General features: G+C 46.4%; 1 protein-coding gene across 1 annotated transcript; it reads right to left on the bottom strand.

The window, feature by feature from the left end:
- Window positions 1–15,394: 15,394 nt before the first annotated feature.
- Window positions 15,395–27,844, bottom strand: LOC100274860 (uncharacterized). The gene is made up of 16 exons (NM_001149121.2): window positions 27,605–27,844; window positions 26,239–26,302; window positions 26,055–26,146; window positions 21,374–21,377; window positions 20,131–20,282; window positions 18,491–18,764; window positions 18,296–18,398; window positions 18,089–18,219; window positions 17,902–17,980; window positions 17,692–17,821; window positions 17,468–17,619; window positions 16,928–17,330; window positions 16,789–16,835; window positions 16,625–16,685; window positions 16,444–16,508; window positions 15,395–15,629 (listed from the first exon to the last, which is right to left on the bottom strand). Exons 5-16 carry the CDS (start codon window positions 20,272–20,274, stop codon window positions 15,569–15,571), a joined length of 1,650 nt encoding a protein of 549 aa, NP_001142593.2. The 5' UTR covers window positions 20,275–20,282; window positions 21,374–21,377; window positions 26,055–26,146; window positions 26,239–26,302; window positions 27,605–27,844; the 3' UTR covers window positions 15,395–15,568.
- Between the last annotated feature and the right edge of the window lie 44,245 nt (window positions 27,845–72,089).

The raw sequence follows: 72,089 nt of genomic DNA, 5'->3' as shown, positions 1-72,089 counted from the left end.
CCCCCCGTGTGGCGGTGCTCGTCCGGTCGTGGCGCTCGGCTTGCGGCCCTGGCGCCCGCCCTGACCCCTCCCCTCTTCGCGCGGCACAGCCCCCTCGTCTCCCCTGCGGCGTGGCCAGGCTTGGGCGCGGTGCAGGCGGAGCCCCGGCGCGGCCCGTGCAGCGCGCGGTGCCCCCAGCGAGCTCGTCGCACCTGCGGCTCGCGGTCATGGCACGTGGCCCGGCGTCCCCAGCTCGCCCGCCCCTGCCCGTGCGCGCCACCCCTGCTGCCCCGGTGCGCGCGCGGCCTGCGGCCCTTGCGCGCGACGCGCGCGGCCGCGGTGCCTCAGCCCCGGCTCGTCCTACCTCGCGCCCCGTCCTCGGCGCGGCGTGCCCGCGCGGCCTCGCCCGCGGCGCAGCTCCCCGGCCTCGCGCGGTCGGCCTCGGCGTGGCCCCGTTGCCGCTCGCGGCGCGCAACGCGGTGCGTGCGCGGCTCGGCCCCGTCATGTGCGTGGCCTGTCCGCGACGCGTCAGCGCGGCCTTGCGCGTACGTGCTCGCGTGGAGCGCGCGGTGCTTTGGCACGGCTCGCCGTGCCCTCGGCGCGCTCGTCTACCCCCTAGACGCGCCCGTCTACCCCCGTGTAACCCATGCGTAGTGATCGCGTTATTTCTATCGATAAATGGAAACTCAATTTGGAAATTTGTTACGTTAGTTAATCCCAGTAGTTAATCATTTACATTGTTTAATGTTGACCAATTGAAAATAGTTATAACTCTAATAGTGCATGTGGCTAATACTTGTTAGTGTAACTCGATGGAATTATATCACGTAATGATTAGTTATGCATATATCCGTAATACGCTTCGACTATAGCTTTAACCATTGCGAGACCTTCCCGCTTCTCTTTCTAGTCATGGCGAATGCAATATCGTATGTCATATCTTATGCATATTTGACTTATCTGCTCTCTTGTATGGTGTACTATTTATTTCCTAATTCGAATGGATGGATGTATGTATGTTTGCGCTCGCATAGAGAACGATCTGGTTGAGGAGTCTGAAGAACTCGCAGGAGAAGCCCCTGAGCAGCAGTCGGTTGGTGCAGGCAAGTGTCCCTTGACCTATCTTTGTCCTATACATTCTTTAATTCACCTCCCGCATTTCACTTTTATACCTAAGGATTGACTAGCTTTTGTTATCCATGTCCTTGTTTACCTATTTGGGTTGGATTATTATTGTTTAGCTTTATGCTATTGCTCAACTCTAATCAATGAACATGATGAGATTTATCGATGATACGCTGTTTTCCCCTCCTTTATTATGATGTTATTCTTGTGGCATTCAAGGGGGCTCAAGCGGTTTCTCGAGTGCCTCTCCGTAAGGACCTATTCGTTGGATGATCGCCCGGGAAAACAGTTCAACCATGTGGGTGGAATGGGATGCCCTTAGCTAAATAATTAGAGGAACCGGGGTGTAGTTTGCTTAGCCGTCGTGCCGTCAATGGGGCTCGGTGTATGCGGCTCGCTCTGCCAAGTTTGGTTCACCCCTTGGGAAGGAGTGCGGTACATTTAGGAAACCTAACGGGCGGCTACAGCCCCGGGGAATCTTTGTAAAGGCTACGTAGTGATGCCCTGCTAGGTCACCTTGGTAGTGATCAATGGAGAGTCATGATCTCCGGGCAGAAAGGAAATCACGGCTTGTGGGTAAAGTGCACAACCTCTGCAGAGTGTTATGAAACTAATATATCAGTCGTGCTCGCGGTTATGAGCGGCCAAGGGAGCTCCATTGATTAGTGGTACTTGATCAGAGATGTTCGGATTGCAGGTGACAATGAGATTGATGGTTCTTGGTATTGACTCTAGTAATGGTAAGTGGTACTCTTTCCGTTTGGAAAGGAGTACGTTTGGGTAAATAACGTGGGTTAATTCTAAAACTTGGCTTTCTCTACTAGTAATAATAATCTGACCAACTAAAAGCAACTGCTTGACTTACCCCCCACATAAATCTAGTCCACTACATCCAAACAGGATACTTGCTGGGTATGTTGATGTGTACTCACCCTTGCTCTACACACCAAACCCCCCATCCCCAGGTTGTCAGCATTGCAACCACTGCTCAGGAGAAGATGAAGTCGTGAGAGGAGAATTCCAGGAGTTCCAAGACTACGATGAGTTCTAGGCGTGGGTTAGCGGCAACCCCCAGTCGGCTGCCTATGAAGGCCGCGTTTATCTATGTTTCGTTTTCGCACTTTGATTATTGTAAAGACTATGTGGATGTCTCAGACATATGATGTAATCAACTATTATTCCCTTTTTTAATATTATTTGAGCACTGCGTGATGATGTCCAGTTATGTAACTGCTATGTACGTGAATTGCTGATCCTGGCACGTACATGGTTCACATTAGGTTTGCCTTCTAAAACCGGGTGTGACATAAGTGGTATCAAAGCCGTGCTGATTGTAGGACCGCTAACCTAGAGTAGAATGGTCGTTCTAAGGATTATAGACCTCTGTCCCTGCCTTGACTTTGGTATCCCTTCAAAAGTTGGTCATATCGACCAAACCTATGTTCTACTATATATTATACTTTGCTGAAAATTGTGTTTTATTCTAATCCTTCATTTATTTATGGTTTATTACTTGCTGGTCATATTAGTTCTGTTCTCACTCTTATGCTTGCGGTGTATTTTGTAGATGGCTCGTCTTAGACACACCGCACGGAAGTCTGTCATCCCCTTCTTACCCTCTCGTCTCGCGGAGCGTCCGCTTCGCCGTCCAGTGACCTGTCAGTCCAGCCACTTGGAGAGACTGCACCACCGCCTGTATGAGGAGCAGGAGCGTCGACGACAGGAGCAGTAGGGCTCTTCTTTCTCGCTCCACCAGGAGATAGAGTCTGTGAGGAGCTGCTCCCCTGTGCTTCCCCTGGAGGCACCCCCTGCACCACCACTGAGCGCCCTAGTCGCTGGAGTAGCTGCTGGAGGAGACCCAGACGACGGAGGTGGCGACAGCAGCCCGAGCCACGACACCGACTTTTCTGCTGACCAGGAGCCGAAAGGATGGGTTGCTCGACCCATCACTCGCGACGCTGCTCGCGGGTGTCACTTCCACGATGCGCTCGACACCCTGCTACGTTGGGCACTTGACCGACGTACTTGGTCTATCGAGTATCGCTATGTGGTCTTCTAGCACAGTCGCGGGGTCTACCCGGACCACTGGGAGGCGACCTGCTTGGTGCGCCGTCCGGAGAATAGTCTCTGGGATGCTGAGGTCTGCTCAGAGCACTATTCTATCTCTGAGCGGGACTCAGCTGAGGCGGCCATGCAAGATGCCGCACGGCATGCGCTTTCGCACTACTGCTCGGTTCTCGGCGGGGTAGCTGACGACCTCAACCTAAAGTGTTACCCCCGCCGTCCATCTGGCAGCATAGGAGGCGTGATTGTCTCACCCGTTGGTGAGGACAATCCTAGGTTGAGCAGCACAGTCAACCTAGCCGCCGTGCTAAACACGGAGCTGGACCATGCATTAGACGAGCTGAGTAGGGCTCGTGCTGAGATCGCCTAGCTGCGGGATGAGCGCGCGGAGTGTCGTCACCTGGATGATGGTTCCCTCGCTCCCGTTGGGACTCAGCACCCGTACCGCTCACCTCGGCGTGGACACCAGTATTATGGCAACCCCGACTGCAAGACCAAGATAGACTTAGAACCATAGATTGTCAGTGTTGAGTCTTGTAATAAATGCTTAATATAGAAGTTTTAGTCTTAGTCTCAGTCTTAGCGTTAATCTCTCGCTCTTAGTCAGTCTTAGTTAGACAGGGTAGTTTGCTTATCCTGTGCATTTATGTTTGTCATGATGAACTATGTTTGATTTGGATCTTTGTAATGACTATCACCAGAGTGTGGGTATCCCCTGCATTTTGGTTTACCTGTTATGTTAATGAAGTTAGCTATCTAGTTGGGAAGCCTTTTATTCCACTTTACTTTTTATCTGAGAAGCTGTGTTGGTCTGTGTTGGAGATAAGTGAAGATGCTCATCTGTTCAGTGTTGTGGAGAATTCTGTACTCTTTTCTTATGCTGCAAGATTTGCAAGATCAGTTTTGATGTGTGGTTGCATTCTGCAGATGTCAGAAAATAGGCGCAGAGGAGGAAGGCGTGCTCAGCAGGAGCAGGCAGCTCAGCAGGATGAGGTACCCCAGCAGTAGCTACTGCCGCCCCACCCCCGATGTCCATCGAGCAGATGTTTCTGATGCAGACTCAGGCAGTTCAGGCCATCGGTCAGACTTTGGCCACCATTTAGCAGCAGCAGCAGCAACAGCCACCACCTCAGCCTCAGATGCCTCAGATGCCCAGGGACAAGCGTGCGGAATTTATGAGAGGTCATCCCCCAACGTTTGCTCACTCTTATGACCCCATGGATGCTGAAGACTGGAAGGGTACAGTGGAGCGGGAGTTGCATACCGCTCAGTGTGATGACAGGGAGAAAGTCCTGTATGGTCCCCGTCTGTTGAGAGGAGCAGCTCAGTCTTGGTGGGAGTCTTATCTCGCCACCCATGCCAACCCCGACACCATCACCTGGGAAGAATTCAGAGGTAGCTTTCGTCAGTACCATGTTCCTGCAGGTCTGATGACAGTGAAGAAGGAGGAGTTCCTGGCCCTCAAGCAAGGGTCATTGTGTGTCAGTGAGTACCGGGACAGGTTTCTGCAGTTGTCTCGCTATGCTCTTGAAGATGTCAACACCGACACCAAGAGACAGTACCGTTTCCTGAGAGGCTTGGTCGACCCTCTGCAGTATCAGCTGATGAATCATACTTTCCCGACATTCCAGCACCTGATTGACAGAGCAATCATGACAGAGAGGAAGCGTAAGGAGATGGAGGATCGCAAGTGCAAGATCAGTGGACCCCAGCCTGGAAGCAACAATCGTCCTCGTTTCTCAAGCAATCAACCTCAGCAGTTCAGGCCGAACCAGCGTCCACCTCAGCAGCAGCAGTTCCAAAGGCAGTATCCTCAGCACTAGTATCAGAATCGCCAGAACAATCAGTTAGAAGGAGGTCAGTTCCAGAGGAATTATCAGCAGGCACCTCGTCTTCCTGCCCCAGCAAACCAGCAAAACAGTCAGGCAGCACCAGCTCAGGTTGGAAATAGAGCATGTTTCCACTTTGGAGAGCAAGGCCATTGGGTGATGCAATGTCCGAAGAATGCAGCCCAGCAGTAGTCAGGCCCCAATGCACCAGCAAAGTAGAATGCGCCTCAGCCAGGAGCAGGTAACCGCTCTCAGCCACGCTACAACCATGGGAGACTGAACCACCTGGAGGCTGAAGTAGTTCAGGAGACCCCCGACATGATAGTAGGTATGTTTCCAGTTGACTCCCATATTGCAGAAGTGTTATTTGATACTGGAGCAACACATTCATTCATTACTGCATCATGGGTAGAAGCACATAATCTTACAACAACTACCATGTCAACCCCCATTCAAATTGACTCAGCCGGTGGTAGAATTCGAGCCGATAGCATTTGCTTGAATGTAAGTGTGGAAATAAGGGGGATAGCGTTTCCCGCTAATCTCATAGTAATGGGTACTCAGGGAATAGATGTCATCCTAGGGATGAATTGGCTAGATAAGTATCAGGCAGTTATCAGCTGTGATAAGAGGACAATCAAGTTGGTGTCCCCACTAGGAGAGGAAGTGGTGACCGAGCTAGTCCCGCCTGAGCCGAAGAAAGGAAGTTGTTATCAGATGGCTGTTGGTAGCAGTGAAGCAGACCCAATTGAGATTATCAAGGTTGTGTCCGAGTTCCCAGATGTGTTTCCAAAGGACTTACCAGGTATGCCACTAGAGCAAAAAGTTGAGTTTGCTATAGAGCTTTGTCGGCGTTTTGACCCCGGGGGTCCCTGGACCGACGAGTAAATTGTCGCTGTGTGTCCCAGCCCAGATGGGTCGGCGCGAGACGGAACACAAAGGGGGAGAACAGTAAGGGGAAACCGTGGCCTTCGTGTTGTCCTGCACCCAGGGTGGATAGATGCGCTTGCAGTAGGGGGTTACAAGCGTTCGCGTGGGAGAGAGAGAGAGGGCGAGAGCCTTATGCATCGGCCCGTTCTCCCGCGCGGCTAACCTTCTCGTACGAGAGCCCTGGACCTTCCTTTTATAGGCGTAAGGAGAGGGTCCATGTGTACAATGGGGGGTGTAGCAGTGTGCTAACGTGTCTAGCAGAGAGGAGCTAGAGCCCTAAGTACATGCCGTCGTGGCAGTCGGAGAGGTGTTGCTGCCCTGTTCATGTGATGTCGTGGCCGTCGGAGGAGAGCTGGAGCCCTGCGGAAGTACAGCTGTCGGGGCTGTCGGATCCTTGCTGACGTCCCCTTGCTGACGTAAAGGGCTGGGAGCTGCCGTCGTCATGGAGCGTGCGGGTGTCATCATTACTTGTTTACTGGGGCGAGCCAGATGGGATGCCGGTCTTGTTCCCCGTAGCCTGAGCTAGCTAGGGGCAGGGTAATGATGGCCCCCCTGGCAACATGGCCGATCCAGACCCGAGTTTGGGCGAGGTGGCGATTCCTCCGAGGTCGAGGTTGAGTCCGAGCCTTGGGGTCGGGCGAGGCGGAGTCCATCGTCTTCCAGAGCCGAGGCTGAGTCCGAGCCCTGGGGTCGGGCGAGGCGGAGTCCATCGTCTTCCGGAGCTGAGGCTGAGTCCGAGCCCTAGGGTCGGGCGAGGCGGAGTTCGTCGTCTTCTAAGTTGTGGTTGAGTCCGAGCCCTGGGGTCGGGCGAGGCGAAGTCCATCTTCCGAGGCCGAGACGGGGGCCGAACCCTGGGGTCAGGTGAGGCAGAGCTTCCTATGTCGCCCGAGGCTGGACTTAGCCGCTGTCGACCTCACTCTGGCGAGTGGCACGGCAGTCGGAGCAGGGCAGGCGGCGCTGTATTCCTATTAGGTCTATCAATGGAGCGGCGATGTGACTGTGGTCACTTCGGCCCTGTCGACTGAAGAGTGCGCGTCAGGATAAGATGTCAGGCGTTCCTTGCATTAAATGCTCCTGCGATATGGTCGGTTGGTGTGGCGATTTGGCCAAGGTTGCTTCTCCGCGAAGCCTACCCGAGCTGTGCCTTGGGCGAGTCGATGGTGCATTCGTTGCTTGAGGGGATCCTCGGGCGAGGCGTGAATCTTCCGGGGTCGGCTGTCTTTGCCCGAGGTCGGGCTCGGGCGAGGCGAGATCGTGTCCTTTGAGCGGAGCCTTGGCCTAAATCGCGCCCATCAGGCCTTCACAACTTTGTGCTGATGGGGTTTACCAGCTGAGATTAGGAGTCTTGGGGGTACCCCTAATTATGGTCCCCGACAGTAGCCCCGAGCCTCAAAGGGAATGTTGGCACTCGCTTGGAGGCTTTTGTCGCACTTTTTTGCAAGGGGACCAGCCTTTCTCGGTTGCATTTCGTTCCAGTGGGTGCGCGCGAGCGCACCCGCCGGGTGTAGCCCCCGAGGCCTCGTAGGAGTGTTTTGACTCCTTCGAGGTCTTAGTGCCTTTCGTGATGGCTCGGCCGGTTTGGTTGTTCCCTCATGCGAACTGGCCGTAGCCCGGGTGCATAGTCGAGTTCCAAGTTCTCGGGCTGGTATGTTGACGATGTCAACGATTTGGCTGGAGCCGGGTTTGCAAGAGCAGCCCCCGAGCCTCCTCACAAAGCGAGAGGACAGTCAAGGACAGACTCGACTTTTTCCATACGCCCCTGCGTCGCCTTTCCGCAAGGAGGGGGGGAAGCGCCATGTTGCCCTCGGAGGGCGCCGAACATGTTGTCTCCAGTGAGTTGCTAGCGGGTGATCCGAGTGGATGCCCGTGCCCCGTTCGATAAGGGTCGGCTAGTGGCCCAGAGGCACGCTCCAAAAGTACCTGCAGGTGATTTGCCGGACCCGGTCCCGTTTGATAGGGTCCGAGGGCTCGATGTCTCCCTCTGATGGGATTCCGTTACAAAATCGCTCCCGCTGGTCTCGGAAATGTCCTAGGGTACCTCGGGAGCGTAGCCCGAGCCTTGGTTGTGTATCGAACGTACCCAGAGTTTTCCCTCGCTCTGCGTGCTCTGAGGCGGCTGTCGAACCCTTCGGGGGCCAGCCTACGAACCCCTGATCAGTAGTGGGCGCGGAGCCCGAGTGGCTTGAGGCGGCTGTCGAACCCCTCCGAGGGGCCAGCCTTCGAACCTCTAACCAGTAGTGGGCGCGTTGCCCGAGTGCTCTGAGGCGGCTGTCGAACCCTTCCGAGGGGCCAGCCTTCGAACCTCTGATCAGTAGTAGGCGCAGAGCCTGAGTGCTCTGAGTCGGCTGCCGAACCCTTCCAAGGGGCCAGCCTTCGAACCTCTGATCAGTAGGAGGGCTCGGGGCCCGCTTCCTTCGCGGAGAAGGATCCCTTTCGGAGTATCCCCTTTCTCGGTCCCTGTGGCAAGAGAGAAAGAGGAGGAGGAAAAGGATACGAAATCCAACGACGTGGCGCACCTTTTTTGACACGGTCATTATGGCGGAGGTGAAGTGTCGCCTGCTTCGCCTGCCAAGGGTGTCGCCTATCCTGCCGCAGAGTTAATGCGACGGGACGAGTGGTTCGCGGGGCAGCCGTTGTGCGTGCGCGAGCCGTTCGAGGAACGGGCGTCATGCTTTTGAGTTTTGAATCTCGCGGCGGGTTCGGGCGAAGTGTTGAACGGGTCTCGCCTGGGCCTTTATATATTCGGGAGAGGGACCGGTGACGGTTCTTTACTCTGCTGCTCGCCTCCCACTTAGGTTTTTGCAACCTGAGGGAATAGCCAGAGAAAGGAAACCGCGCACCTTGTCCTCTCCGCCGCCACCTCTTCTGCTTGGTGATGGCCGACCGGGTGACCGTTGTTTCGCCGCGCGACCCGTGGTCTTTCTCCACCGTCACGGCGGATGATCTGGAGGCCCTTGTTGCTGATGGTTTGCTTCGCCCTCTCTCCGGTGACTCACAGCCGGAGTGGATGGCCCCTCCGAGCGGAGCCGCCCCGTCCCCGCCGTCGGGGTATGTGCTGAGCTTCGTCTCTTTTCACGAGCGGGGGTTCGGAGTGCCGGCAAGCCGTTTTATGCGGCCGATTCTGCACGTCTACGAGGTGGAGCTGCACAATCTCAGTCCCAACTCCATCTCACAAGCAGCCATCTTCGCGGCGGTTTGCGAAGGATATTTGGGGATTGCCCCCACTGGGACCTGTGGACCCATCTCTTCTCCGTAGAGCTTTTTGCCTCGACGACGGGGGAAAGAAGAGTTCGCATGGCGGTGCGGGCCGGTGGCTGCATCCTCCAGTTGAGGCAGGCGCGGGCGCAACAGTACATCCCTGCTATCCTCGCATCTTCGAACAAAGGGTGGCAGCGCCGGTGGTTTTATCTCCGAAATGACGACGGGAGGCTCCCGTCGTTTTCTCAACGAGTGGTGACCGCCGTCGGCGGTAACTGGCGCTACGGGGCCCCGCGCGAGAGACAGAAGAATCTCCAGCCCCTTTTGAAGGCCTTGGAGGAGCTGCGAGAAGGAGGGCTCACCGCCGCGGGCATGGTTGCCGCCATTCATCGCTGGAGGGTGCTCCCCTTGACGGAGCGGCGGCTGCCGCTTTGGGAGATGACGCCGGGGGTCGACTTGGAGGGTTTGCAGATGTCCTCGGACCCCCTTCCCGCCGACGACCTCCACAGGTGGGTAGCCGGCATGGTAGGGAAGTTAGACGCCGGCGCCTTTTCCCAGCTCTCGATGCGTCCCGATCGTGGGTGTGTGTCCCTGGTGAGTGTCCATTCCTTCTTCCTTCTTGTGTTGGATTGCCCTTGGTTCTCACAGCCGAGACTTTTCATCCGTCTCCAGGAGGTGGGGTTTCACAAGCCTTCCCTGCCACCGGTCCCGGAGGATGCGGTGGACCGAGCTGCGCGGAGGGTCGCCGCAGAGAAGAGGAAGGAGAAGAAGGACGCGAAGAAGGCTCGGGCTCGCGAGCGGATGCGGGCTCGAGACGCCTTGGAAAGGCTTCGTCGTCGGCAGGAGAGGGATGGGCTCCCGAGGGAGCCGTCACCGGAGACGCCTAATGATGACGACAACGACGATGAAGACGATGATGAAGACGACGACATGGCTGCCCGCCTCGGCCTCAGCCCAGATCTGAGGCTGGGCCAGGGGTCGTCGAGCCAGCCCCCGAGCGGGCTGGCGCAGTCGGTATCTGGGGCCGGGACATCGGGGTCCTGGTCCGAAGAACGGGGGCAGGCCGAGGGGGTACTTGACCCCTTGGCCGAGGTAGTTGAGGTGACCCGGGGAGTCAGGCCGAGCCGCCTGTTCCCCAAGAACCGTTGCCCGTGCCGACTGCGTAGAAGGGTGATCCTCGGGTCGTCGTGGCTGCGCCTGGGCAGTCCGTCCCTCTGGTGCCTCGGGCGCCTAAGGCAATGATGGTGCCGAAGCCGGCAGCGGGGCTGACCTCTATGGTACCTTCGGGGATCGAGGCTCGAGAGACCTCCCCACAGGCACGATTGATCGTGGCCCGGAGTGGGTAAGTATCTTAGGATATCTTCGTCCTGGCTCCTCCTTCGTGTGTCCTGCTCCTGCTCTTCCTTTTCTTCCCAGCAAACGGAGGCATGGTTCGACCGGTCTGGCTCCCCAGAAGGCCTTCAAAACGGCGCCGACTTCTGCAGCCAGTGCCGCACCGGGCCTCGCCGGCCAGCTGGCCTTCTTACAAGATGCCCCAAAGCGGGGGGCCCAGGCGGCACAAGTTGTCGTAGGGCGAGCTCCCGAGGCCGACTCCTCCGTCGAGGCGGCCGTCGTGCCGAGGGAGACTACTGGCGCGGCTGCGGCCTCGAGCCCACCAGACGCGTTGCCGGCGCTGGCACCGGCTTCTGCCGAGGTGGTTGCCATTCTGGCCGTGGAGCCACCCATCGCCGCCGACGATGAGATGGCCGAGGCGTCGCTACTTGATGCCTCGGAGGAGGGGGCGCAGAACTGCGACCCGTCCTGGGGAGCGGCAACCTCGTCCCTGCGCGGCGCAGTCCTGACGGGCGGCGTCAGTTGCTCTGGTTCTGGACCAGTGGGGCTTCGGATCCCCTCTTCGTTCTTGACGATGAACGAGAGGAGCAGTCTTGGGACGGGCTTCGTGAGTGTGCCGAGGCAACGGTGGGGTCGCTTCGGTCGACCTTGGAGGTCCTTTGTAGGGACGTTCCCAAGATCCTCCAGGTAATGATTTCAAGCATACCTTTCACGTGATTAAGGCATTCTTTGTGACGCCCCGCTTCCTTTTCCTCAGGATCTGACGGATCTGAGCGCCGTCAAGTCGTCGTTCATCCGCCGCGAGGCCGATGTCTGGGGTTCGCTGCGGTCCCTGAGGACCACGCTTGCCGGGGCTACCGAGCGCCTCTCCCAACGGAGCACCGAGGTGGCGGACCTTCGGTTGCTCTGTGTCGATCTGGGAGCAGAGGCAGCGGCGGCACGCGCAGAGGCGCATCGGCAGCAGTTGGAGCTTGGCTAGGTCATCGGCGAGCGGGACCAATCTCGGGGCCGGGCCGCCGAGGCTGAAAGCCGGGCTGAGGCTCTTGGAGACCAGTTAGCTGAGGCATTTGCTCGGGCCGGAGCCCTTGCGGCAGACCTAGCCGTGGCCCAAGCCGCATCCTCGGAGCAGCGTGCCCGAGCCGAAGGTATGTCTTGGCTGTTTTAAGATTTTGATCCAGCTTCGTTCCTCAACTCGTGTTTGAAGTCTTCTGCTTTGGCTGTTTGCAGAGCTCGAATCTGCCCTCGATGAGTCCACCAAGGCACTTGCCCAGGCGGCCGAGCAGAGGGAGGCTGACCACACGGCCATGTCCGAGGCCATCTCGTCCTTCTGCCGGGTCTTTGGTTTCGACGACGTCCCCTAGGGGAGCTCCCCTCAGAGTCGCCTGCAGGCCTTGGGTGACCACGCGCGCGGCAGACTCCGTGAGGCGCTGCATCACGGCGTCAGGCGGGCCTTCGTCGTGCTCGCTTCGCACTACGACGTGGATCTGGAGCGTGTCAGCGAGGGGTATTGCCTTCCCGACGAAGATGAAGCTGCCCTGGCCGAAGTCCAGAGGCTTGACGCGGCCGCCGCGGGCCCAAGCGCGGTGCTGGCGACCACCTTCGAAGCAGAGATCCTCCCGCTTGCGCCGTCGTCCGAGGTCGGGGCGGATCTCGCCGAGGGTGGAAACGAAGACGAGGGCGCGGCTCCTTCTCCGGGCGACGCCTGATTCTGCCGGAGAAGTTTATTTTGAATGCATGTGTCTTTTGCGGCCGCCGAGGCCCGAACGCTTTATCGTCGTAATATAAGGTTGTGTCTCTTTTCCTCCTGTTTTGCGTATCCGGACTCGTTCGTCAGTAGCAGGATTGCTTACCCAAGTAAGAGTTATTTTTCACGGTAGGTGACGAGTGAGGTATCCGTATCCCAGAGGCATAGGAGTCCCTCAGCTCGGTCGACCTTGCCACTTACATGCACTCTTATTCGTTTCTTGGTGTCCTGTTACTGATATAGCCGGGAGACGCGAAAGTCGTTTTGATGAAAGACTTTTTCCAAGGAAAATTTTGACGCAGAGGGGGTTCGCCCCTTCTAGCCCCCGAGGGAGGGTTGGACTTTGCCAAGGCAAGGCTGACCCTTCCTTGATGGTTAGACTTTATTGGTGTATGTAAACGTGGTGTATGAACGACTTGAAAACATCTTAAGGGTAGAAGCGACATAGCTGTCGGATGTTCCAAGCGTTGCTGTAGACCTCGCCTTGACTGTTGGCCAGCTTGTATGTTCCGGGCTTCAAAATCTTGGTGATGATGAATGGCCCTTCCCAGGGAGGCATGAGCTTGTGCCGCCCTTGGGCGTTTTGTCGTAGTCGAAGCACCAAGTCGCCCACCTGGTGGTCTCGGGACCGAACCCCTCGGGCGTGGTAGCATCGCAGGGACTGCTGATACCGCGCCGAGTGTAGTAAGGCCACGTCCCGAGCCTCTTCCAGCTGGTCCAGTGAGTCTTCTCGGTTGGTCTGGTTGCGTCGGTCGTCGTAGGCCCTCGTCCTTGGGGAACCGTATTCTAAGTCTGTGGGCAAGATGGCCTCGGCTCCACAGACTGGAAAGAACGGCGTGAAACCCGTGGCTCGACTTGGCGTCGTCCTCAGGCTCCAGACCAACAAGGGGAGTTCCTTCATCCATCGCCTGCCGAACTTGTGGAGGTCGTTGTAGATCCTCGGCTTGAGTCCTTGCAGAATCATGCCGTTGGCACGTTCTACCTGCCCATTCGTCAAGGGGTGTGCCACGGCGGCCCAGTCCACCCGGATGTGGTGGTCTTCGCAGAAGTCCAGGAACTTTCTGCCAGTGAACTGGGTGCCGTTGTCGGTGATGATGGAGTTTGGGACCCCGAAGCGATGGATGATGTTGGTGAAGAATGCCACCGCCTGTTCGGACCTGATGCTATTTAGGGGTCGGACTTCGATCCACTTGGAGAATTTGTCGATGGCGACCAGTAGGTGCGTGTAGCCCCCGGGTGTCTTCTGCAAGGGACCGACGAGGTCCAGACCCCACACAGCAAACGGCCAGGTGATGGGTATTGTTTGCAGAGCCTGAGCGGGTAGGTGCGTCTGCCTTGCGTAGAATTGACACCCTTGGCAGGTGCGGACAATTCTAGTGGCGTCGACCACCATGGTCGGCCAGTAGAAACCTTGTCGGAAAGCGTTTCCAACAAGGGCTCGAGGCGCTGCGTGATGACCGCAAGCCCCCGAGTGTATTTCTTGTAAAAGCTCCTGGCCTTCGGCGATGGATATGCATCGTTGGAGGATGCCGGAGGGGCTGCGGTGGTAGAGCTCCTTCCCGTCACCCAGCAAGACGAATGACTTGGCGCGGCGCGCCAGTCGCCGAGCTTCGGCTCTGTCGAGGCATAGCTCTCCTCGGTGGAGATATTGTAGGTATGGGGTCTGCCAGTTTCGATTAGGCGTGACCCCATTCCGCTCTTCCTCGATGCGCAGAGCCTCACCCTCGGTAGCCGAGGGTGCCTCGGGCGGGGCCGAGGGTGCCTCGGGCCAGGCCGAGGCCTTCTCGGGCTCGGGCGTGTCGTTTGTCTTGACTGAGGGTTGATGTAGGTCCCGGGAGAAGACGTTCGGGGGAACTGTTGTTCGTGCCGAAGCTATCTTCGCTAGCTCGTCCGCAGTCTCGTTGTACCGCCGAGCGACGTGGTTGACCTCGAGCCCGTAGAACTTGTCCTCCAGGCGCCGAACCTCGTCGCAGTAGGCTTCCATCTTCGGGTCGCGGCAGTGGGAGTTCTTCATGACTTGGTCGATGACAAGCTGCGAGTCACCGCGAGCGTCGAGGCGTCGGACCCCTAGCTCGATGGCGATGCGCAACCCGTTGACCAGAGCCTCGTACTCAGCCACGTTGTTGGACGCCGGGAAATGGAGGCGCAGCACATAGCGGAGGTGCTTCCCGAGGGGCGAGATGAAGAGCAGGCCCGCGCCTGCCCCTGTTTTCATCAGCGACCCATCGAAAAACATGGTCCAGAGTTCTGGTTGGATCAGAGCTGCTGGAAGCTGGGTGTCGACCCATTCAGCCACAAAGTCCGCCAAGACTTGGGACTTGATGGCCTTCCGAAGGGCGAACGAGATTGTCTCGCCCATGATTTCCACCACCCACTTTGCAATCCTACCCGAGGCCTCTCGGCAGTAGATGATCTCCCCCAGGGGGAAGGACGACACCACAGTCACCGGATGAGACTCGAAGTAGTGTCGCAACTTCCGCCGCGTTAGAATCACCGTGTACAGTAGCTTCTGAATTTGTGGGTAGCGGATCTTGGTCTCGGACAGTACCTCACTGATGAAGTAGACCGGCCTCTGGACGGGCAATGCATGCCCTTCTTCTCGTCTTTCGACCATGATCGCGGCGCTGACCACCTGAGTGGTAGTGGCGACGTAGATCAAGAGGGCTTCTCCGGTAGCGGGAGGCACCAAGATGGGTGCGTTCGTAAGGAGCGCCTTCAGGTTCCTGAGGGCTTCCTCGGCCTCGGGGGTCCAAGTGAAGCACTCGGTCTTTCTTAAGAGGCGGTACAGAGGTAGGCCTCTTTCGCTGAGGCGCGAGATGAAGCGGCTCAAAGCCGCAAGGCATCCCATGACTCTCTGTACGCCTTTCAAGTCCTTGATGGGCCCCATGTTGGTGATGGCCGTGATTTTGTCCGGGTTGGCCTCGATGCCCCGCTCGGAGACGATGAACCCCAAGAGCATGCCTCGGGGGACTCCGAAGACGCACTTCTCGGGATTGAGTTTTACGCCTTTCGCCTTGAGACACTGGAATGTCGTTTCAAGGTCGGAGAGGTGGTCGGAGGCTTTCCTCGTCTTGACTACGATGTCATCGACGTAAGCCTCGATGGTCCGACCAATGTGTTCGCCAAACACGTGGTTCATGCACCATTGGTACTAGTAACGGGTGTGCGCTTTGCGCGCGCGGAACAGATTTATACAAAATAAAATATATTTAAATAAACAGTGATAGAGGGTAATATATTTGTTGCAATATTTGAAGTTAGCTTGTTATATTTACATGAAATGTCTTCAGAAGAGCTAAGCAATTATACATAATTATACATAGAGCATTCTACAGCCTAAAACACTGCTAATAATCTGAGAAAATCTTCAGTTCTTGGAAGATTTGGTGTCCGACTTTTCTTTGATGCACAGAGATCCATGCTTGAACCTGTATAGTTGGGAAACAAAGAATTTTAATTTCTTCGTTTATGAAAGCAGAAGAGAAAGGGATGTACCCTCCTATGTGGGAACATGCATGCATGGATATCCATAATAACACACATCATGTTCTTTCTGCTGTCGACAACTCTGCTAAATTGTCTTGTAAATTGAGTTTTCTAATGCATAAGATATATAAGAGAGCTACATCAATCTAGTTGTGACCATAATGCAGCAGCGATTGAATGAAGAGATTTATGCTTGAACCTGTATAGTTGGGAAACAAAGAATTTTAATTTCTTTGTTTATGGAAGCAAAAGAGAAAGGGATGTACCTTCCTACATGGGAACATGCATGCATGGATATCCATAATAACACACATCATGTTCTCTCTACTGTCGACAGCTCTGCTAAATTGTCTTGGAAATTGAGTTTTCTAGTGCATAAGATATAAAACAGAGCTACATCAATCTAGTTGTGATTATAATGCAGCAGCGACTGAATGAGGATGAGAGTGACTGTTAACTCCAGGAATTTCAGGATCCAATTCACTCAAAACGCCAAGAGAATTCTTGGCATCGCAATCCACGATATATATTAGTCCTGTCCCATCGATCTGATTCTAAATTTCTATTTTCTATTTGCATGTATAAGTGGTATTTAATATTGGATAAGTTAAATATTGGGCCAAAAATGTGTGAAAGAAATTTAGTTTTAGATAAGTTCAGTTTTGTAGTTGCAATAATTACCAAAGAAAAATGGAATGATGCTTTTATAATAGATAGAAAATAATACATGTAGGATATTGTATAGCAAGGTATAACCTTTTTGGTGGAGATTCAATTGTAGCTGCTGGACCTTTTCCCTTGTTGTCAAGTATTGCATCATGCTGCGTATGTAAAAATTATTTATAAAGAAGTGGTAAGAAGGTAATGGTATTTGTTAAATGTAAATAAAAGTGTGAAGCAGTACTATCTATAATTGTTATTGTCTATAAGTGTATACCTCTATGTTTCCTTCGTCGATATCGTCGTTTTCTGCATCAGTAATATCAATGCTGGTTGGTCTGTGAATATAGAACAGATGTAATACAAATAGTTGTTAGCATAATGTGTTACTATGATACATTTTAACATGGATATATATCTATAATAAAAGAGAGTTAGTACGGTTTTGTTGTGCCGTCATTTGTTGGATATAAAAGCTTCTTCGTAACCTGGAAAAATTAATTGACACATTATTTTAGTTCGAAGTAATAATGCGATATATGTACGTAATGTATTATTTGTTGATTGAAAAATATCTTACAGCCGTCGAAGTTGTCGTGGATAATTTTTCTAGAGCTGTAGATGGAGAATCTTCAAATAGCTTTTGTTTTGATGTGTTCGAAGGTGTTGATGGTCCTTGTTGCTCAAGGTTGTGAGCTTGCATTGGTAAAGATTGCTGTCTTCCATGTGCAGTAACAATGGAGTTGATTCGCAACACGTTTGGATGGTTGTTTTCTTGGAAAAAGGATTGATCATCAACTGTGACTCTAAATGTAAATTTTAGGGATATGATTTGTGCTAGGTCAGGTGGTATAGATGAATGCTCACTAACGCCTCTTAAAACGATCTCACATGATTTACCGACGATTTGTCTTGCTATGTTATTGAAACAAAACATTTGTGCGGTTTCTGTCCCGTCAGATGCTAGGAATTTCAGCTTGTACCTGATGTACAAAAAGTGTTTTCTGAGTAATTAGTACAATATAAATTGTATAGATCATTCATAGATTTAACTATTTGTTGGCACTAAGTAATTTCAATTATAATAACGAAAACTAAAGTACTTAGTTTAAAAACTTACCTGAATGTGTATTTATCCCAGTTACAGTCATTGCAATGATAAACTGTATTTTGTGGAGTTGACGCTTTAAAGCATTTTGTGCAAGCTGGATACCACCATTTGTTTTCGACCGGTATTTCTGTTATTGTGACAGTACATTCATATCCTATCTCCTGTGTTTTGGATAGATGTTTAAGTTTATGAGAATTAATTATCATAAGGGAATATAGTATGAGAGAACTTACCGGGAAATCGTATGGATTAATTCTAATAAGGTCATAAAGGCTCTTTGATTCAGCTGCTTCTTTGTTTTCAATTGTTGGAGGATGATTTAAAGCATGGGGAAGTTGTAATGCAATTGTTCTTGTCTGCTGACTACAAAGGATATGGGGTATCGTATTACTGTATATGTTATTCATAAGAGAAGAGACTATTTGATTTAATAGTTTTTGTACCTGGTATGATAAGGTTCTGCTTCTGGAATTGTAGGATTGAAGTACCATCTACAGGCAGAGCCACCACTTAAGTAAACACCTAGTATTTGTAAAGGAGAAATTGTTAGAACATGTAGGAGGTAGTAGAATTTAAATCATTTAACTTAGTGTTAAATTTATTTTGTATATGTAGATAAATGAAGCATACCTTTGTAAAATTTTGGCAAGCATCCAACAAAAAGCACAATAATTGGTTTTTTTGTGTTTGGGTCGTACACATCATGAAGGCTGAATGATGTTGCTTGGTCTGCCCATAAAGTGATCTTCAAAGGTGTGTTGCTGTTTTTTTAATGTTAAGTTACATGTTTTTTCTGTTATATAAAATATGATATCATTAAAGATAGGGTTGCAGTACCTGAGATCTTCTATAATAATGCTCCTTGTCAATACTGGGTTCAATTGGCTCTGGATATGTATGGGTGTCAGTTCATGAACCTGGATTATGACACCAAGAACATCTGACACCAATTTTCAAGTTAGAATATATTAGATAAGTGAACATAAGCCATGACTAATAGATAATATAATTTAAGTCGTTGTGTAGTAATACCTAGAAAGTTTGGTTTGGTCTGAATATTAGATTCAATTTGATCAAACGGTGTTAGTCGGTAGATGTATTTTGGAAACACTGTTGGAGGGTCTATGACACGTTTTACGATGGTATAGAACGTGAATTGGATCATCTTGTCACCATCAACTACTTTGAACCCATTTTTTGCTGCGCATACTCTGAATCTGCTGATATTATAAATCCTTCCCTCTTCAATGTCTGGTGCTTTTTGATTAGCTAAGTTTGCTGGAATTTCAGCATAGATAGCATTGCCCTGTCACAGCATAAAATTCCGTTAAGTTGTTGTATTAACATAAATTGGCTGTAGAGGTCTGCACAGACTTACATACATAATTTTACATAACATACAAAGTAATCATCCCAAAACTCAAAAGATTACCGATGATATAAATTAGTGTTTAGTTCTTGTAGGCTTTCTTGTGCATTTTTTATTTGAAAGAAATAATCAGAGCAAAGTGGTCTAAATTACTCAGGCCTTATCTTCTTTTCAAAAGTTTATGATTTAGGGTTATTTTGTAGAGAAAATAAACCTGAATTTGTATATAAAATAATGCCATTTTGAGAATGGTATCAAAAGAAGACAAAGTTTACTACAGAGGAATTGGTGTTCCTACTTTAAGAATATATATATATATATACATATTGAAGTATCCAAACAATAAATGGTAGAACCATGTTCAAACCAAACCAAACCTGGACATCTTTGGATGCACATGGCTAGTTCCTAATTTGGCAAACTGTAAATGGTAGAATCGTGTTCAAATCAAATTAGGACACGTTTGGATGCACATGGCTAGTTGTTAATTTGGCTAAAAAATTAGGTGAAATCAGATATGACCGGCTACCAACTGGCTAAAAATTAACTTGTTTATTAGATACAGCTAATAATTAGCCCAACATAACCTCAGATTATGTATAGAATTTGTTTGTACTCACACACATGGTTGTGGCATGCCACCATAACTTTGCCCCCCCCTCATTCGGCAAGGTCAAGGTGAAAGATGAGTAAACTCTAACTTGTGATCTGGGCGATAAATGACAATATTAGCTAAGTTGGATCGTCCTAAAGACGGAAGTTAATTCATCCTTGTAAATAGATCTAACAGAAGCACATAAATGGGACAACTTACATAGCATATTTAAATCAGAACATGAGAGTGTGGTAACACCGACCATGGCTATGGTTAAAGGGAATTGGCAATAAATCTCAGTTATCTATTGTTGAATTACGCCTAGGAATGGATCAAGAAGATATCCGGTTTAGTAGTACAGGAGGAGAGGATAAGGTAAAGTGTTTTTATTAAAAAAAAATAAGCTCCTTATGTTCTAAACATAATAAGCCAATTTAAAAATCATCTTAATTTATTTCAAAGAACTTAAAGAATACATGTGGCTTAATGCTAACACAATTAGGCATCTATATTTAAATGGATCTAATTAAATAGATGAATGCTGAAGTTTGCTAAGGAAATGTACAAAAACATTAGGAGAGTTAATACACTATTGTTTGTTGTAAGCTCTGCTATCAGAGTTCCACATTTTTTTCAGAATCAATATAAAAAAAGTTGTTACTGGCAAAAAAAATGTATGTATGAAGATTAAAGGTTGTGACTTGATACCTTTTGATCAGATAGAATCATATCAACATGCTGCAGTGGAGCGTTATCATTAGCACCTCGGAAAAGCCACTTTCTGGTAATACACACTTGAATTGTCGCATGTTTCTTGTGCGGTTCTAAATCAGTTAGCAGCGTATACTCCATTGTTCTGTGTTTAATTAGAGAAAACGTCAGGCTTAGAAAATGAAAAAAAGTGATATAGAGTTAACTTGAATTTAATAACTTATAAATGTAAAAGCCCTGACATATAATTTAATGTAATGTAATCAAATTGGCAATTGTATGTGTTTGAAGTGAATCAGTTGTTAATAACCATTGAACAGATAATGATGATATTTTCACGAAAGTAAATGTATTATTCTAACAAATTATGTGTAGTAGAATATGAAAGTGTGTATGTAAAATGAAATAGACTAAGTATAATATAATATGATATGCAAAACCTTACCGTAATATGCAATTGTAAGATATATAAGTCTATGATAATAGATAATGTACATATAATGAGTACTGTTAAGGGTTATGAGGATGTGACAGTAGCATTAGTTCCAATGCGACTGAATATTTCTTTGTAAACTATATTCTTTGTCTCCTTGCTTGACCTTCCATCATCGTCTTCAATCAATATTTTCAAACCTTCTTTGGAAGTCACTCGAGATATAGCAACATAAAGATGTCCATGGGTGAATACAGGTTTTTTGAGGTAAATACCTACCTGTGATAGCGTTTGACCTTGACTTTTGTTAATTGTCATAGCATAACAAATTTTTATAGGATATTGTCTTCTTTCTAGCACAAAAGGAAATTTGACTGTTTTCAGTGGTAGACATATCCTGGAATGAGAACAATTTTTCCAGTATGTGTTCCCGTTATTATTTGAGCCTCTAAAATCATGTCTCCTAGAGCAGTTATAATGAGCCTTGTACCATTACATAATCCTTCAGCTTGATTTAGATTTCGAAGCAACATAATGGGCACTCCTTTTTTTAGCAACAACTTGTGTTGTGGGAAATTGTTGCCATCTATTGAATTCAGAAATTCAATTGGGTACAACAGATCTAATGTTCCTCCCACATTTGATTGTGGTGCAATTCTATCACAACTTAGAAATTGTCTGTGAAGTCCTGGAATCAGGTCAACAATATGGTCGTTAATTAAGTCAGCTACATCATTTGTCGGTGTTAAGATAGCCCGCTGACGTAGGTAGCTTGGATCACTGTAGTTTTCTGCTAATTTTGGATATACTTCTGCAATCAAGGCTGCAACTTGATTTTCTTCGGGCGTTAATAGAAATTCATCAGGTATTTGTATCCAAGTAGGTTCTGATTCACCTGGTCTTTCTATAGCTGGTATAGTACCGTTACCAACATCTAAGATCCATGCACTGAAATTTGCAAGTTGAGTTCGTTCGCTTTCTGTTAAATGTGTTGAAGAAAGTCTCATGTTTTGTGTAAGATGTAAGATTGTTATTGAACTCCAAAGTGGTGAATTAGTTATAGCAGCATTAATAATTTGTGCCCGAGTGCCGCCCTCTATTACAGGTAGTATTTGTCTAGGATCACCTCCTAATACAATGGTCTTACCGCCAAAAGGACATTGAGCTGCTTGGGCAGATTTCAAAGAAAGTAAATCACGAAGTGATCGATCTAGGGCTTCAAAAGCATGTCTATGTGTCATGAATGCCTCATCCCAAATTATTAAAGAAGTTGTTTCAATCAGCTCGGCAAGCTTTGAACCTCGTTTAATATCACAAATTGATGTTTCATCCAGCTCGCAAGGTATTTTAAATCTTGAATGTGCTGTGCGGCCACCTGGAAGGAGTAGGGAAGCAACACCTGAAGATGCAACTGTTAAGACTATTCTTTTTTGCGCTCTCAAATGTGTCACGATTGCATTCCAAAGAAAAGTCTTTCCGGTGCCTCCATACCCAGATAAGAAGAAGAATCCAGATTTATTTGATAAAACAGTATGAACTATTGTATTAAAAGCATACAGTTGCTGCTCATTCAATTTCATGTGAAGATTCTGCGCTTCACTTAATAAAGCATTGAAATCGTATGATAACTGTTCTTCAATATATCGATTACCGTAGGATGATCCCGCAGAATTAGTTTTTTGTGGCAAATTATAATCCCTTATATTTGAGCCGCACTTATTGAAAAGTATAGATAATTTGTCAAGTAAATGGTCCCTTATTTCATTTATGGGCATCTGGTAAGAGGGAAGGTTCAATGTTTTTCTCATATTATATTGGATATCATCTGCTAGTAATTGCCATACTTTTTCAAAAAATGTATGCTCATCTCCAACTTCGCAATAAAGAAGCATTGTAACGAATAGATGTCGCAGTTGCTCTGAGGTGGCCCATCTGGCAGCTTCATCAAAAGCATTATACCACTCATTGTCATCATTAAGAAGGCCATGTGCTTTACATGCTTCTTTGAATGTTGGGTGTAACATATTGTTATATGTCCTTAAGTCTTCGTAGCTCTTAGCACCTTTGACGATCATTAGTAGCATCCTTAGATAGTATCTTTCCCCTGTAGATGGATGTACATAGTATATACGACCAATTTTTCCTTCCCTTCCATGTCTCGGTTTCCAAGTTCTTGTTTTGTCGTCCCAACGCCATTTAGATGGGAATTCTATATATGTTAGATTGTGCGCTGCATTTGTATTTGAATTGGTAGTGAACCACTCAGTGAGCATTGTTTTCCGGAGAAAAGATTCAGTTAATATACTTGATATATTACTTGTTGCATTATATGTTATGTAATTTTCGTTAGGTAAATGCACCGGCATTCGTTCTACAGCAGGATAGTGTCTGTGTATCTCATATCCAAGCACACGCCAACAGGAATCCTTGTCACATAAATATCGAGTATCCAAATATTCTTTGACCTCGTTTCTTGTATTAATTTCTTCATCGTAAGGTATGTCTTCGCCATTTCTTATTTTCTGCAAATATACTTTGCTATAATCTGGACCTTTCGTTACATACTTGAAAAGGTATTTTATAAATATTGTTTTATTACACCATTCAATATTGATGTGGGCTTGGTAAGTCTTCAACAGAATCTCATTATATGGGACTACCCACCTATTATCCAATCTGTAACCGCCTTTCATGACATAGCGACCGTTGTTTCTTCGTCTGTATGTAGCAAATCCTTGTTCGTCCAAGTTAGTTTCTTCATGGAATTCTTTTGGATACCTTTTTGAGCATCTATTATTTTTCATACATGGGGAATTTGGGTTTAATGCTCCACATGGACCATGCATCATATGTTCTGCCACTAAACAATATCCAAGAGGATCGGTTGTTGGATCTAGAATTTCGGCACTGATAAAAGAGTCTATGAAAGTGGGTGTAGGTTGTGATGGAGAATTCGATATCCAAAATATGATGTGCGAGTGAGGCAGTCCTCGTTTCTGGAACTCAATTGTGTAAAGCACTGCATGTAGGAGATGATGGTAATTTTATTAGTTTGTGAAGTACTTGTACAATACTGGTTTGCTATCTTTATATATATATATATACATGTGTTTTTAATACAAAAGTGGTCGTACCTGCAATGCATGGGCCAAAAATAGATCCATTTTTTATGTCATGCATTAAATCTTCTAATTTCATATGATATACTCGAACTATAATATCAGATCTGTCTGGAGGGCTCTGTCCACGCTCGAACATGCTGTCCAAAATCTCAGGCCAGTTTGCGTTGCATGTAAAAGTGACAAAAAAATCAGGCGGACCATGAACTCGGCAGATAGCTATGCTGTCATGGTAATTTTGAATCATATATCTTCGTCCTCCTGTATGTGACGCAGGGAGTATGATAGTTTTACCAACTTCGTCGCCACTAATACAACCACGACTAATTGCATCTGTAATACCTTGTATGCTTTCAATCCTCAAGTTTTTATGATTGTTAATAATATAGTTCAATCTATTTTCATCAATGCATGCTCTGGCATCCACTTTAGCCTGACTTGATAATAAACCGTAACACAAATATGGATTTGGTTGTTTTTTCTGTAATGAAATTGGTAGCAATAGTATTCTTGCATGGTCATGTGTCTTCTTGCATTGTTTTGAGTTGGACCTAAGTCATTGTATAGGATTCCAACCTGAAAGCCACGTTCACCAAAAGGAAATAGCAATGGGTACTGCAGAGCCATATAAGCTGGATGAAGTGAGGATATTCGTTTAAGTTCGTTGTTTCGAGTTTCAATGATAATATCACGCTTGAATGTATCTAAACTGAAATCCCCAACAATTAACATGGCAAGTTGATCTGTTGTTGGTAAATTATACTGGACAGGGTCACCTTCCTTAGCTCCAATGAGTCTAATAATGAAATCTTCACTTTCATTATTAGATAGACGGTCTCTTGCCATGCGGAATTTTTTTGCGAATGGATTGTGATCGTCTAGCATCTTAATTAATCCATTGACTATATCAGAATCCAAATTATCTTGGCTATTGATATCATCTCCTAGGCAATTCATTCTGTTTTGAACCTCATTGGCAGTGTCGTAAATGTATAACTGAATGAATTTTGGTGATGAGCCATCTGGAGGTAATAGAGATCGAATCCGATGATGCACTTGCCCACATATTTTAAACAGTGGTGGACCACGACCATCATTGACGGAATTATCTATGTGTGCACCCATTGATGTGAAAGCAAATAAACAATTGTATTGCCTTATGCTTTTGATGAATCTCTTTGAGGTTGTATCACCATCAAATCTTGCAAGAGAAAATAGAGGTTCGGGTCTAGGCATATATGCAGGTATGCTGATCTTGCCACCTTTACAGCAATTGTTATATGCAATAGATGTAGCACCGTGCCGATTTCGTACTCTTTCAGCATACCAAAAAATAGCATGACAGTGTGAGCACTCGTACTCAGGTTTCCCATGATATGATCTATTTGGATACGAAGCTATGTTTGATTTTGGCCAAAAACGTTGCCGCAGGATTAATTGAATTAAGGATTTGCAAAGAAAAAAAATGGCACAATGTTAGGAAGGTCTTTTCTAATAAGGATAATTAAGGCCTACTTAAAAAATGAGGTATCCGTATATCACATTACCTTTAAGTGATTGTATGTACTCACTTGTAAAATAGGCACACTGTGAAGTCGTTGTTGTAGTCATCATTGAGTCTTTTTTTCAACAAAAGAAGTAAGGTAATTAGAAATTTTATTTATTCATGAAGGAATTGTAACCACGTTTGGTGTCATCACATTTGGCTAAGTTGGCATTACCTCTTCTTCCGAGTCTATTTTGGTTAAGTAACAATCTTCGGATTTTCCGTGCTTCTGCAGCATCTGTGGGTAGTGGTATATACGGAGTAAAAGAGTCTGAAAACAGAGACCATCTACCAAGTTAATAACTGACTGTTTTTTATATTCATTATTTAATCTGCTACGAATGTGCAAGATAAGAACATACTGCGTTTCCTTTTGTTCACGCGTTTGTTGTTGCTGCTTTCTGCATCTGTCGATTGGGGATTCATTTTTTTATAAGTTATACTCGTAACCTGTTGTTGTTCAATTACCTTTAATTAAGTAGGAATTTGAATTCAATAGGCAAAGAGAAATAAAGAGAGAGCTAAATAGAGATGATATGATGATTTATGCTTGAGTAAGGAGGACATAGAAAAATAGGTAATTGTGTTTAATTAATATGAGCACATATGTGTGCGTATTATATATGCACATTTATAAGATATATAAATATGTAAGTATGTGGGCATTGGCGATGCTAATCATCTATGCTTCCACAGTTTAATATAACAACACTCATAAATATATGGCAATATCATCATTTTTCATTGGTATTGGTATGTTTAGTTGTGTAACACACTGAAGAAACATAGAAGTGAGCGCGTTGCCTAAAATAAAAAACTGTACCTGTTCTGGAAGTAGATGCAGTCTTTTCAAATTAACTTTACATTAGATATCCTCCCAGTTGAATTTCCCAGTAGATGGAAGAGAGTAAACACCTTTCAATAGTTAAGAATGAACTGGTCAGAAAATGCTTCATCGATGTCGAGGAGTGTCGGATAATTCAACTTGATACATTCGTTGATGATACCTGATCCTTTAGGAGTTATAGCACTTCAGAAGCAAGCTCTGTCTGTTTCAAGTGTATCAACGACCTGTTCCGTTAGGTCAAATTATAAGTTGCTATATGTACGCTAAAGAAATTTCTTTAAAAGAAAGGATAACAAATTTATAAGTCGTTATATGTAGTAGTTAAATGTGTCAAGCAAAAGTACTTGTTTTCATATTTGTTGGGTGGACGAACCTGATTTTGATAGGGAGAAAAATGCAGGATGTAATAATAGATCCTTGATGGTTATAAGCAACGAAACGGCCCAGCGAGAGGACAAGCAAGATGTGGAATTAACATATCAAATCTTGATGGTGCCTTAGTAAACAAATCAAGTTTAGTCAAGTGATGAGAAAGGGTCGCCAAAGTGAAATCATGTTTGCTGCGGTGGACACAGGATAATGGCATCTGCTTTTCCTATACGGATTAATGAAAGGAGAATGGTGGGAGTGACTACTGCTGCTTTCGTTGCTAGACATCCAGGCTTCTTTTCGAGCTCTTATTTTACATCTACCTGATATCCATTTAAAAAAATCCTAGACAAAGGCATATTACTGATTCATCATACTGAGTTGGGGTAATAGTCTTCCTTAGTCACTCTTAACAGGTGATAAAATTAATCAAACGTAGAGATCTCATTTATTCTCTTTAATCATTTGTGAGACAGCCACGCTGAACAAAATTAGACAAATAAAAACCGAATGGTAGGACAGCTCCGCATACACAGGCTTCAGTAAGGAGTTGCAGTAAATCATATATAGTCTTCAAAGAAACATTAATTAAATTAATATTAGGAATCCGTACAAAAGTTAAGCAACGACGACACTGGTTTTTTTATGAGTGCAGAGCATAATCAACAGATATGCAGGACATAATGCACTTTGGAGCTATTTCCCCCGCACAATCAGATAGTTATCAGTAGAATGAATAATCAGAAATTACCATGACAACGCAGCAGACCAAAACGAGCAACAAAACCAACTGAATCCATTCTGTGTTATCTACCACCATCAAACCGTAGGAGTCTACGAAACAGCTAAGCCACGCACCGCGAGATCGAAGGGGAGTTTAAAGCGGGTGCTGAGCCCATCATTACCACGCGAAGCGGGTCGGAGAAGAGGGCATGGATCTGGGGCAGCAACGACTGGTCCACGACCCCTCCCGCCATCCTCCCGCGCCAGAAGGTCCCGGAACCCTCCAGGCTAGGAGAATTCCCTAAACCCTAAAGAGAGGCAGCTAGGATGCGGCGGCTCGAGGGAAGAGGTGGAGCTGGGATGTGGCGACCCGACGCGGATTCGAACAGGAGATGGGAGGAAAATGAAAATGCAAGACGTGGAATAAAAAGCACCTGCTGACCGGCGTCGCCTTCTTCGCCTCGGCTCCTCCGCTCGGGTGCAGCTCTGCGATGAGAAATCCCTAAACCCTAAAGAGAGGCAGCTAGGATGCAGCGACCCGAGGGAGACGCGGATTCGAACCGGAGGTGGGAGGAAAAAAATGAAAATGCAAGGCGTGTGCTGACCTGCGTCGCCTTCGTCGCCTCGGCTCCTCCGCGCGGGTGCAGCTCTGCTCTCTCGCCCAGCTAGAAGGTACGCTGGTGTTTTATTCCTTTGTTTTTTTATCAACCATTTGTTCTGTTTTTTAATAGCTTCTGGAGGCTTCGAGCACGGACGGGAAGGAGGTTCTGCAAGGGAAAGATTGATTGATTTAGAGCGCTGATTTGTGATCGGACGATGGAAATTAATTAGGCAGACGTGGCCAAACGCTGGGCGAGCTTTGCGTCGCCGTTTATTATATAGAAATGTCGCACCCGCATTCCTCAAACCAAATGGCATAGTAACGTAGCAGTACATGCCAAAAGGTGTGATGAAAGAAGTCGTGAGCTGGTCGGACTCTTTCATCTTGATTTGGTGATACCCTGAGTAGGCGTCGAGGAATGACAGGGTTTCGCACCCAGCAGTGGAATCCACGATTTTATCGATGCGAGGCAGAGGGTAGGGAACCTTCAGACATGCTTTGTTTAGACTAGTGTAGTCTACACACATCCGCCATTTCCCTCCTTTCTTCCTTACAAGCACAGGGTTGGCACGCCATTCAGGATGGAATACCTCTTTGATGAACCCTACAACCCTCAGTTTGTGGATCTCCTCGCCTACAGCTCTGCGCTTTTCTTGGTCGAATCAGCGCAGAGGCTGCTTCACGGGTCGGGATCCAGCTCGGATATCCAGCAAGTGCTCGGCGACATCCCTCGGTATGCCAGGCATGTCCGAGGGACTCCACGCGAAAACTTCGGCGTTCGCGCGGAGAGAGTCGACGAGCACTGCTTCCTATTTGGGGTCGAGCTCGGAGCCGATCCGGATCTGCTTGGAGGCGTCGTTTCTGGGGTCGAGAGGGACAGACTTAACCGTCTCTGCTGGCTCGAAGTTGCCGGCGTGGCGCTTCACGTCTGGCGCCTCCTTGGAGAGGTTCTCCAGGTCGGCGATGAGGGCCTCAGATTCGGCGAAGGCCTCAGCGTACTCCACGCACTCCACATCGCATTTGTACGTGTGTCGGTACGTGGGGCCGACGGTGATGACCCCATTGGGACCCGGCATTTTGAGCTTGAGGTAGGCGTAGTTGGGGACGGCCATGAACTTGGCGTAGCATGGCCTCCCAAGTACTGCATGGTAGGTTCCTCGGAACCCGACCACCTCAAATGTGAGGGTTTCCCTTCAGAAGTTGGAGGGAGTCCCGAAGCAGATGGGTAGATCGAGTTGTCCGAGGGGTTGGACGCGTTTCCCGGGGATGATCCCGTGAAAAGGCGCTGCGCCGGCCCGGATCGAGGACAGATCGATCTGCAGGAGCCCGAGGGTCTCGGCGTAGATGATGTTGAGGCTGCTGCCTCCGTCCATGAGGACTTTGGTGAGCCTGATGTTGCCGATGATGGGGTCGACAACGAGCGGATATTTCCCCGGGCTCGGCACGCGGTCGGGGTGGTCGCCCTGGTCGAAGGTGATGGGCTTGTCAGACTAGTCTAGGTAGACTGGCGCCACCACCTTTACCGAGCAGACCTCCCGATGCTCTTGCTTGCGGTGCCGAGCCGAGGTGTTCGCCATTTGCCCACCGTAGATCATGAAGTAGTCGTGGACCTTGGGGAACTCCTCTGCCTTGTGATCCTCCTTCTTGTCGTTGTTGTGGGCCCTGCCACCTTCCGCCGGTGGCCTGGCCTTGTAAAAGTGGCGCCGAAGCATGACGCACTCCTCAAGGGTGTGCTTGACGGGCCCCTGATGATAGGGGCATGGCTCCTTGAGCATCTTATCGAAGAGATTGGCACCTCCAGGAGGTTTCCGAGGGTTCTTGTACTCAGCGGCGGCGACAAGGTCCGCGTCGGTGGCGTCGCGTTTCGCTTGCGAATTCTTCTTGTTCTTCTTCTTGGTGTCGCGCTGAGCGGACGCCTCGGGGACATCTTCCGTCTGGCGGCCCTAGGGCTGCTTGTCCTTTCGGAAGATGACCTCAACCGCCTCCTGGCCAGAGGCGAACTTAGTGGCGATGTCCATCAGCTCGCTCGCCCTGGTCGGGGTCTTGCGACCCAGCTTGCTCACTAGGTCGCGGCAGGTGGTGCCGGCGAGGAACGCGCCGATGACGTCCGAGTCGGTGACGTTGGGCAGCTCGGTGCGCTGCTTCGAGAATCGCCGGATGTAGTCCCGGAGAGACTCTCCCGGCTGCTGGCGGCAGCTTCGGAGATCCCAGGAGTTCCCAGGGCGCACGTACGTGCCCTGGAAGTTGCCGGCGAAGGCTTGGACCAGGTCGTCCTAGTTGGAGATCTACCCCGGAGGTAGATGCTCCAGCCAGGCTCGAGCGGTGTCGGAGAGGAACTGGGGGAGGTTGCGGATGATAAGGTTGTCATCGTCCGTTCCACCCAGCTGGCAGGCCTGTCGGTAGTCCGCGAGCCACAGTTCCGGCCTCGTCTCCCCCGCGTACTTTGTGATGGTAGTCGGGGTTCGGAACCGGGTCGGGAACGGCGCCCGTCGTATGGCCCGGCTGAAAGCCTGCGGACCGGGTGGTTCGGGTGAGGGGCTCTGATCCTCCCCGCTGTTGTAGCGTCCCCCACGCCTGGGGTGGTAGCCTCGGCGCACCCTCTCGTCGAGGTGGGCTTGACGGTTGCGGTGGTGGTGCTCGTTGCCGAGGCGACCCGGGGCCGCAGGCGCCATGTTGCGCGTGCGCCCGGTGTGGACCGAGGCTTCCCACACGAATCGGGAAGTCGCGACGCGATGCTCCGAGGGGTACCCCTGCCTTCGGGAGGCGGAGCTTTCGGCCCGTCGGACCGCGGCATCCTCCAGGAGATTCTTGAGCTCTCCCTGGATACACCGCCCTTCGGTGGTCGATGGTTCCGACATCGAGCGGAGTAGTATTGCTGCTGCAGCCAGGTTCTGGCCAACCCCACTAGAAGCCGGTGGCAGCCTTGCCCTGATGTCGTCGGCAATGCGGTGCTAGATGCCCTAGGGTAGATGACGCGCTTCTCCGGCCGGAGCTTGGTCTGCCCATTCCTGCCCGATGTTCCGCCGGAACTGCTCAAGTGTTCCTGCTCCCTCGTCGAGCCTGGCCTGCATCTCGCGGATTTGATCGAGCTGTGTGTCCTGACCCCCCACAGGGACTGGGACCACAGCTAGCTCCCGAAGGATGTCAACGCGAGGCGCAGGCTTAGGGGGATCACCGCTCTCCGGCATACCAAGATGGTTGCCTTCGCCGGGGCCCCCTAGATCGACGTGGAAACATTCACGACTCGGGCCGCAGTCCTCGTCACCGAAGCTGCGGCTACCATCGGAACAATCGGAGAAGCAGTAGTCGCATGCGGTCATGAAGTCCCGCATGGCACTGGGGTTACCGAGCCCGGAGAAATCCCAGCAAAAGTCAGGCTCGTCATCTTCCTCGGAACCCGAGGGTCCGTAGGTCAGGACGGCCGTCAGTCTGTCCTAGGGCGACCGCATATGGTACCCCAGAGGGTTGGTACATGCCTCTATGAAGGCTTCCACCGAAGCGAGGTCGCTTGGTGGGTCGAAGCTGAATCCAAAAGGCACGAGATGGGAATCGGTCGGTACCTCTTGGTCGACGGGCGGTGACGAAGTCGCGTCAGGGGCGGACTACACCGTTGTCTCAGGTACGAGGGCGACGCCCAGCAAGTCCTTCGCGAGCGTGCTGGCGTCGTTCGTCTGCTTGGGGTTGGCGTGTTGCGGGGAAACGGCGCTCGTCTTCGTCTCAGACGCAAGGTCGAAGCCCGACGTATCCCCAGCTGGGGCGCCGGCGTCGTCGACTTGCTCGACAGCCGACGAGGTGCCGCCTCCTGCTTGGCCATGGTTGCCCCGCCTCCTCCTCCGTCGGTGGGGGAGGTGACGGGACAAACCCGGATGTTGTTCTTCCACCATGTGGGGAAGACGTCGTTGATTCCGCCGCCGGCGGTCGGGCTGACGGCCGCCATTGTCGCTGTCGCGCGGCGGAGGAAGGAGCATCATGTCGTAGCTACCGTCGAGGGACATGAACTCAAGACTCCCGAAGCGGAGCATCGTCCCGGGTTGGAAAGGTTGCTGGAGACTACCCATCTAAAGCTTGACGGGAAGATGTTCGTCAACACGCAGCAGGCCCCTACCTGGCGCGCCAACTGTCGGCGTTTCGACCCCGGGGGGTCCCTGGACCGACGAGTAAATTGTCGCTGCGTGTCCCAGCCTAGATGGGTCGGCGCGAGACGGGACACAAAGGGGGAGAACAGTAAGGGGAAACTGCGGCCTTCGTGTTGTCCTGCGCCTAGGGCGGATGGATGCGCTTGCATTAGGGGGTTACAAGCGTTCGTGTGGGAGAGAGAGAGGGCGAGAGCCTTATGCGTCGGCCCGTTCTCCCGCGCGGCCAACCTTCTCATACGAGAGCCCTAGACCTTCCTTTTATAGGCGTAAGGAGAGGGTCCAGGTGTACAATGGGGGGTGTAGCAGTGTGCTAACGTGTCTAGCAGAGAGGAGCTAGAGCCCTAAGTACATGCCGTCGTGGCAGTCGGAGAGGTGTTGCTGCTCTGTTCATGTGATGTCGTGGCCATCGGAGGAGAGCTGGAGCCCTGCGGAAGTACAGCTGTTGGGGCTGTTGGATCCTTGCTGACGTCCCCTTGCTGACGTAAGGGGCTGGGAGCTGCCGTCGTCATGGAGCGTGCGAGGTGTCATCATTACTTGTTTACTGGGGCGAGCCAGATGGGACGCCGGTCTTGTTCCCCGTAGCCTGAGCTAGCTAGGGGCAGGGTAATGATGGCCCCCCTGGCGACGTGGCCGGTCTGGACCCGAGTTTGGGTGAGGTGGCGATTCCTCCGAGGTCGAGGTTGAGTCCGAGCCTTGGGGTCGGGCGAGGCGGAGTCCATCGTCTTCCGGAGCCGAGGCTGAGTCCGAGCCCTGGTGTCGGGCGAGGCGGAGTTCGTCGTCTTCTAAGTCGTGGTTGAGTCCGAGCCCTGGGTCGGGCAAGGCGAAGTCCATCTTCCGAGGCCCAGACGGGGGCCGAACCCTGGGGTCGGGCGAGGCGGAGCTTCCTATGTCGCCCGAGGATGGACTTAGCCGCTGTCGACCTCACTCTGGCGAGTGGCACGGTAGTCGAAGCAGGGCAGGCGGCGCTGTATTCCTCTCAGGTCGGTCAGTGGAGCGGCGAAGTGACTGCGGTCACTTCGGCCCTGTCGACTGAAGAGCGCGTGTCAGGATAAGATGTCAGGCGATCCTTGCATTAAATGCTCCTGCGATATGGTCGGTTGGTGTGGCGATTTGGCCAAGGTTTCTTCTCCGCGAAGCCTACCCGAGCTGTGCCGCGGGCGAGTCGACGGTGCGTCCGTTGCTTGAGGGGATCCTCGGGCGAGGCGTGAATCTTCCAGGGTCGGCTGTCTTTGCCCGAGGTCGGGCTCAGGCGAGGCAGGATCGTGTCCTTTGAGCGGAGCCTTGGCCTGAATCGCGCCCATCAGGCCTTCGCAGCTTTGTTGTGATGGGGTTTACCAGCTGAGATTAGGAGTCTTGGGGGTACCCCTAATTATGGTCCCCAACAAGCTTCTTCCTGGAACCGCCCTTATCTTTAAGAGAGCTTACAGAATATCCGGACCAGAGTTGGTTGAACTCAAAAAGCAGATTGATGAGCTGTCAGAGAAAGGTTACATCCGGCCAAGCACCTCACCTTGGGCCGCCCTGTCTTATTCGTGGAGAAGAAAGATGACACCAAAAGGATGTGTATCGATTATCGAGCTCTGAATGAGGTCACCATCAAGAACAAATACCCCTTGCCCAGAATAGAAGATTTGTTCGACCAGTTCAGAGGAGCCAGCATGTTCTCTAAGATAGATCTGAGGTCAGGTTATCATCAGCTCAGGATTCGACCTTTAGACATACCGAAGACGACATTCATTACCAAGTATGGGTTGTATGAGTTCACAGTGATGTCTTTCGGTCTAACAAATGCACCAGCCTTCTTCATGAACTTGATGAACAGTGTATTCATGGATTATCTTGACAAGTTTATGGTGGTATTTATTGATGATATTCTTATTTATTCTCAAAGCGAAGAAGAGCATGCATGTCATTTGAGGATGGTATTGCAGAGATTGTGAGAGCACCAGCTGTATGCAAAGTTGAGCAAGTGTGAGTTGTGGATCAGTGAAGTCCTGTTCTTGGGTCACATAATCAACAAAGAAGGATTGGCTGTGGATTCGAAGAAAGTGGCAGACATTCTGAACTGGAAAGCGCCAACAGATGCCCGAGGAATCAAGAGCTTCATTGGAATGGCCGGATATTATCGGCGATTCATTGAAGGGTTCTCGAAGATTGCGAAACCAATGACAGCTCTGCTAGGCAACAAGGTTGAGTTCAAGTGGACCCAGAAATGTCAGGAGGCCTTTGAAACGCTGAAAGAGAAGTTGACTACAACGCCTGTCTTAGTCTTGCCCGATGTGCACAAGCCCATCTTAGTGTATTGCGATGCTTGTTACACTGGTTTGGGATGTGTGTTGATGCAAGAGGGAAGAGTTGTGGCTTACTCGTCCCGACAGCTAAAGGTTCATGAGAAGAATTACCCCATCCATGACCTAGAGTTGGCAGCAGTGGTTCACGCATTGAAGACATGGAGGCACTATCTGTATGGGCAGAAATGTGATGTTTACACAGACCACAAGAGTCTGAAGTACATATTCACTCAGTTAGAGTTGAATATGAGGCAGCGAAGATGGTTGGAGTTGATCAAAGACTACGAATTGGAGATTCATTACCATCCGGGCAAAGCGAACGTAGTGGCAGATGCTTTGAGCAGGAAGAGTCAAGTCAATCTAATGGTCGCTCGTCTGAGGCCTTATGAGTTGGCCAAAGAGTTTGGCAGGTTGAGTCTCGGATTTCTGAATAATACGCGAGGAGTCACAATTGAGTTGGAACCTACCCTGGAGCGGGAAATCAAAGAAGCGCAGAAGAATGATGAGAAGATCAGTGAGATCCGGCGACTGATTCTAGATGATAGAGGTAAAGATTTTCGGGAAGATGCAGAAGGTTTGATATGGTTCAAAGACCGCTTGTGTGTTCCCAATGTCCAGTGTATTCGAGAATTGATTCTCAAGGAAGCTCATGAGACAGCTTATTCGATTCACCCTGGTAGTGAGAAGATGTATCAGGATCTGAAGAAGAAATTCTGGTGGTACGGAATGAAGAGGGAAATCGCAGAACATGTGGCTATGTGTGATAGTTGTCGAAGGATCAAGGCAGAGCACTAGAGACCAGCTGGATTGTTGCAACCATTGCAAATTCCTCAGTGGAAATGGGATGAAATCGGTATGGATTTCATAGTCGGATTGCCTCGCACTCGAGCTGGCTACGATTCCATTTGGGTAGTAGTGGACAACCAAGTCAGCCCACTTCATACCAGTCAAGACCAACTACAGCAGTGTAGTATTGGCAGAGCTGTACATGTCTCGGATCGTTTGTCTTCATGGTGTGCCAAAGAAGATAGTGTCAGACAGAGGAACGCAGTTCACCTCTCATTTCTGGCAGCAGTTGCATGAAGCCTTGGGCACACATCTGAATTTCAGTTCAGCCTATCATCCGCAGACAGATGGTCAGACCGAAAGAACCAATCAAATCCTCGAAGACATGTTGAGAGCCCGTGCGTTGCAAGATCAGTCCGGATGGGACAAAAGGTTGCCTTATGCAGAGTTCTCCTATAACAATAGTTACCAGGCCAACTTGAGGATGTCACCATTTCAGGCGCTTTATGGGAGGAGTTGTAGAACTCCATTGCAATGGGATCATCCTGGAGAAAAGCAAGTGTTCGGGCCAGACATTCTGCTTGAAGCTGAAGAGAACATCAAGATGGTTCGAGAGAATCTGAAGATAGCACAATCAAGGCAGCGAAGCTATGCAGACACAAGAAGAAGAGATATGAGTTTCTAAGTCGGTGACTTCGTCTATTTGAAGGTTTCACCGATCAGAGGAGTCAGAAGATTTGGAGTCAAAGGCAAGCTAGCACCCCGCTACATCGGTCCATATCAGATTCTCGCAAGGCATGGAGAAGTGGCCTACCAGCTCAGTCTGCCAGAAAACTTGTCCGCAGTGCATGATGTCTTTCATGTGTCTCAGTTGAAGAAATGTCTGCGTGTGCCAGAAGAACAGTTGCCAGTGGAGGGTCTGGAGGTCCAGGAGGACTTGACCTACATTGAGAAGCCAATGCAAATCCTTGAGACTGCAGACAGAGTCACCCAAAGGAAGACCATCAGAATGTGCAAGGTCAGATGGAATCATCACAGTGAGGAAGAAGCAACCTGGGAGCGTGAAGATGATCTGATGGCTAAATACCCTGAGCTCTTTGCTAGCCAACCCTGAATCTCGAGGGCGAGATTCTTTTAAGGGGGATAGGTTTGTAACACCCCGAATTTTTGGAGTTGAATTTTTCTTTTCTTCGCTCACCAAATTCGGGCATTACCCTTTTCTTTTTCCTTTTCCCCTCGCCAAGCCTTGATCTTTTCCAAAGTTATAGCAAGATTCGGCTTGAGATCTCGTGTAAGTAAACCCTAGAAATACTTTCTTTTGTTTGATGCACCATGTCGAACCATGCATTTGTTTTGATTGATTGAAATTGTGAAAACCATTCATCTAAATCTAGAGAAAAAAGGAAAACCTTTTATTTTTCTCCCTTCCCCCCTCCTCCCCTTTCGGCCCAGCCGACTTTCCCCTGGCGCGGCCCAGCTCGCCCCATCCCTTCGTGCACGGCCCAGTCGGCCTGGGCGGCCCAGCCGGCCCCCTTCCCTCCCCTGCTTTGGGCCCATTTGGCGGCCCAGCCGTCCCCCCCGCTCCCCTCGCGCGCGGCCCGCGCGAGCGGTTGAGGCGCTGCCGCCACCCTCTGGTGGGGCCCGCTCGTCAGCCGCGCCCCCCAAACCGCCTCCCTCTTTCTCTCTCCCTCCCCTAACCCCCCCCCCCCCCCCCCCCGCGCATGATCTCTCTCCTCCCACCTCACGCAGCTCCCCTGCCCAGCCCCGGCTCGCCCGTCGACGTCCGTCGTCCGACCCCCGCGGTGAGCCCTTCTTCTCCCTTCCTCGCCCCCTTTTCTTCTTGCTTGGCTCAGTCGCGCCCCCTCCCTCTTCCCCGCGCCCGCTGGCCATGGTGGATTGCCCTCTGTGCGCACCCGCCCGGCGCGGTTCCTCCGCCCTCGCCCCAGGTGCGGCCGCGGCCCCCCGGAGTCCCACCCGCGCTCGGCACGCGGCCCCCGGCGCGCTCGCCCTAGCTCGGTGCCCCTCCCCCCTTCTCCTCGGTCCGGCGCGACCCCCTCCCTCGCGCCCGCCCCGGCTCCCTTCTTCCCCCCCGCGCGGCGGCGCTCGGCCTGCGGCCCTGGCACCCGCCCCGACCCTCTCCCCTCCCCGCGAGGCACAGCCCCCTCGTCTCCCCCGCGGCGCGGCCAGGCTTGGGCGCGGTGCGCGCGGAGCCCCGGTGCGGCCCGTGCAGTGCGCGGTGGCCACGGCGAGCTCGCCGCACCTGCGGCTCGCGGCCGTGGCGCGCGGCCCGGCGTCCCCGGCTCGCCCGCCCTTGCCCAGCGCGCCCCCCTGCTGCCCCGGTGCGCGCGCAGCCTGCGGCCCTTGCGCGCGACGCGCGCGGCCCCGGTGCCTCAGCCCCGGCTCGGCCTCCCTCGCGCCCTGTCCTCGGCGTGGCCGTGGCGACGCGGCCTCGGCGCGGCGTGCCCGCGCGGCCTCGCCCGCGGCGCAGCTCCCCGGCCTCGCGCGGTCGGCCTTGACATGGCCCCGTTGCCGCTCGTGGCGCGCAACGAGGGGCGTGCGTGGCTCGGCCCCGGCGTGTGCGCGGCCCGTCCGCGACGCGTCAGCGCAGCCCTGCGCGTAGGTGCTCGCGTGGAGCACATGGTGCTTTGGCACGGCTCGCCGTGCCCTCGGCACGCTCATCTACCCCCTAGACGCGCCCGTCTACCCCCTCCCCCCCCCCCCCCCCGTGTAACCCATGCGTAGTGATCGCGTTATTTCTATCAATAAATGGAAACTCAATTTGGAAATTTGTTACGTTAGTTAATCCCAGTAGTTAATCATTTACATTGTTTAATGTTTACCAATTGAAAATAGTTATAACTCTAATAGTGCATGTGGCTAATACTTGTTAGTGTAACTCGATGGAATTAGATCACGTAATGATTAGTTATGCATCTATCCGTAATACGCTTCGATTATAGCTTTAACAATTGCGAGACCTTCCCGCTTCTCTTTCTAGCCATGGCGAATGCAATATCGTATGTCATATCCTATGCATATTTGACTTATTTGCTCTCTTGTATGGTGTACTATTTATTTCCTAATTTGAATGGATGGATGTATGTATGTTTGCGCTCGCATAGAGAACAATCTGGTTGAGGAGCCCGAAGAACTCGAAGGAGAAGCCCCTGAGCAGCAGTCGGTTGGTGGAGGCAAGTGTCCCTTGACCTATCTTTGTCCTATACATTCTTTAATTCACCTCCCGCATTTCACATTTATACCTAAGGATTGACTAGCTTTTGTTATCCATGTCCTTGTTTACCTATTTGGGTTGGATTATTATTGTTTAGCTTTATACTATTGCTCAACTCTAATCAATGAACATGATGAGATTTATCGATGATACGCTGTTTCTCGAGTGCCTCTCCGTAAGGACCTGTTCGTTGGATGACCGCCCGGGAAAACAGTGCAACCATGAGGGTTGAATGAGATGCCCTTAGCTGAATAATTAGAGGAACTGGGGTGTAGTTTGCTTAGCCGTCATGCCGTCAATGGGGCTCGGTGTATGCCGCTCGCTCTGCCAAGTTTGGTTCGCCCCTTAGGGAGGCGTGTGGTACATTTAGGAAACCTAACGGGCGGCTACAGCCCCGGGGAATCTTTGTAAAGGCTACGTAGTGATGCCCTGCTGGGTCACCTTGGTAGTGATCAATGGAGAGTCATGATCTCCGAGCAGAAAGGGAATCACGGCTTGTGGGTAAAGTGCACAACCTCTGTAGAGTGTTATGAAACTGATATATCAGCCGTGCTCGCGGTTATGAGCGGCCAAGGGAGCTCCATTGATTAGTGGTACTTGATCAGAGATGTTCGGATTGCAGGTGGCAATGAGATTGATGGTTCTTGGTATTGACTCTGGTAATGGTAAGTGGTACCCTTTCCGTTTGGAAAGGAGTACGTTTGGGTTAATAACGTGGGTTAATTCTAAAACTTGGCTTTCTCTACTAGTAATAATAATCTGACCAACTAAAAGCAACTGCTTGACTTACCCCCCACATAAAGCTAGTCCACTACAGCCAAACAGGATACTTGCTGGGTATGTTGATGTGTACTCACCCTTGCTCTACACACCAAACCCCCCATCCCCAGGTTGTCAGCATTGCAACCACTGCTCAGGAGAAGATGAAGCCGTGGGAGGAGACTTCCAGGAGTTCCAAGACTACGATGAGTTCTAGGCGTGGGTTAGCGGCAACCCCGAGTCGGCTGCCTGTGAAGGCCGCGTTTATCTACGTTTTATTTTTGCACTTTGATTATTGTAAAGACTATGTGGATGTCTCAGACATATGATGTAATCGACTATTATTTCCTTTTTTAATATTATTTGAGCACTGTGTGATGATGTCCAGTTATGTAACTGCTATGTACGTGAATTGCTGATCCTGGCACGTACATGGTTCACATTCGGTTTGCCTTCTAAAACTGGGTGTGACACTGTTCATGTATTATACTCCAGAAATGTTGTTAAATCATGTTTTTGAGGACCTTCGGAAGACGAAGGCCCCCAACAGCAGCTGGCTGTTGGGGTCGATGGGCGGGATGATTGCCAGGACGGAGCTTTGCCTCTTCTGTTTCGGTGCCATCGCAATCTTGCCGGCGGAACGAACAGGAGCAAGATCTCAGGGAAGCATAGGAGTGGTTCGAGGCGGAAATTTGAAGTTAGGGCTCAAAAATCAAAACCGCACGTCACCGTGAGTATAAATGGGGTTTCCCGGATCGGGCACTATTTCTAAAAAGTGACAATTATTTACTCGGGAAAACCTAAGTTCCAAGCGTTAGATATGACTCGGCGGTTACTTCTAAAGCGCCAGCAGAGTCAGCCATCGCTTGGCGGTTACCTCTAAAACGTCAGCAACATCATACTTCGCTCGGCGATTACCTCTAAAACGCCGACAACATCAGACATCGCTCGGCGGTTACTTCTAAAAACGTCGGCAACATGGAGCATATGGATGAACTGACAATCGTGTTAACATAAAAAGCAGCAAAAGCAGAACTTTCACTGGAAACATCTTAAGCCTTCCATTAATATTGAGGGGGGGGTGTTGGGGACTTGTTCTCAAATGCTATGAATTAAGAACAAGGCAACATAAAATGTTAAATATTAATACCCTTCGTCCGCTGAAGCATTATCTCCCCAAGGATTTAATGAACTTCGGACGAAGACCATGAGTAGAATATCACGAAGGTCGTACCTTCGTGATTAAACTTACAAAATAATATGAAATAATATATAAAACATGAAACATTAAAGATAGATGTATCAGAATAGGTAACATCATTCACATATTTTATTATATGAATCTAAAATGTCAGAACATAGTGTTTAAGTACATTTATACCTTTGCCTTGACAGATAATAATTCCCGAGCAATGCCTTTGCAATTACAGGAATGCGTGAACAGTAAAGGAATACTATTCACTATTTATAGACACAGGACACAACCTGTAAGGAATTACAATCATGCCCCTTATAAAAGTTTACAACAATGACTCAGACCCTTATGGGCTAAAAGGTCATTCTATCTTTAAGTCGGTTCGATCCTTCGTCTTCGGACATGCTATAACACCGAAGCTTCATGAGTGGTAGCTTCGGTGATCATGTATAAGCAGCTTTAGCCGAAGCTGTTTCTTCCTACAGGACCTTCGGCGACGAAGCATGGTCCCAACAGTAGCCCCTTCGCGGTGCTAGATCGTTTTTCGTAACGAGCTTGATCCGTGAAAAAAGTCTCTTAGGCTTCGGGAAGCCGAAGGTCCGAAAAACACCTTCCCTGAGCTCGTTGCCGAGAAACGATACAGTTTCCGAGCGCGGAGCGGTCCCACCATGCAGGTTCACCTTCTTGGTTTTTGCGGCCCACCGTGCAGTGGGTGCGAGCGACTGTTTGCCCGGTGAAAAAAATCTTGACGATTCACCTTCTTACCTGCAGCACTATATAAACAGACAGGTAGGTGTGAAGTTACCACAGCATTCATTGCTATTGCACTGTTTTGCTGCCAAAAATTTAACAATAGCCGAAGCTTGATTTTTGCATTCAAACGAAGCTCCAGTTTGGATTGTGCTTCGTCACGAGGATAGCTTCGGAAAAAAAGGTTATTGACTTCCAAAGAATTTTTTCAAGAAAATTTAAAATCAAATGGCCAGAATACGCTCCACTACTAGGGTTGAGCGTGATGGAGACGAGACCGAAGCCGTTGAAACTGTTCCGATTTCTGAAGCGATGAGGCGCTCTGGGCTGGTTCCATCAGAGGACACACCTGCTGCCGATGCAACGCAAGCTGATGTTGAAGAAGTTGGTTCCGAAGATGAGTACAACTGCGGGATGCCAAGCAAACCTAGTCATTTGGACTTTGGAAAGTCCACCATCTCTGAAGTTGATCTTCCAAAAATGGTGAAGCTGGGATACTTTAGTGAAACAAAAAAGTAGCTGGTTCGTTTTGGCGGGAAGGAGATTACTCTGAAGCCGGAAAAGAATGAGGTGGTTGTGTTCAAAAGCTTCTTTAAAGCAGGATTAAGACTTCCTTTGAATGGGATGATTGCTGATGTGTTGAAGAAGTTTGGGGTTTACCTTCATCAGCTGACCCCTAACGCTATTGTTAGATTAAGTGTTTATATTTGGGCCCTTCGTAGCCAGGGAGTGGAACCGTTCGGTGAAGGTTTCTGCCGAGTCCATGAACTACACTATCAGACTAAAGCCAGAGGAGATGGTCTTCATGAGAATTTTGGATGTTACAACTTTGCTTATCGCAAGACTACGAAGTTTCCAGTGATAAGCTACCGAAGCAAATTTGAGTGGTTTTATGTTAAAGTTGATAAAGATGAAGATAAATTGGTCCAGAGTCCACTAGAGCTAACCTTCGGAGAAACGAGGCCCCGATGCAACATGATAAGGGGGAGCCTGAGCCAGATTGCTTTGGGTGAATTTCGCGTGATTTCAGATCATATTGGCACTAGAGACTTGGTGCAGGAATTTCTGGCTTTTAAAGTGTTCCCAGCAATGAGGGATTGGGAGATGCCGAAGCTGGAGGGAGAAAAGAAAAAGGGAGAACTTGTTCGATTGCCGTATTACTACAAGTTTAAGAAACACTTTAAAAAGCCCTGCCAGGAGTGGTTGGACACAATCAAGATTATGTGCAACGATATCCTCGGAAATTATTCTAAGAAAGAAGATCAGTTGATGACTGCAGCCTTCGGCACTCGTCCGAAGCGAAGATTGAATCGTGTGCTAGATGCTTTGAATTTTGATTACCCTGATTATGAACAACTGGGCAGAGATGCCGAAGGCCCAAAGAGAAAGAGGATTGCCAGCGCCCTGGACAAAGAAAGCACCAAATTGGCCAAAAAGGAAAAAGTAATTTCTGAAAAACTGAGCCCTGGACCGAAGGTAGCTGTTTCAAAGAAAAGAAAAGATGCATCTCCAAAACCTGCATCTCCAAAACCAAAGACATCGGTCTGGGAGAAGGAAGCTCCTGCGACACCTTCTGCTGCCGAAGTGGAAGAGATTCTGAAGGTAATGACTGAACCTTTGCCTGTCAAGCTAAGTCCGCTGGCGCCAGAACTGACGAAGTTTTTTCAGAAGGGCAAAGAAGCTTCGGCAGCAGAAAGTCCCGCAAAGCCGAAAAAACGAAGAATTATCCAAGTGGCAGATGTCATTCATCAGACACCGCCACCGACCTCGGCGTCAAAAATTGTCACTGCCAATCCCACAGCCGTCGGAGCCGAAACCACCGGAGCCGAAACCGGGGGAGCCAAAGCCACCGGAGCCGAAACCACCGGAGCCGAAGCCACCGGAGCCGAAGCTACCGGAGGAAGCACTGGAGCCGAAGCCATCGGGGCCAATACTGGGACCAACGAAGATCCTAACCTGGAAACTACACTTGATGATATTGACAATATGCTTCTGAGAATGGCTGAAGAAGAAGCTGCTGTGGTTGCAGTGAACACGGCAACAGAAAAAGGAAAAGAGCAGATTGAAGACATTTTGGAAAAAGAAAATTTTAATTTTCAGGATATACTTGGACAAGGGTTGTTAGACGCTGAAAAAGAAGAGCTGAAGAAATATGCTATATCTTGTGGATACAAACCAGGGTCTCTGCTATTTGGTGGAGTCAATGAAGGGAAGCTGAGATGCCTTCGGAACCGAACCGAGGCCAAGGTTGTTAGGACCTTCTCCAAAAGCGCTGGCCTGCCGAAGATAGAAGCGGACCTCTGCAGATACCAGCGACAACATATCACCGGTAGCTTGCTCTATGCTAATTTCAAGGTACAAAACTCTCGATTTTTTATTATATTTTTTTTATTTTGAATTAAGTTGTTTTCTGACGAAGGTTGTTTTGGCAGAGTATACTTCTAAGTAAAGTGCTGAGAATGCAACAAGATCTTGAGGATGAAAAGAACGAAGCTACCATCAAAGATCTAGAAAACAAAGTCAAAAATTACGAAGCTGCTCTGAAGGAAAAAGACTCCGTTGTTCAAGATCTTGAAATCAAAGTTAAAGATCACGAAGCTGCCTTAGAAAAGAAGGACTTCGTCATTCATTCTATGGAAGGTTCATTGGGTGAAGCCCAAGCCAAAAATAATAGGTTAAACAATGAATTACTCTAAAAGTCAGAAAAATCTGAGCAGGAAAAGAAGAACCTCGAAACAAGTCTCAAGACCGAAATCGAGAAGAATTCAAATTTGCAAAAATCATTGAAGGAGCTTCAGGAGAAATGCTTAAATTTCGGCAGCCGATGCGTGCAGCGGCTGAAGGATGTGTTTCACTCAATTGGAGCCAGCTCTGATAAATTTACACCTTCAGCTGAAAACCTGCCCAGCACCTTGGAATACATTGAAGGCGAGGTTGATGCACTTGATGAAGTTATTGCTGGGCATGCTGACTTCTGCGCCCTGCTAGCTTCTCGAGGAACAGCCACCGCTTTCCTGAAGGCTGGCTGTACGCACGGAAAAATTGTAAATAGGCCAAACTTCAGCTTGTCACCAGCAGATTTGGTTGACATCCCAAGCCTAGCCCGAAGCATTGGAAACAGATTTATGACCCAGATTTGGGTAAATGGCGGGCGAAAAATGGCTGGTGACGAAGCTCGGAGCCACCTTAAGCCGGTGAGAAACTTATACTTGTTACTTTTACCTTCTCCTTGAAATTTGCACCTTTCTTATTCTGCTTTAATATGTGCAGGATGATGAAGCTGAAGAATGACGGGCTGAAGCTTAACAGTTGCTGTAAAAGACTTTTCTGCAAAAAATTCTAGAGAAATCTTTGTAATATAATTGTGGAAAAAACTTATGTAAATTTGTGCATACCTTGTAATATATCTTTTCTCCTTTATCCTTGTACAATCTGCTTTGCTGTGAACGAAACTTCACTTTTGAGCCGAAGGCAAAAAACACCTTCCCTTCTTTTCGTACACAACGAAGCATGAAAATTTCCTCTTTCTCCAAAGTTTTTCCTCATAGCCGAAGCATCTGCCTTTTCTGTATGGTATGATGATGATGATCCTATATATGTCTAAATGAATGTTTATGAATGCAAATGTCATGATGTAATGCATTGTGCAAATGATTATCCGAATGTACATCCAAAAACCATAATCATAACCCTCATTCCCTTGGGAATGACTCAAATCTTTTGGCCATTTATTTTTCGGCTTCACCGTTTACTTTTCGGTGTATCAGCGCTGACTTTTCGCTGTAAGCCTCCCTTAGGAGCTTCTTCGCCTTTTACTTTCAGCGGAATCAGCGTTTATTTTTCGTTGTAAGCCTCCCTTAGGAGCTTCTTCGCCTTTTACTTTCGGCGGAATCAGCGTTTATTTTTCGCTGTAAGCTCTGCATTCCCTTAGGAACGACTTTTGAGCTTCTCCCTGTTTTCTTTTCTCTTTCCTTTGCACTCGATGGTGCGTTCTCAGTTTTTACATTTACATCTTTGGGGGATATTGTTCTAATAGAATTTAAATAAAGAAAAGAAAAATTACATGTTGTGGCCCCATTAAAAACCTTTCTCCCCCTTTGGAAAAGGGTTCCACAAAAAAGAACAAAAAAATTACATCAAGCTATACATAATATCGCCGAAGCTCGTCCGCATTCCATGATCTAGGAATGTCGTTGCCGTCCATATCCTTCAATCTGTAGGAACCGGGTCTTGACGAAGATACTACCAGAAAAGGTCCTTCCCACTTCAGCTGTAATTTGCCTACTGTCTCTGGGTTGGCTACTCTTCGAAGCACCAAATGTCCTGGTTCAATGTTCTTTAGCCTAACCTTTCTATCACGCCATTTTATTGTTTCAGCTTGGTATTTGTTGATGTTTTCCACAGCTTGAAGCCTGATCCCCTCTATAGCATCTTTTTCCACAGAGTAATCAGCTTCAGCTTCGTCTTCTGCCGAAGCTACTATTCTTATTGATCCTGCTTTGGCTTCTTCCGGACTTATTGCTTCGTCACCAAACAATAGTTTGAATGGTGTAAAGCCTGTTGATCTTGATACTATTGTGTTGTGGCTCCACACCACTTTGATTAATTCGTCTGGCCACTTTCCCCTGGGCTGATTGAAGATTAACTTCATTATTCCTGTCATTATGATGCCATTAGCTCTTTCAACAAGTCCATTTGACTCCGGATGTCGGACTGATGCGAAATGGATCTTCGTGCCAATTTGATCACAAAATTCTCTGAAAGCTTCGGAATCAAACTTTGTCCCATTATCCACAGTAATGGCCTTCGACACTCCGAAGCGACAAACAATATTTTGCCAGAAAAACTTTTGAATAGTGATCGAAGTTATTGTGGCTAAAGGCTTTGCCTCAATCCATTTAGAAAAATATTCCACTGCCACTACAACATATCTTAAGTTCCCTTGTGCTGGTGGTAACAGACCTAACAAATCAAGGCCCCACCTTTGCAACGGCCAAGTGGCTTGTATTAACTGAGTTTAAGACGAAGGTTGTTTTTGATCTCTTGCACATTTCTGACAACCTTCGCACTTTTGGACTAATTCCGCTGCATCCGAAGCTGCCTTTGGCCAATAAAATCCTTGACGAAAAACTTTTCCAAGCAACGGCCTAGATCCAATGTGAGATCCACATAGGCCTGCATGTATTTCCTTCATCAATTCTATACCTTCGGCTCTGGATAAACACTTGAGTAACAGAGAACAGACCCCACGCTTGTATAGTTCCCCTTCTATTATAACATATGGTCGAGCTCTTGCCTCTATCCTCCTGTTATAAGCTTCGTCATCTGAAAGAAAGTTACCCTGAAGGAAAGAGATGATCTCAGTTCTCCAGTCTTCACTATAAACAGGGGATATGTTGAGGACTGCTCTTTCAAGAAGCTCAACAGAAGGTGCTTTTATTGTTTCGAAAAATACTTCCGAAGGTAATGGCAGCCCCTGTGCTGCTGACTTAGCTAATAAATCAGCATATTCATTTTCTCCACGAGGAATATTTTTAACAGAAAACCCTTCAAAGGAAGCCTCAATCCTTCGGACCGTGTCTAAATATTTTTCGAGCTTCGGATCTCTTGCTTTATAACTTTTGTCAATATGACCAGAAATAACCTGGGAATCAGTTTTAAGAACTGCCCTTCTGATTCCCATTGCCTTTAGCTTTCGAAGACCCAGGAGTAAAGCTTCGTACTCAGCAATGTTATTTGTGCAACTGAAATCAAGTCTTGTTGCATAACAAGTTTTAACTTAGGAAGGTGCGACCAACACAGCAGCTGCTTCTGCTCTGAAGGTTCCCCAAGATCCATCGCAAAATACTGTCCAGACTTCGGCATCTTTACTCGCTTCTTCTTCCTGAGCCCCTGGCGTCCAGTCAGCAATGAAGTCTGCCAATGCTAGGGACTGAATCGAAGATCTATGCACATAATCAATACAAAATTCATTGAGTTCCGCAGCCCATTTTCCAACCCTTCCAGTAGCTTCTCTATTTCTCATAATATCCTTCAACGGTTGTGAAGAAGGAACAACTATATTGTATGCCTGAAAATAGTGCCGAAGCTTCCTGGAGGCCATCAAAACAGCATACAACACCTTCTCCAATTCTGTATAATTTTTCTTTGATAAACTAAGAACTTCGGATACAAAGTATATTGGGGCTTGCTTTTTGACTTGGCCTTCAAGCTTCTCCTGGACAAGTGCTGCACTTACCGCTGAGTGCGAAGCTACCACATATAACAACAGAGGAGCCCCTGGCGTTGGTGGAGTTAGTGTTGTTAGGTCTATCAAATATTGCTTCAGCTCTTCGAAGGCTTTCTGCTGAACTGGTCCCCATTGAAAAACTTCGGCTGACTTCAGCACTTCGAAAAATGGTAAATTTCTCTCTGCTGATCTAGATATAAATCTGTTGAGAGATGCCAGTCTTCCTATCAATCTTTGAGCCCCCTTTTTTGTACTTGGTGGTTCCATTCGAAGGATAGCTTCGATTTTATTTGGATTAGCCTCAATCCCTTTTGTTGAAACTAGACAGCCAAGAAATTTCCCTTTCTTCACTCCGAAGACACATTTTTCTGGATTCAACTTTAAACCGGCCTGTCTAAAATTAGCGAAGGTCTCCTGCAGATCAGCAATGTGATTATCTTGCTTCGTGATTTTTACAATGATATCATCAACATAAGTTAGCACATTTCTGCCTATCTGAGAATGAAGAACCTTCGCTGTCAATCTGCTGAAGCTTCCTCCAGCATTCTTGAGCCCCTCGGGCATCCGAAGGTAACAATATGTTCCACTAGGGGTTATGAAGCTGGTTTTTGGCTCATCCTCCTTCATCCAAATTTGATGATAGCCTGAATAACAATCCAGCAGACTCATAAGCTCTGATGAAGCTGCTGCATCAACTAGAGAATCTATCCTTGGCAATGGAAACCCGTCCTTCGGACAGGCCTTATTGAGATCAGTAAAATCAATACACATTCTCCATTTACCATTGGCCTTTTTACCATAACAGTGTTAGCCAGCCATTCTGGGTATTTTACCTCTCTGATAACTCCGGCACTGAGGAGCCTTTTCACTTCATTTCGAGCACCTTCGGCCTTGTCATCAGACATCTTCCGAAGCCTCTGCTTTCTGGGTCTAAAGGATGGGTCAATATTGGGCGAGTGTTCAATAACATCCCTGTTGACTCCGCAAAGATCATTAGCTGACCATGCAAAAACATCTTTGTTGTTGAACAGAAATCTTATCAAGGTTTTCTCCTGTTCTTCAAACAGTTGGGATCCCAATAGCACCTTCTGCTTTGCTATGTCCTCACATAAAAGCATGGGCTTCGGCTGATCGGCCGAAGCAGCTTTCTCCCTTCTAAACATGTACTGCTCACAAGCTTCAGCTCCATCTATGTTATGGATTGCTTTTGAGTCTGTCCAATTTCCTTTGGCCCTTCTGGCAGCTTCCTGACTTCCATGAATGGCAATAGGTCCTTGGTCCGAAGGTATCTTCATGCAAAGATATGCTGGATGAAGAATTGAGTCGAAGGCATTGAGAGTACCACGACCAATGATTGCATTGTAAGGGTATTCCATGTCAACAATATCGAACACAACTTGTTCAGTCCTTGTGTTGTTGATAAATCCGAAGGTTACTGGCATTGTGATTTTTCCAAGTGCTACAATCTGCCTTCCTCCGAAGCCACAAAGGGGATGTGTGGCATCATGGATCTTGTCTTCGGGATCTTGCATCTGTCTGAAGGCCTTAGCAAATATGATATCAGTTGCACTGCCTGTATCAACCAAAACATTATGGACCAGAAATCCTTTGATCACACAAGAGATAACCATAGCATCATTGTGTGGGTAATCCTTGAGCTGAAGATCCTCTTGAGAGAAGGTAATTGGAATGTGAGACCATCTTGACTTGATGAAGGGTCCTTGTACCCCTACATGTTGTACTCTTCTCTGTGCCTCCTTCTGTTTCTTGTTAGCTAGCTCTGAGCATGAACCACCTGTTATCAGGAGAATCAGCTTCGGAGCCGAAGCAGTTCCAGCTTGGTTCTTGAACGAAGCCATTGTCGCAGGAAAGTGGAAGTGAGTTCACCGGAGGTGGGCGCCAATGTTGGGGACTTGTTCTCAAATGCTATGAATTAAGAACAAGGCAACATAAAATGTTAAATATTAATGCCCTTCGTCCGCTGAAGCATTATCTCCCCAAGGATTTAATGAACTTCGGACGAAGACCATGAGTAGAATATCACGAAGGTCGTACCTTCGTGATTAAACTTACAAAATAATATGAAATAATATATAAAACATGAAACATTAAAGATAGATGTATCAGAAATAGGTAACATCATTCACATATTTTATTATATGAATCTAAAATGTCAGAACATAGTGTTTAAGTACATTTATACCTTTGCCTTGACAAATAATAATTCCCGAGCAATGCCTTTGCAATTACAGGAATGTGTGAACAGTAAAGGAATATTGTTCACTATTTATAGACACAGGACACAGCATGTAAGGAATTACAATCATGCCCCTTATAAAAGTTTACAACAATGACTCAGACCCTTATGGGCTAAAAGGTCATTCTATCTTTAAGTCGGTTCGATCCTTCGTCTTCGGACATGTTATAACACCGAAGCTTCATGAGTGGTAGCTTCGGTCATCATGTATAAGCAGCTTTAGCCGAAGCTATTTCTTCGTGCAGGACCTTCGGCGACGAAGCATGGTCCCAACAGGGGGAGATTACACAAACTCAAAGACCGACTCATTATGATCCAGCCTTTTTACCCCTACCTTCTACTACATTACGTTACATTACTTCACTACCTACACTACACTATACTACCAACTACTACTACATTATTCTACTAATACTACCATTACTGTTAACTATCTATACTACTATTTAAATAGTGGCGCCTTGCCACTGGCCTTGCCGCCGCTGCCACTGCCGCCGTCGTCGCCCTTGCCGCCGCCGTCTTCGCCTTTGTCGCCGTCGCTGTCGTCGCCGTCGTCACCACCCTCGTCATCGCTATCGTCGCCGCTCCGCTCCTCGGACGAGCGGAAGGAGTCCTCCTCATCAGAGGAGACCTCCGACTCATCCGACTCCTCAAGCCTGGCGCGCTCGACGAAGCGGATGTACGTACACACCTCCGTAGCTATCCCCTAGGAGTAATCCAAATCATCAGACGACGACGTGGGAGAGGCGAGGGCGAGCGACCCCTCGGACTCAGAGGAACCTCCTCCTCCAAGTACTCCGAGTCATCGAAGTCCTCCGAAGGAGGGCTCGGGTCCCGCTTCCGCTTGTCGCCGACATGGTGGGGCGAGCTGCGACCTCTCTTGCCTTTGCCCATGGTCGGATGGAGAAGAGGATGAAAGGTGAAAGAAGTAACGTTTGATTGAAGGATGAGTGAAGAGAACAATGGTGCAAGAAGGCTATTTATAGAGGACAGGGGTGACTCCACTTCCTACCACACTCGCCGAACAGTCGCAAGTATTCAATAAGCAATTCAAACCACTTGAAAATGAGTTAGGCAATAGACGCCGCTTTGCGTAACACGACACCATTTGGACTAAGGTCAACTGCTCGGGCGATATGTTACACCCCGCGGTCACATCAAGTTACTACTCCAGGACAGTATGCTAAATGCTCTGCGTACCAAGATGTCCCTTAGTCACACCCATCGGAAGGACGGCCAGGAATTTTCAATGGATTTTCTGAACAAGTCATATCCATACAATATACACAATGAATGTATTGAGACAGAAGGAAGAGATCGATAGAGATCGAAGGAAATCCAAATATAGCTACTAAACTGCAAGCTCGCCCCCATGTACTATTATTTGTGAACTGTACTATGATTTGTGAATTGGACGTGTACTATGATTTGTGAACTGTCAATTATCATGACTCATGAACTGTACTATGATTTGTAAATTGGTGATGTTGCTTTGCTTATCAATTTCACATGTTGTGATGTTGTTCATTAACTCCCATCTGTCATAAACTGTGTTGCTCATCAATATACATGCAAATTTATATTTTACAGCAGCATATCCACCGGATACCCGATACCCGACGGGTACCCAGTGGGCATGGGTACGGGTCCATTTTTTTACCCGGTTGGCTTGGTGGGTATGGATATTTGTATAAGGGCCGGGTATGATATTGGGTCGGGTATTATTATACCTGAACACAACCCGACCCGCTGCCATCCCTACCTGCACCCCCAGTCTTCCCCTCTCTCTGACCTCGTTGTCGCTCCCCTCATTCGTGCCTCCACCACCATCGACTCATCCCCTCTCCGGGATCGTAGTGTCACTACACGATGGTTGATCTTTAGCGACCCTTATTAGGTACCAACTGTTGGTTGCTAAAGGTTAGGGACCGACGGTCAGTCGCTAAATCCTTTTGTAGCAACGGTCGGTTGGTCGCTAAAAGTCTAGAAATTTAACAACTTATGGTTGGTCACTATAGATGTCGTCAGGGACTAGCGGTGGGTCGCTATAGAGCAAGGATCACTATCAAATCTTATAGCCTGAACGTACCTGTAGATGTTAGTGACTAAAAATTAATTTAAACAAGTAAACATTGATCGCTAAATTGTAGTAAAAAAAGAATTGTAGAAAAGAAAAAAAGAATTATGGAAAAGAAAACGAATTGTAAAAAAGGATTTTTAAGGTTTTGAACCTTGAATCTGTTGACTCAAACATGAATGACATAACCAACTAGACTACACTTGGTTTTGCTATCTATTGTGTTAGTTTTTTTTCTTATTTACTTACAGATGCCCCATGTTCTATTCCAGTACGCCGATAACAGGATAAGAAAAACCCTATCCACGTTCTATTCCACATCTCAATCCAGTACACAGCCGCCGCCGCCTGCTGCTCGTGTGGTTCCCGACGGTTGTCGATGCCGCGGCCCCATCCCGGCGCTCGGCGGCGCGCATCGCCAACGCCGCAGCCCCGTCCCGACGGTCGCCGCGACCACGGCCCCATCCCAGCGGTCGGCGACGCGCAACAAGCATCTCGCAGCTCGGCGGCGGCGCATCCCGTCGTACGGTGGCATCCCCATTCCCGTGACCACGGTCCCATCCCGTTGCGACGTCGTCCCACCGCCGTGCCGTCCTACTCCACCTCCCCTGCTAACTCTTCCCGGCGTACACTCCTCTCCACCGTCTCCCCTACCTGGTAAGCTCACTGGACCTACCTCAACAAATTCTTTAACTTTATACTGCCAGGTCAATGCTGAAAACCATTTATGCAATAGTGTTATCTTCATTTCTAATAAGAAAATGCATGGCATTTACTTTGTTGAATTAAAGTAACATTAGGTATATGGGCGCAAGTGTACTGTATATATGGGCCTAAATCACGAATGTGTGAGAGGGTCGATCGATCAGCTAGTAGAAGGGCAGGTTAATGGTACATAAGTGCTGCCCTCATTGCTTTGCTAGCTCTTGCAGAACGCATCATGTACTACGGTCGTGTTAGTCTGCGTTAGTGGAGGTTGTGCAGGCACACCTAGGTGATCTAAGTTATTAATCCTTGTCATAGCATGTCTATTTTTTGTAATCAAAGCTTCCTTTCTCCTGGGTTGGTTTATTTACTTTAAAAGTAGTTATGAATTGTTTTTAGGACGTGTTAGGAAATAGGCAAGGAATCTTCGCTATTCAGCTGGTAATCATCTATGATCCTCTAAAATCGATATTTCTTTCTCATGTGCATATACTCTATACCTCTTTAGAAAATTGCGTGGTGATTTATTTCTTTTTAATATTGCTTGTATGTTTATTTCATAGTTTGTTTATGTATGGACATGACTATAGTATGCAACTGTGTTCTTTGTGCTTATATGATATTAGATTCGAGTTGAAAGTTGTTTAAAATCCTACATAAAGAGTATGGATAAATCATGGATCACAAGTGAGGCTAGGTACAAAGCAACTTTTCATAGCAATTCTTATGTTTTTTATAGTTATATTGATATGTAACATAGGAACTGTATGTAGGGATACAAAGGTTTATAAACAAGGGGTGAATGGTTTTCTAGCTTTTGCATTTAGACATTTAGCAATAGGAAACAAGATACTATGCCCTTGCAAGAAGTGTGTTAACTCGTTTTGGAGAGAGGCCGGTGAAGTGCGAGAACACTTGATATGTGATGGTTTTCTAAAAGGGTACACAACATGGACCTTACATGGAGAAGCTTCGTCCTCTTTTGTGAATCATGGTAACAATGATGATGAGTTTAGCGAGCATCCTACAAAAGATGATGCAATATCTGAGTTGTTAAAGGATTTAGCTTGTGGTTTAGATGATGGAGGGGATATGGAGGATGATGGGTCTTTTGAGGAACCTAATGAAGACATAGTAGCCATTCGTAAGCTAGCAGAAGACAATAGTTAACAATTATATTCGGGCTGTCAAAACTACTCAAAGCTACGTTTCCTAGTTTGTTTGCTTCACATCAAACTTCTTGGAGGATGGACAGATAGAAGTTTTGATTTGTTGGTAGATTTACTTGTTGATGCACTACCTAAGGGTTCGGCACTTTCTAGAAACTTTCATGAAGCAAAGAAAGTGGTCAAATCTGTAGGAGTCGGGTACACTACAATTCATGCATGTGAAAATGATTGCATTCTATTTTGGAAGGAGCATCAAAAACTTGATTCATGCTCTGTATGTAGTGTCTCACGTTGGAAATCAGAAAAGAAGAGTCTAGTTGGGAAATGTGAGTACAAAGTTCCTAGGAAGGTGCTTCGTTATTTCCCTATTAAAAAAAGACTCCAAAGATTGTTCGTTTCTTCTAAATTTGCAAGTCTCACAAGGTGGCATGATGAACACAGAGTAAAATATGGTTTGCTTAGTCATCCTGCCGATTCACCCTTGTGGAAAGATATTGATCAAAAGTATCCAGAATTTGCTATGGATAGTCGTAATATCCGCCTAGCATTTGCTACAGATGGTTTCAATACATATAGGACAATGAATGTTAGTTACAGTATTTGGCCTAGCATATTGATTCCACTCAACTTTCCACCATCGATGTGCATGAAGGATTCAAAATTTATCTTGTCTGTCTTAATTCCTGGTCGATCTTCTGCGGGTAGTGATATGGACGTTTATTTTCAGCCCCTTGTCTATGATCTGCTTGATATGTTTGTTAATGGTGTGAAGACCTATGATGCCTCAAAGGGTGAATACTTTCAGTTGTGTGCTGCAATAATTTGGACCATCATTGATTTCCCTGGTCTAGGCAGTGTATCTGGATTTGTCACCTCTGGTGAAGCAGCGTGTCCTGATTGCCATTCATTGATTTGTTCTCTCAGACTTGGAAATGGTAGCAAGTCTTGCTACATGGGACATCGTAGGTTCTTACATCCAAACCACCCATTTAGGTCTGATGTTGATTCATTTGGTGAAAGTGAGTTGAGGCCAGCACCTACTCCTCTTTCAGGAGAGGAAATTTTGGATTGTACAAAAAATTTGAAAACAATTTATGGCAAGAAGCCATCAGGTAAGCCAATAAGGAATCAGAAACGCAAGGATGGGAAACCATTAGTCTTTTTTAAAAGGAGACCTATTTGGTTCACTCTTCCATATTGGAAGGACTTGAAAATTCGATATAATTTTGATGTCATGCTCATAGAGAAGAATGTGTGTGAAAATATAGTTAATACTTTGTTGGACATTGCTGGAAAATCTAAGGATAATCTGAATGCTCACTTGGATCTTGAAGCTTTAGGTATTAGAAGTGACCTTCATCCTATTGAACTAGAAGCTAATCAATTTTATTTGCCTCCTGCACCCTACTCAATGAGCTCTGTTGAGAAGAAATTGTTTTGTCAAGTATTAAAAGGGGTCAAGTTTCCTGATGGATATGCCGCTGATATACGACATAATGTTCTTGTCAATGAAAAAAAGATAGTTAATCTTAATACTCACGGCAACCACATTCTTCTACAAGATTTACTACCACTTGCTGTGCGGAGAGTTCTCCCTCAAGAAGTTAGTGCTGTGCTGATTCGTTTATGCACGTTCTTTAGAAAATTGTACTCTCCTGTTATTCGAATAAGTGACATGCAAAGGATAGAATCTGAGATAGCTGAAATCTTGAGCCTTTTAGAGATTATTTTCCCTCCATCATTTTTACCATTAATGTACATTTGATGGTACATCTTCCTACCCAAGCAACAGTGGTAGGCCCAATCCATTTTCGAAGCATGTGGCCGGTGGAGAGGTAATTTTCTTTGGTATATTACATAGCAAACAAATAACGATACTTCAGTTCTGAATTTCGGGTAAGCTCTACACTTTAGTTCTAATAAAGCAACCATACTTCAATCCTATAACACATATTTTTTATTCTATTTTTAGGATCGCTTAGAAAAAGCTAAAATAAATCGACAAAAGCTAAAGATGCACCATACAACCGGCAGTGTGAGCTATGAATGTTCAAAATATGATTTGGTAATGTTCTTTGTATTTAACTATCTCTATTCATGATTGCATCCTGCTGCTCCACATTCGATAGATATGGCTTTAGACCTAAGCAAAACATTGATATATAAGCTCTATTGTCTAGTCTGAAAGCATAGGCAATAGTGATTCATTTTAGGGGCAAGGAAATGACATGGAGGAGGGGCTGATAGCTGGCAGGATGAGGAAGACAGGGAAGAAAGCAACAGGGTTGGTATAGGAGCTGGAATGGTGGTGCTACTAAGGGAGAGGAGGGGTATGGCCTGGGGGGTTGGTGTGGGATCTGGAATGGTAGTGCTGCTAAGGGAGAGGAGGATACATATAGGAAACTTTAGAAGAAGCTAGTATACAAAGTTATTGAGCAGAATCAATACATATATGAAACTTTGTGTAACACCCCAGGTGTTTATATTCCGCTCGACAACGAGTATGGGTTTAAGCACGTAATATCAGTGTATAAAATAGATGCTAAATTTTAATCATCTTCGCCTATCACGATTTTAATATCGCATCTGTTCTGTCTGTCGCGAGTTCGACATCATTTTTATCTATCCGGGCTTGTCCTAAATTTTCATAATGTTCAGAACATCGTTGTTCCGAAAATCGATCGTCTGGTGATTATTTAAAATTCATCACTCGCGTGAATACGAATTCGGAAGCCCGACCCACTTTGATTAATTTATCCTGAACAAATTAATTCGAACTCGGCGACAAAAGTTTAATGCAAACCATTTAGGTACGTTTATTAACCACGTGATGCGGAGAACCGAAGCAGAGTCGACCACAAGATGTCGCTGTGCGTGAGCTTCTCCACAAGATGGTGCTAATGAACGAACCTGAAGATGGGTAACCTGATCAAGTGCCAGGACAAAGGCTGATCGTCAAGTGGACATCGCCTAACAAACACTAACATAGTGTTTATTCCAGGCAAGCACCGGTGCATTTGCCCCTTGTGTTTTAAATGTTTTTTCACCTTATCTGATGCATTAGGTGATAGGAGTTATGTGATAAACAATTGATGCATTACTATTCCTTGGAAACTCCTTAATCCCGGTTTTATAAAAAGAACTGATAATGCTTAGCCCTACTTAGAAACTAAAAAATCATTTGTTTTCAAAAAGAATGATTGTGGAACATTGGTTATGGGCCTTTCGTTTAAAAAATCAAAGCAAACTTATGGTGATGATTCCACTTCGGCCGGAGTGGGTTCATCATTCGGAAAAGAGTACCCCTGCCGGGTACCAAAAATGGGAAAATGGCTTGAATAAATCTAGACCAGACGCTGAGCTGACAAGGTCGCCCGTCTGTGTTGATTAAGGACCGTTCGATGTAGGCCTGTTGTGGTGGAGACCTTGCAACTAGCCACATGCTCCGGTAAGCCTAAACCTGGCTATTCCATACGTGAAAAGACAACCGTGCACTGGGCGTGTGAGATGGTGGGAGTAGCGTGTACCCTCCTGGCTAGAGGCTGGATGGAGGAGTATTGTGCTCCCGGGTAGCGCGAACCGGTTCACGTTGTGGAGGATCCGTGGGAATGGTTGACATATGCAAGAGTTAAGTGCTACATATGTCATGTGGTTAGGGAGCCCCAGCTGGGTATAATCGGTTCGAATCGCCGTTGCTCCTCGGTCATGGAGACTCTACCCTCCGACCACTCATCGTAGTTAATAAGTAAAATAAGAGTTTGGTAAAAGAAAGCTAGACCATGACAAGTGAATGCTCTAGATTAGGCAAATCTAGATTCAGGAAAAGTACTTAACTTGTGAAGTAAAATTTTGGCATAAGGATTCACTACTAGTAAGCTCTTCTACAAAATGAGTCCTTGAAATTTGATAAGCCTTACCTTGATTCCTAATCAGCCAGCATATCCTTGAGAGTCTTTTCTTTAGTTGGGTAAGTCTTGCTGAGTAATTCCGTACTTAGGGTTTTATTCCCTGTTGTTTTCAGGTTATAGTTTTGTGCTACTGTTGATGGTGTTAAGTGTCGGTGGGCTCGACCTTCTTATAAGTCTAAGTAACTCTTCTATACTTCTTACTGAGGATGGTCACTTGAGCTAGCATATATTTCAAACTTATACTTTTGTAATCACTCCGATAAATATAATGTAAAAATTTGATAATAAGATTCCTGCTGCAAAAATATTGGTGTGTGTGATTTGTGTTACTTAATCTCGCGATCTTGGTTGTAAGTGGTTTATCCGAGGTCCTTGGGGCACTCGGACAGATCCTATTAAGTTATCTGGTGCACATGCATAGTAGTTTGAGGTCTTCGAGACAAGGACAGGTGCATGTGGGCCCAATAACTTGGGAGGTTCTGCCACACATTGTCATAGCATGTCACACTAAACAGAGTTGGTTGTTTCGAACTTGACTACTTGTGCTGCTTGTGTAGGGAGTGACAGTAGACACAAAATAGATTGCAACTTGTGCTGCTGTTTCCCTTGTGTCAATAGAACCACTTGACTACTTGACTATTTGTGAAGAGAGTGACAGTAGACACAAAATAGATTGCTACATGTGCTGCTTGTGTTGTTGTGCTGTTGTTTTCCTTGTGTCAACAGAACCACTTCACTACTTTACTACTAGTGCTGCTGTGTTGTGTTCCTTGTGCTGTTGTAGTCCGGTTTTCACCACTTGACTACTTGTGCTCTTGTGATGTTTTCCTTGTGTCAACAGAACCCACTCCTAAACCACCTATTGAGGTTGTAGTCCTCAAAAAGAGGAATAAACATTGTGCTGAGAGTGACAGTAGACACAAAATAGATTGCTGTTTTCCTTGCTGTTTTCAATGAACTTACATGTTACATTTTTTCCTTTGTGAAATGTGATACCTTAAGTTCGAAGGGTGAATATGGAGATAGAAGTCATTCAACATTGTTACTCACTTGATAATCATTCATTGCTTACTAAAATGTGGGCACCAAATAACAAAGTATGTGTGTAGGCTGTGAAACTAGGACGTCCTCCACGAAGAGATGAAAACATCATCCAAACCCATACAAGAAAAAATGGAGTTCCTACAGAACAGGCAAAACCAATAATTGTAAGGCTTTGTTGTTAATTTTTAGTACAATATGCATTTCTATCTGAATTACCTTTTATGATGTGAATCATCTTTAATTCTCTATAGGACCAACTTAATGATGTTCTTGGAGTATATTCAGAATTAAAGAACCGGTCAATTCAAGAGGGTGATGCATTCTCTGTTGTTTGTGGAGCGAAAGAGCCAAAAGGATATGTTCGTGTTTTGGGTTTAGGCCCTACTCCTTAAGATATTGGCACTCCAGGGTTGAATTCTTATACTGCAACAAGACTACAAATAGAGATTCTTGCTCGTACAAAGGTTCAAAGTGAGAAGGCTGCTTTAGAACAACGTGTACTTGAGCTACAAACTCAAATTAAGCAAAGGGCTCAACCAAACCGGGCAAGTGAAGAGCCCATGTCACATCACGGCTCTACTTCATTTCAACATAAAGTATTCAATATTTTCATTCATGCTGCTTTATCCTAATTTTCTAGATTCCTTGTACTATGCTATGAAATTGTGTTTCTTAAGGTGATGAGGAACAAGTTTGCTACTGAGGATGAGGAAGACAATGAAGAATATTGTCCTTCTGAAGATGAGGAATTAGATGATGAGGATGATCAAATATTTCATTAGATGCAGGGTGCAAACTCACCAAGATCTACAAGGCACTTTGCTGAAGCTTCACACTCTAAACATGATGATCTTGTAATGCTCTCATTCATTTCATACATTTTCTAACCTTTATTTTCATAAACCCTCAAAAACATTGAAGTGAATTATTCTTAATCATTTGCACCAGGTTGGAAAAGATGTTATATTATATGCTATGTTGAGATCTGATTTGCCTGTGGCTAAATGGACAATTGTTTCAACTAAACCAAGCACCACAGTTGGAGGCCAGATCCTTGGAAGGCAATATTGTGAAGTTATTGTAACTTGTGTGCTAAAACGAGATACAATTTTGCCTCGCCCTTGTGCCAATGTGGAAACTATGGATGATGCTTACATGATGTCAGTTGCATGGCCGTACAAGAAAGTAATAGTTATATCTTATCTTGTTTATATTTAGATTTATATGAGCCATCAACTTAATGATGATTAACCTTGATTGCACCAACTGAAGTTGGTGCATAAGGCTGTAACATCGTCTAGTGGAGGTAGATAAGGCATCAAAACTGTATTTTTATTTGCAAATGTAGCAACAATATACTAATTTGATGTACTTTTTTCTAGGGTGTTCTGGACAAAGAAAGCTTGTACCTTAAAACAGGAGGATACAAGAAGTTGGAGTGGTTGTCTGAAGGCTTTTGAACTGCTTGAAGCATTAGTGTAGCTTTGGTGCTTTTGTGACTGATCAGCTCTGGAGCAGCTAGAGTGATGTAGTTGTGGGCTTTTGAACAATAGCTGGAGTGATATGAAACATTAGTGATGTAGTTGTGAACTTTTGAACTGCTTCAAGCTAGAGTGATGTCGCTGTGGTGCTTTTGTGACTGATCATCTCTGGAGCTTTTGTGAATGATCTAGCTAGCTATCCGTAAATGATCTAGTTGTGCATGATATTATAATTGTGATGCTTTTGTGAATATATAATTGTGGTGCTTTTGTGTTTATGTGATGGATCTATGACTGTGGTATACTGATTAACTGTGTATGTCTTAATGATTTGTGTATAAAATCTGTGATTTGTGGTGCTTAATTAAATGTATATTATTATTAATAACAACTGTAAAAGGGCGACTTTCTGTTGGTTGCTCAATGTTTAGTATGACGACTTACAGTTGGTTGCTAAATCTATAGTACAGCAACCCACGGTTGGTCGCTAAATATACAATTAGCAAAGGACGGTCGGTCGCTAAAAATATGTCGGTCGCTAAAGCCTTTAGCGACAGCACTTACAGCGACCATCCTTATGGGTTGCTAAAAGTTTTTAGCGACCAACCGTAGGTCGATGAAGGCTATTTTAGCAACCAACCGTAGGTCGCTGTAAGTGAACCGTCGTGTAGTGTGTTAGCACAAGTTATATGCTAGTTAATATTTACTAAATGTGGACCAAACAAGACCACAACTCCCCCATAACAAGTGAAGATAAGTTAGAAGGTCATAATACCAGTTAAGTTATAAGTGTGTAATCTTATTCATATTTGTGTTTATCAATTGATGACTAACTAAAGGACATAAGGTATTATATACTATGCATAGACCAAGAAAGGAGGGAATGCATGTGCCTGCCTCCAACCCTCAGCTATATACAAATATATATACACATTGTATGGATCATAGAGTTTTTGTTGGTCAAATAAATCTGTCTATCCAAATAAAAGGTGGCATATTTTTTAAAGCATCAAAATCCTCATTACTAACAAAATCGATGAAAATCAGTCAAAATTAGCACCTGATAGTTGTCGTGTGTGCGATGAATTTGTCATGTACCTGTGAAGGTTGACGAATTTTCGTGGATTCTCGGGACTAGTTGAATTTTGAATTCTCTTGAAAATGCGTCAATGGCCTCATGGATAGTAAAGTTATTGTACAAAAGTTGAATCTCGTCAGGCGGCCATTCATCAAGACACATTTTTTATTATTTTGGTATTGTTACTACACCACAACTTAGTTCAGCAAATCAATTATCTAGAAAATAAAATCGTGGATCAGGACAAATTTGTAATACCCATCTTGTGAGTAATAAGAGAAGGAGTAATTTCCATATATGTATTGTCCTCTTACTTATTAGAACATATGAAAAACCATATTTAAAGTGAGCAAATCCCTAATGAAACATAAATAATCCATGCATCATATTAGAGTTTATTTGTTTGTGCATTTAATGATAATAATAATAGCAATAAAAATATATCAATGTCAAAATTGGGCTTTAAAAACCTAATTTGAAATCTAGAATTTGAAAATGGCATAGAAAGGAAAAAGGAAAATACTACTCAACCTAAAGAAAATAAATATATTTTTTCATACTGGTATTTGAATTCGTGCATTTAATCTAAGTATGAATTTCACAACAAAATTTGAATTCAAGTTTGAAATCTAAAAATAAAAAGAAAATAAAATGAAAAGAAAAGAAAAAGAAAAACATACCACACTTGGGTCGCCAACCCGCAATTCGGCCCACCTGACAATTTCCCTTTCCTCTACGCGGCCCAACCTCTCCACACTGGCGCCGACAACCATGGCCCACCTAACAGCCACCCAGTCAACCAACCCCCAACGTTGCGATTGCGGCGCTCACTCACGCGTGGCCCCAGGGGAGAAACGACGCTTCCGAGAACCCCGCGGGCGCGCGTGGCCGCTACATCATGGGAACCACCGGTCATCCGTTTGGTGTGCCTCACTCTCGGCTCGGGTCGATGGCGCGTGGGACCGGGAAGTCAGGGCAACCTTTCCCTATCTCCGCGCGAGTGGCGCACCGAGCTCAACAACCCGCGTGATTCCTTCAGAGTTGTTGCAATCCACCTCGCCTACAAATATCGGACCCCACGACCTCGCCCGCTCGTGCTCCCTTTTTCTCGTCGCCGCTTCTCCGTGCCATCCACTGCGCCTCCATGTTCCGCGGGACGTATTTCACCGCCGCCGCGGATACCCATCATTAGTGCAATTAGGGCTCCAGTGTGGCCATCCAAGGCTTGTTCTGGTCGCATCGACGTCGTGTGAGGGAGTAATCGAGGAGGGGCTTGCTGAAGCCGTGGGAATTCCTCGCCGGAGTCGTGAATTCCACCGAGCTTGCGCCCCGCCGAGAACAACCCGCGTGCGACTTCGTCCTCGGTGAGTTCTGCATCCATGAAGTTCGCTTTTCCATTCTTCACGCATAGCACCGTACCAATTGGAGTTTAGGGCGTAGACCGTCGGTCGGCCACCTCCGGCCATGGCGCCGTCGTCGTGGCTGTCAGCGCCATCGCTCTTGTGTGCGGTTGGGGAAGAGGGGTATGTGACCGTTTGATCACGATGCGATGGCTGGGATTTAATCCGGTCGTACCGGTTCAGGTAAGAGGATCGGGACCATAGAGATTCGATCGGGCAGATCAGGGCGGCTCCGGGGTAATTAAATCCGCGTCGTAGATCATGGATTGGACGGTCTGTGCTGCATACTGCTTCAATATGGTGCCGATCTAATCTAGGTCACACGATTTCGATCGGACGGCCGAGAACTATTTATACCCGTTCGTCGTGCGCGTTTTGCATAAGACACCCCCGGTTTTTAATGAATAAACCCGCCATTCGTAGAGAGTGTAAAAGAATTACATACAGACCCTGGATTCTTGTAAACCAGCCCCTGAACTCCCTGGTATTTATGCGCGCAGTACAAAAAGCTAGTAAATAGAATAAAAGAATTACATAAAATGATTTTTAGTGTTAAAATAATTCCAGAACTTGTTTAATTCATAGAAAATTCATTTTAATTCCTTTTTAACCCATTCCAGTTGCATTAAGTTTATATTAATATTGTTTATCACCTGATTATTCTGTTTTATCATGAAACATAGATTAAAATTAATCACTTAGTTTGTTTCGTACGAGACACATAAAAACTTCGGAAAATCATAACTTGTTATCCATAACTCTGAATTTAGTGATTCTCGAACCTATGATCTCGTTACATTGCATAGATTATTATTAGTCATTTTGTTCTCATGTTTGGTGTGATGTTAATTTCTCCTATACCATGTTCGTTTGTGATGCTACGAGTAGACGAGCAAGTGACCGAGGACCCCGGTACTCAGCAGGTGGTAAATACTGAGCAGGAACTCATTGAAGGCAAGTTGTGCCCTTGACCACTTTTATTTACCCAATAATGTTCTTTATAAACATTATGGCATGCTTAGGCTCAATTTTGATGGGACCCAATAGGTCACCCTAGTTTGGTCATCTTTACACCTTGCTTACCTCTGAACTTTTGGTAGTCTTTGCTATTGCTATATGTGGTTTTGGGTGTTAAGATAATTATTACACATGGTCATGCTTTATTATTGTTATTCTATTCTGTTCATGATAAGGCTATTATGTTAATGGGAACATGGAGCTTAACTTGAGAAACACGTGCCGCCACAAGGATGGAATGGGACGCCCTTGACTGACTAATTAGGAAACCTAGTGGAGGCCTACCTTACCCGAAAGGGTCAAGGGCAGTAGGGGAGTTGTCGGTGTAGGAAGGTTCTTGGGTTGATTTTTCTGCGATGGCTTTTTAGACGGGGAATTCCTCCATTGCGCTCCCTAGAAACTGTAGCGGGTTTTCTGAAGCTAGTGGAACTTTGTAAAGGCCTCCTAGTGTTACCCTGCCTCGCTTCCTTGGTATAGGTGTATGGGATTCATGACCCCTTGGCAGACGGGTAATGTGACTTGTGTGTAAAGGGTACAACCTCTGCAGAGTGTAAAACTGGTATACTAGCCGTGCTCGCGGTCATGAGCAGCTCAGAACTCTCGCATGATTAATTTATGGAATTAAACTCAACTTGTCATTTGCATCGCATTGTGGTTTTATTATTAATTTTGATCTATTATTACTCTGGTTTGGTATCTACTTACATTTAGTAACCGCTAATAAAATTTGACCAACTTATTAAAAGCAATGCTTAGCTTTAACCCCTATTTGTTGATCAGCCTTACACTTCACATGAGCTCCCACCTTTGGTGAGTTCATGCACATTATTCCCCATAACTTGTTGAGCTACGATCTTTTGTGAGCTCATCATTGTGATATATAAAACCCCCATAGGAGAACAGGTAGTCCAGGAGGAGGTCTACAATGAGGAACACGAATTTATCTAGGTGGCGTCTCCTAGTCAGTTTTATGGCGCCAAGGAATAATATTTAGTTGGCTTTATTGTTATCATCTATTTTTGTTTGAGACTTCCGCTATGTAATAATGATTGTGACATTTATCTATATACACTTTGTCATTATGTGTGATGTTCTTCTTTGGCGCACATATGAGACGCACTCGGCTTTATCCCTTAAATCCGGGTGTGACAAAAGTGGTATCAAAGGAAATGATGACTATAGGACGAAACCTAGATAGAACTAGACAAAACTCTTACCTACTTACCTTTACTCTGATTCTTTCTATACTTATCTTGATCCTGTCTCACCTTTTGCTGTTCTACTCTGACTATTCTTATCTTTTCTACTCTAGAAAGAAAAGAAGGATTTCACACTTTGGAATCCTACATCTAAGACTCCCTAAAGAGATAGGAGACCTAAGACAAAAAAATATATTCTCTATCTAAAGTGTTTGGGTGTTTGTTTTCATGATAAATGCTTGATTCACTTCTTTGATTGACTAAATTAGTATAGCAGAGCATTCTAGCATGTACCACCATAAGGTAATGTATTAGTATTAGTAGGTAACACACTAATCTACGGAGCTAATAAAACCCCCAAAAGATCATGTCTCGTAATTACTCGTCTTATCTGCAATTCTATCTTACCATGTGTTTCTAACCCAGATGGTCAATACTAGAAAGGGAGGCAAAATCGATCTACCTGCCAACCACCACAACAGAAGGATCGTTAGACAACCACAACCAGAAATGAATCCTCTGAATCCTCCACCGGCTGGGACAGATCTAGTGGCTGCCGCTCAGATATTGCAGTTGCTACAGCAGATGGCAAACACAATGAATAAAATGCAAGCTCAGATGCGGCAAGAACACCAGGAGATGTGCCAGGAGCGGTAGGAAATGCGAGAGGAGATGAGGCAAGAACGACTGGAGCGGCAACAACAACCACCACAACCTCCACCACCAGCAGCAGCTCCTCGGGACAAGCACCAGTTATTCATGAGTCACAAGCCACCAACATTCTCCAGCTCTCCATATCCTTTACATGCTGATGATTGGCTAAAGTCAGTGGAGAAGATGCTTAATATCACTCAATGCACTGATCTGGAGAAGGTGCTCTATGCTTTGGGTCGTCTCACTAGCCCCGCTGCTGATTGGTGGAACTCCTACATTTCTGCCCATGTTGTTGCTAATAATATTACCTGGGCGGAATTCTCTACACAATTCATAAACTACCATATTCCTACTGGCCTGATGAAAATAAAGAAGAAGGAATTCTTATCACTGAAGCAAGACAACATATCAGTCAGTGAATACCGTGATAAATTTATTCAACTATCAAGGTATGCTTCAGATGAGGTTGTTGATGATGAAAGGAAGCATGAACATTTCATGGAGGGACTTGTTGGGCCTCTTCAGTACCAACTGGTTTATCACACCTTCCCATCTTTCTAGAGGCTTCTAGACAAGGCTATAGCTATTGAACACAAATGTGTTCAGCTGGGCGAGATGAAGAGGAAAGCTATCACCCAGGGGCAGGGGAGCAGTAGCATTCGTCCTCGCTATGTTCCACCCCAGGGTACATCAGCTCGTCCTGCAGGAGGGCAACGACCAGCTCAGTATACACCACAGGCGACTCCACAAACTCCACATACTTGTCTGGCTGCCCTCACTGGCACCCCGATGAGACCTGCAGGACAGGGTACAATCACCACTTGCTTCAAGCGTGGTGAGGTTGGGCACTACGCCAATGCTTGTCCGAAGAGGATCCCCAACACACCCGCTCGAAGCAATGTCCAAGGCAAGAAACAGACTCCAGCTTCTGGCAAGGGATTCAACATTTCCAGAGTCAACCAAGTCAGTGCTGATGCTACTACTGATGGAGCTAATATTGCTATCAGTACGTTTTATATTAATTCAGTTCCTGTAGCTTTATGATTTGATTCTGGAGCTACGCATTCGTTCATTTCTGCTCGCTATGTCAACACAAATGAGTTACCACTTCAAAACATGCAAAACCCCCTGATAGTAATAACCCCCTAAAGGGCCTATTGAAGCAAATTATATGACCAACAGATTAACACTGACAATCATAGGAAGGGAATTCTGGTCTATGCTTATAGTATTTGAGGAAAGTAGTATAGATCTGATACTCGGTATGTCATGGTTAAGGAAAGCAAAGGCAGTTATACATTGTGCTAGGGGAACCGTAGAACACACCAGTCCAAAAGGAGAAAGATTCAAAGTCATGATTACCATAACCCCTTCTACCAGACCCACCATATATTTAGTAGATGGAAAATTTGTGGGTAGAAACATTCGTGTGGTTAGAGACTTTCCATATGTCTTTCTAGAGGAGTTACCCGGGATGCCACCAGATAGGGAAGTTGAGTTTGTTATTGATCTCTTACCTAGAGCCACTCCTATTTCTAAAAGACCACATAGGATGTCAGTGGAAGAACTAAAATAACTTAAGAAGCAGCTAACAGAATTACAGGAGGCGGGGTACATTCGTCTGAGTTCCTCACCTTGGGGAGCACCAGTTCTATTTGTACAGACAAAGGATGGTTCACAACAGATGTGTGTTGATTATAGATCACTTAATGATGTTACAATCAAGAATAAGTATCCTTTACCTCGTATTGAAGACTTGTTTGATCAGATGAGAGGTGCCAGGGTATTCTCTAAGATTGATCTTAGATCGGGTAATCATCAAATGAAGATTAAGCCTTCTGATATTTCTAAGACGACTTTCTCTACCCGATATGGTCTATACGAGTTCATGATTAAGTCGTTTGGCTTAACTAATGCACCAGCCTACTTCATGAATCTGATGAACAAGGTGTTCATGGAGTATCTTGATAAGTTCATCGTGGTATTCATCAACGACATTCTGATTTATTCCAAGAATGATAGTGATCATGAGGAACATCTACAATTGGTGCTATAGAAGTTAAGGGATAATCAACTCTATGTCAAGTATAGCAAGTGTGAGTTCTGGCTTTATGAAGTGACATTCCATGGACACATCATCTCCAATGGAGGCATATCTGTGGATCCTGCTAAAGTGAGAGAGATAGTTGGATGGAAGATACCGAGATTGGTCACTGAGATCCGGAGTTTCTTGGGACTTGCGGGCTATTACCGGCGATTCATTGAGGGATTCTCCAAGATAGCGAAGCCTATGACCTCACTATTGGAGAAGGAAAAGAGTTTAAGTGGTCTCGTGAATGTCAAGATAGTTTCAATCAATTGAAGTTTAGATTGATGTCACCTCCAGTGTTGATTATGCCAGATCTGCAGAAGGGATTTGACATATATTGTGATGTGTGCCGCCAGGGCTTGGGATGTGTCTTTATGCAAGAAGAACATGTCATTGCCTACGCGTCTTGCCAGTTGCAAAAATATGAGATAAACTACCCCACTCATGACTTAGAACTGGCAGCCGTAGTGCATGCTCTCAAGATTTGGAGACATTATATAATGGGGACTAAGTGCCAAGTCTACACTGATCATAAGAGCTTAAAGTATATCTTCACTCAGAAAGATCTCAACCTTAGGCAACGCCGTTGGTTGGAACTCATCAAATATTATTACTTGGAGATCCACTATCATCCGGGCAAGGCGAATCTGGTTGCGGATGCCTTGAGTCGGAAGGAGCATGTTCATGCAGATATTGTCGCCCAGTTACCCGATGAGTTAGTAGAAGATTTTAAACAACTTAACCTGGGAATAGTTGCACATACTGAAGGGATCACTATAGAAGTGGAACCTACCTTGGAGCAAGAAATACGCAAAGGTCAGATTGATGATGCTAAAATTCAGGAAATCAAAGATCTGATGGCTGAAGGTAGAAGTCCAGACTTCGTGGAAGATGAGCAAGGCACAATATGGTTCAAGAACCAGATATGTGTTCCTAAGATTGACAGCCTCTGTGAGCCCATACTGAAGAAAGCCCATGACTCAGACTATTCTATTCATCCTGGTAGCAGCAAGATGTATCAGGATCTGAAACAGAAGTACTGATGGTATGGGCTAAAAAGAGATGTAGCTGCACACGTGGCTGTGTGTGATATATGTCAAAGAGTCAAAGCTAAACATCAAAGACCAGTTGGACTACTACACCTGTTAAAAGTGCCTGAATGGAAGTGGGAAGAGATTGGTATGGATTTCATTGTCGGGTTGCCTCGCACACTGAAAGGTTATGATTCCATATGGGTGATCGTGGATAGACTAAGCAAAGTGGCTCACTTCATTCCGGTCAAGACTACTTACAAAGGTTCTCAGTTGGCAGAGTTATATATGGCTCGAATTGTGTGCCTACATGGAGTACCGAAGAAGATTGTTTCTGATCAAGGATCTCAATTTACCTTGATATTTTGGAAGAGTCTTCATGAGAACTTGGATATGAAGTTGAACTTCAGTTCGGCCTATCATCCTTAAACGGATGGGCAGACTGAGAGAACTAACCAAGTACTTGAGGATATGTTAAGAGCTTGTGCCCTTAAGCATGGAGGCAGTTGAGACAAGAGTTTGCCATATGTAGAGTTCTCTTACAATAATAGTTATCCACTACAGGAAACTGGTTAAAGAACGTGGGTGAAAAACCGTCGAACTTAATGTAATAGGCCGTCGAACTTACCATAAGAACGTGGGTTTACCGACGAATATAGCCGACGGCGATTTTTGGACGAACTTAGAGAAGTAAGTTCGACGGCCCCGTCGAACTTACCATTAAGAACGTGGGTACCGTCGAACTTACCATTAAGAACGTGGGTACCGTCGAACTTAACATTAAGAACGTGGGTTTTTAAGTTCGACGGGGACCGTCGAATTTTTTTCCATAAGTTCGACGGCACCCACGTTCTTACATTTAAGTTCGACGGGGCCACATGGCCGTCGAACTTATGGGTCCTGCGTGGATCGGCGAGGGATGCCCATTAAGTTCGACGGTACCCACGTTCTTAACGTTAAGAACGTGGGTACCCACGTTCTTAACCCTTTCCCAGAAAAAAATAAAAATACAGAAATGAAAAATTAGACACACATAATATCACATGCAACACAGAATATCACATACAATATAGATTTCAAACACATGGATATATGTTCATATCACAAATTCACACAAGTCCAAATACATAAGTTCACAAATTCACATAAGTCCAAATACATAAGTTCACAAATTCACATAAGTTCACATCCATAGTTCACATTTTTAGTTCACAAGTTCAAACACACAAGTTCAAACATTAGCTCTATCGCTCTCGATCAGGACATCGGATTGTTGTTCGTTGCTCCACCACTAGAATTGAGACATCTGTCCGCAAAGTCAACGTTAGGGGGAGGAGTCACTTGATGAGAGCCAGAATCCTACAAAATAAACCAAAGAACTATGGACAAAGAACACACTATTCGGTGTTGGGAAACAAAGAACAAAAAGTTCAACACAGAACTATGGACACCTAAAATGGAGGGAAAAAACTCACTCAAGATGTGATAGATATAGTCTATAACTTCTGGGATGAAGTCCTTCAAAGTTATAATACAGATAATAATCAGAATCAAGAGGGGAATCCTCAACTAAAAAATAAGGATGTCTTTGAGTTCCTAAGAAAACGTAATAATAATAATACAAATAAAACACAAGAAGAATTGAAAGAGATTCAATCTATAATAGAAAAAAAGACTATGCTGTTTGATGAGGGGGGCATGTATAACTCATTAGCTAGGACTGTTGAAGGATAAGTTCTTCCAACTAGATGAGGGCCAAATTAGCGCTAAGGATTACCTTAAGGATAAAATAAGGATTCCTGAAGAAAGGATTGACACACACTGAATCTGTAGTTTGATTTCAAATTTTTGATAGAACAAGGGTTCCTGAAGAAGGTTTTACATTATTGAATGAAATGGGCAAACGAGGTCTGACACCAAAGTTGCAATCCTACAAAAGCTTGCTTGCTGCATCTGCAAAAGCAGAGCTGAGGGAGCAAGCTGACCAGTACTGTCTTTGATGCTTACCTGAAAAACGGTGACTACAATCTTGGAATCACAAAACTGCTGGAAATGAAAAGAGATGGTGTAGAACCAGATCATCAAGTTTGGACATGTTTCATCAGGGCAGCTAGTTTGTGTGAGCAAACTGCTGATGTTTCAAGTAGTGTACAATTTCATTCTACAAAAAAATAAATGTATTTCATGTGCATATATAAAATTGCATAACTGGTGTAGGCATTGTTTTTTCAAGTTACACATATCAACTTTGGCTCAAGCAATGATTTTTTTTTGTAAAAACGAAGTACTAAACTAATTACTGCTAAGGATGGCTCCCATCAATGACACTAAATATTTTTCCAAGAAATCTACATGACATGCCACATTCTGGTGATGTTTTAGAACTCAAATCTGATAGCAAGAGATGGCTCCCATCAATGACACTAAATATTTTTCCAAGAAATCTACATGACATGCCACATTCTTCTGACATCTGGAAGCTGTCTGCTGGGGCTGCACTTGTTGGTCTTACTTTGTGGCTTGATCACATGCAAGTATGTGCTGAAAGAATACCTTTTATATGATGTTGCATTCATAGTCATAAGAGTGGTAAACACATCTTTGTTTTGCTCTTCAACAAATAATTGTTTACCATCAGTTTTAGGCATAGTCACAGGAAATGGGATCGAATTCATCGACACTCGACTCCGGTACCTAGGTTAATTTTTGACCCAGCCATGTAAAAACCTGGCACAAGCAGCATACCATGTTCCTTGACCCCATCGACCCAGAAATTTTGTGACTATGGTTTTAAGTTTATTGTCTTGTTCTCTGATATTTTGTCATGATTATTGACAGCAAAGTAACTGGAACACTGAGAATCTCACCACATGAATTTTTAGCTTTTTGATTCAATGTTCTCACATCAGTTACATAGTAAGAAGAATGATGTGAACAAGTTAAGATTAAAATGAGGATTGGCATATGCTATTTAAGTTCTTTATTAGTTCAAATTACACTAGTACTGGTGATTTTCACCTTGCAATGATGTAACTAATGTGAGAACACAGAAGCACAAGTGTTTTTGGTGTCTGGAATGCCTTAGACTTTTCTGGTTTTTCCTCTTCTAATATAGTCAACGTGAGCTACAAATCAGACTGTGACAACCTCCTAATAAATGCAGAAATCACTCAACAATTGACCAGACCGATTTTGGGTTGTCTAAGGCTCAGAGCAAGTTAGATAAAAAAAATATGGGCAGATTCTGAGATTGGGCAGATTCTGAGCGGATTACTAAAATTATTACCTGCATCCGCATTCCCTGCATCATCTGAACTTGTCTAAGCCATGCCTGAAGCAGCACCTAGCGCTTCCAGTAAACCAATTAGCATGAACTGTGGCTTCGGAAGCGCTAACATTTCTCTAGTGACAATCCCAGCGTGAAATCTTATGAAGAGAATTGAGAAATACACTAGGACATACCTGCAAAGAATATGAAGTAGTTCAGTACTAGTACAAAGCAGTTTGCGCAAAGGAAATACACAAGGACTCTACTGATACAGAATTAGATCTATTCATCACACTTCATAAGCCCCAGGAAACTTTACTTTGACAAGCGACAACCAGCAACGTACGTCTAATAAATTTAACCAATACAGAAAACTACAATTGCACACAGTTGCTATAGTGCTGTCTATTAGCACAAAAAATGCTTAACAGCCATTGAAAATAGCAAGATTACCCAAATGTGGCGAACTGGGCGAGGAAGAAGGGGTAATTCTTCATTGGCACGAGTGCCAGCTTATAGAGCACCTGGTTCATCACAGCAAAGACCACAGTGGTGGCCGCTGC

The sequence above is a fragment of the Zea mays genome, chromosome 2, assembly GCF_902167145.1.
Source record: "Zea mays cultivar B73 chromosome 2, Zm-B73-REFERENCE-NAM-5.0, whole genome shotgun sequence".
Lineage (NCBI taxonomy): Eukaryota > Viridiplantae > Streptophyta > Magnoliopsida > Poales > Poaceae > Zea > Zea mays.
Note: the sequence above shows the minus strand (reverse complement) of the source record. Positions and strands in the feature narration are given on the sequence as shown.

What these genes read in the sequence shown, in the direction of transcription:
- LOC100274860 (NM_001149121.2), bottom strand. Translation starts at nt 20,274, where the DNA reads ATGGAGTATACGCTGCTAACTGATTTAGAACCGCACAAGAAACATGCG. An exon ending in GCAGAACCTTATCATACCAG is followed by an intron (nt 17,822 to 17,901) that starts GTACAAAAACTA and finishes TATCCTTTGTAG; the next exon opens with TCAGCAGACAAGAACAATTG. An exon ending in ATTGAATCTCCACCAAAAAG is followed by an intron (nt 15,630 to 16,443) that starts GTTATACCTTGC and finishes CCAACTATACAG; the next exon opens with GTTCAAGCATGGATCTCTGT.